General features: G+C 32.6%; 4 protein-coding genes across 4 annotated transcripts; 2 read left to right on the forward strand and 2 right to left on the reverse strand.

Annotated features, from left to right (window-relative positions):
* The first annotated feature begins 6,810 nt into the window (after positions 1-6,810).
* LOC148575687 (uncharacterized) lies at positions 6,811-7,424 on the forward strand. The gene is made up of 2 exons (XM_088501239.1): positions 6,811-7,008; positions 7,131-7,424. Exons 1-2 carry the CDS (start codon positions 6,811-6,813, stop codon positions 7,422-7,424), a joined length of 492 nt encoding a protein of 163 aa, XP_088357365.1.
* A 594-nt stretch (positions 7,425-8,018) lies between these two features.
* Positions 8,019-9,629, reverse strand: LOC110265892 (uncharacterized). Its single transcript, XM_088502494.1, has 2 exons — positions 8,730-9,629; positions 8,019-8,624 (listed from the first exon to the last, which is right to left on the reverse strand). The coding sequence occupies exons 1-2, from the start codon at positions 9,627-9,629 to the stop codon at positions 8,019-8,021; spliced, it is 1,506 nt and encodes a 501-aa protein (XP_088358620.1).
* A 3,157-nt stretch (positions 9,630-12,786) lies between these two features.
* On the forward strand, positions 12,787-16,558 carry LOC107622878 (Inosine triphosphate pyrophosphatase family protein). The gene is made up of 8 exons (XM_016324978.3): positions 12,787-13,074; positions 13,174-13,238; positions 13,359-13,422; positions 13,512-13,521; positions 15,383-15,414; positions 15,519-15,631; positions 15,825-15,901; positions 16,238-16,558. Exons 1-8 carry the CDS (start codon positions 12,954-12,956, stop codon positions 16,353-16,355), a joined length of 600 nt encoding a protein of 199 aa, XP_016180464.1. The 5' UTR covers positions 12,787-12,953; the 3' UTR covers positions 16,356-16,558.
* An 11,211-nt stretch (positions 16,559-27,769) lies between these two features.
* Positions 27,770-32,385, reverse strand: LOC107622791 (putative pectate lyase 1). Its single transcript, XM_016324862.3, has 6 exons — positions 31,938-32,385; positions 31,468-31,542; positions 29,833-30,475; positions 29,231-29,334; positions 28,997-29,135; positions 27,770-28,529 (listed from the first exon to the last, which is right to left on the reverse strand). Exons 1-6 carry the CDS (start codon positions 32,039-32,041, stop codon positions 28,308-28,310), a joined length of 1,287 nt encoding a protein of 428 aa, XP_016180348.1. The 5' UTR covers positions 32,042-32,385; the 3' UTR covers positions 27,770-28,307.
* Positions 32,386-72,089: the final 39,704 nt, after the last annotated feature.

Here is a 72,089-nt window from a genome sequence, read left to right on the forward strand (position 1 = left end):
TAACCTGGAGTTTTTCCCAGATTTCTTTGGCTGTCTTGCATCTAGACACCTTCCGGTACTCTTCAAAGCTGATAGCACAGTGAAGAAGGTTGATTGCTTTAGCGTTCAGCTCTATCTTCTTCTTGTCATCTTCATTCCATTCAGCTTCTTCTTTCGGAGTCACCACTCCATCAGCACTTGTTTTTGTTGGGATCTTGGGACCACTCACAACGATCTTCCATAAGTTGTAGTCAATGGATTGGATGAAGATCCTTATCCTTTCTTTCCAGTAGGAATAGTTCTTTCCGTTAAAGAAAGGTGGCCGGTTGTTTGACTGGCCTTCAGTGAGGGTGTAGGCAATTGTGGTTGTGCCTAGATTGTTCGCCATTGGATCTTTGCTCCAAGCGGTTAAGCTTGATTCTTGAGACCTTAGCTCCTGATACCAATTGAAGGTTGTGGTAGGCTTAGAGAAGGGGGTTGAATCTATGCCTTCCTTTTAATTACTGTTGTTATCCTTTTAGAACAGATTTGCAATTCTGATTCTGTTTTAACTTAGCAGCGGAAATTTATGAGACAATTTATTTTTGTCTCATGAATATCAGAAAACAGAACACAGCAGAGAAGAGAAAAGCTAACACCAGCATGTATCCTGGTTCGGTTGCCTTGTGCTATGCAACCTACATCCAGTCTCCTCCACAACTATGGAAGAATTTCACTATAGTAAACAGTATTACATACACCAATAACACAGGATTGACCCAATCCTTTCACACTCAAGTTCTAACCTAACTTGACATTGGCTATGCTAATACCTAACTATACCTCTTAGTGCTAACCCAACTAAGAAAGGGATACCTCACAGGTACAAGATACAAGACATGAACACACCTAAAGAAATCTGAAAATAACTCTAGGCTTTTCTCTCAAGTGTTTCACTCAGCCTTTTTTCACTCATGGCTTTTACTTGAGTTTTCTCACAATGCCTTTTCTCACTAGAAATTACAGAATGATAAACATTGAAAAGAACATTACAATCAGTAAAACATGAAGGAGATTGACTTCATCAACAGCCTCTGTGCTATGCGAAAAACCAGATTAGCAAGCCTCTGATTCAGTTCTTCATACTGGCGGAATGCACCTTTGATTTAGGTTACACTGTCCAGTTAGTTGAACTTCTTCAAAGAGCTCTCTCAGAACAAAACCTCTATTCACTGGTTTTCTCTCCTTTTTCTGAATGAACAGCAAACTTCTTATATCTCCTTGCATGTGGCTGAGTTCTTCTTCCAAGGTCAACACCTTGAGCTTTGAGCTTCACCAACCCACAAGCTTACTTTTTCTTCTCAAGCATCAAAGTAGAACCTTTACTTCTGACTTTTCCAACTTGACCGAAAGCCATGAAGAAGTAACCGGAATTGTTTTCCACTGGTCAACCAAATCTGAACCATAGAGATGCAACTTGGTCCCCAAGTTTTGATTAAGTCCGTAGATACACAGCAGAATGGGGCAGAAAACAACTTTCCCTTCAAAGCCATTTTCGGGTAGTGCAGAGAGTTGGGAAGAAGGGATGAGGATCTTGATGCATGCAAGATGAGATGGATTACCTTTCTTAAGCTTGATTTAGCTTGGGATTTCTGTTTTAGCTTCTGTGCTTCAAGCTTCAACTCTCTCTCTTGCTTCTTTGGTTAATGGCTTATGGAAGAAGCTTTTCTTCTCTTTCTCTTTCTTGCTTTTTCTGAAATCTTGATGTGACTTGATTAGAAGGAAGAAGAACGTTGCTTTTGGTTAAGCAGGAGAGAGGGAATTTCAATTCTGAAATCAGTTCGGGCTTGGATCGGGTATTAGTATGCATGGCCCGATTTAATTTCTTTGGTTTCTTCCTTTGCTTTTGCTTGGGCTCTTTATTTTGCTTTCAGCCCAATATTCTTTGCTGAATGCCTTTTATTCCATTTGGGCTATTAACATTTGGTCTGCAACAATAAACAATTAGTTAATAGGTAGATATAATTAATCAACACTAATTATTTATTTTGCTAAAAAATAATGTTTGTCATCATTAATTAATTTAGTTAATTTCTTAATTCAACACCACCATATGTGAATAGGTATCCTGTTTGAGATCTTCTTTTATGTGGATCAGATAAGTATCCGGCATCTGCATAACCAACTAGTTGCGACTTAGATCCATAGGGATAAAACAATCCCATATCAACCGTTCCATGAAGATATCGAAAAATTTGTTTCATTCCACTCCAATGTCTTCTGGTTGGAGAGGAACTATATCTTGCTAGTAAATTCACCGTGAATGATATGTCAGGTCGCGTATTATTAGCAAGATACATTAGTGCTCCAATGGCACTAAGATATGGTACTTCAGGATCAAGGATATCTTCATTCTCTTCTTTAGGACGGAATTGATCCTTTTCCACATCCAAAGATCTTACGATCATTGGGGTACTTAATGGATGTGACTTATCCATATAAAATCTCTTCAAGATCTTTTCTGTGTATGTTGTTTGATGAATAAAGATCCCACTTTTTATATGCTCGATCTGCAGGCCGAGACAAAACTTAGTCTTTCCAAGATCTTTAATCTCAAACTCTTCTTTTAGAGTTTTTATAATTGTTGGAATCTCTTCAGGAGTCCCAATGATATTTAAATCATCAACGTACACAGCAATTATAATGAATTCAGATGCAGATTTCTTTATGAAAACACATGGACAGATATCATCATTCTTGAATCCATTTTTGGCTAGATACTCAGTAAGACAATTATACTACATTCGTCCAGATTGCTTCAGACCGTATAAAGATCTTTGCAATTTAACTGAGTATAACCCTTGTGAATATTTATTGGATGGTTTAGATATCTTTAGTCCTTCAGGGACTTTCATAGAGATATCCCGATCTAATGAGCCGAATAAATAGGCTGTTACTACATCCATTAAATGCATATGCAGTTTATGATATGCACATAAACTGACCAAATAATGCAATGTTATTGCATACACTATAGGAGAATACGTTTCTTCATAATCTATACCGGGCCTTTGTGAAAAACCTTGTGCCACAAGTCGGGCTTTATAGCGCACAACTTCATTTTTCTCATTTCGTTTTCTCACAAATACCCACCGGTATCCAACAGGTTTTACATCTTCTGGTGTACGGACTACAGGTCCAAAGACTTCACGTTTTGCAAGTGAGTCTAATTCAGCCTTCATGGCTTCTTCCCATTTTGGCCAATCATTTCTTTGTCGACATTCTTTGACAGATCTTGGCTCAAGATCCTTACTTTCATGCATGATATTCAATGCCACATTATATGAAAATATTTCATTGACAATTATCTTATTTTGATCCCATTTCTCTCCTGTAAAGACATAATTTATCGAGATCTCGTTATTTTCACAATTTTCAGGTACCTGAACGTCTTCTGGCGTTAACATTATATCAGAATTTTGGACAACTGCAGGTGTCTCTACTATGTCTTTTTCAACAGGAATCGTATTTACCTCTTTTCTTTTTCGAGAATTTTTGTCTTTGGAACCAACAGGCCTGCCACGCTTCTGGCGTGAATTTGCTTCAGTGGCTACTTGTCCTACTGGGACATCAATTCGAATTGGGACATTTTCTGCCCTGCCACACTTCTGGCGTGAATTTGCTTTAGTGGCTACTTGTCCTACTAGGACATCAATTCGAATTGGGGCATTTTCCGCTGGTATATAAGATTTGGTTATCCTCTTTGTATCAAAAAATGCATCAGGCAATTCATTTGCTATTCTTTGCAAATGTATAATCTTTTGAACTTCTAGTTCACATTGCCCTGATCGAGGATCTAAATGCATCAACGATGATGCATTCCAATTGAGTTCCTTTTCAGGAAACTTATTCTCTCCCCCTAATGTTGGAAATTTTGATTCATCAAAATGACAATCCGCAAACCGGGCTTTAAATACATCTCCAGTTTGTATCTCAAGATACCTCACTATAGAGGGAGAATCATATCCAACATATATCCCCAATTTTCTTTGGGGTCCCATTTTGGTGCGATTAGGTGGTACAATGGGAACATATATCGCACACCCAAATATTTTTAAATGGGAAACATTTGGCTGCTGGCCAAAAGCTAATTGCATAGGAGAGAATTGATGGTAACTCGTTGGCCTCAAACAAATAAGTACTGTGGCATGTAAAATAGCATGCTTCCAAACCGAAGTTGGGAGATTTGTTATCATGAGTAAGGGTCTAGCAATTAATTGGAGGCGTTTAATAAGTGATTCTGCTAACCCATTTTGTGTGTGAACATAAGCTACTGGATGTTCAACACTTATTCCATTAGCCATACCATAAGCATCAAAAGCTTAGGAAGTAAATTCACCCGCATTATCAAGACGAATTACTTTGATTAGATTTTCTGGAAATTATGCTTTTAATCGAATAATTTAAGCCAGTAATCTCGCAAACGCCAGGTTGCGAGAAGACAATAAGCACACATGAGACCATCTCGAAGATGCGTCTATTAGGACCATAAAATATCTAAAAGATCCATATGGTGGATGAATAGGTCCACATATATCACCTTGAATCATTTCTAGGAATTTAGGGGACTCAAATCCAATCTTTACTGGTGATGACCTTAAAATTAACTTCCCTTGAGAATATGCAGCACAACAAAATTCACTAGATTTAAGAATCTTCTGGTTCTTTAGTGAATGTCTATGAGAATTTTCAATAATTTTCCTCATCATGGTTGTTCTTGGATGGCCCAATCTATCATGCTAAGTTATGAATTCATTTGGTCTAGTAAACTTCTGGTTTACAATGGCATGTGATTCAATTGCACTAATCTTGGTATAATACAATCCAGATGAAAGTGAGGGTAACTTTTCTAATATAACATTTTTATTTAAATCATGAGTTGTGATACATAAATACTCATGATTTCCCTCATTCATTGTTTCAATATGATATCCATTTCGGCGAATATCTTTAAAACTCAACAAGTTCCTCAGAGACTTGGTAGATAATAGTGCATTATTTATTATAAATTTTGTTCCTTCAGGAAACAAAATTATAGCTCTTCCGGAGCCTTCTATCACATTGCATGAGCCAATAATAGTATTAACATATTCTTCTTTTGGCACAAGATGGGTAAAATATATATCACTTTTAAGAATAGTGTGCGAACTTGCACTATTCGCAAGGCAAATATCTTCAGAATATGTCCTTACCATTTTTCTTCAAAGACAAATGATAATAATAATAAAATGAGTAGAAGTACATGCACAGTAAAATTATTCACATGAATACTTAACAAAGATATATATATATATATCAAACTATTTCATCATTGATCAAATAGCCAATATTTTCTTCAGAATTCTTAAAGAAATTAGATACATCATAATGAGTGGTGGAATTTTCATCATTTGAAACAAAATTTGTTTCCTTTCCTTTGTCATCCCTTTTCAAGGATGCTTGATAAAGATCAACTAGGTGCCTTGGGGTACGACAGGTACGTGACCAATGGCCCTTTCCACCACAACAGAAGCATTTATCCTCAATTGATTCACTTTGTCCAGTGTTTCTTTCTTTATTCCACTTCTGGTGAGATCCTTTCTTGTGAACATAATTTCTTTTCCTTCCATAATTTTTCTTGCTATCAAAGCCTTGCCATTTACCTCTTCTGGGGTTATGATTTGCCGCATTTGCTTCAGGAAATGAGGCGGCGCCAGCAGGGCGCGCTTCATGATTTCTCAAAAGTAGCTCATTGTTGCGTTCAGCAACAAGAAGGTAAGAAATTAGCTCAAAAAAATTTTTTTAAATCATTTTTCTCGATTGCTGCTGCAGGAGCACATTCGAGACATGGAAGGTCGAGAAAGTTTTCTCTAACATATCGGGCTTGAAGAAGTATCACATGATTGTACATTTCTTTAAAGTCTTTCCACAGATCTGCAAGATCTTTTAATGGGGGATATTCATTTTTCAATCATACGTCAAGATGACGACGAAGAAAAATTATGGCTTTGGCTATATCCTTTTGGGATGTATTATTTTCATCCTTAATGGTATTTCCAAGATCCATTAAATCAAGATGGATTTCAACATCTAGTATCCATGATAAATAATTGTTTCCAGATATATCAAGAGCATTGAATTTAAGATGAGAGAGTTTCGACATCATAAAAATTTGTTACCTGGAGTCTTCCTAAAATTTTGTTAGAGCTTCGTGTTGTAAAATAACTAAATAAATAAATAAGGAAGAGATAACAAATATAAAATATAAAAATATAATTAGATAACTCTAGGATTACTATTCACCACAATTATTATAACAATATAATTAATATATTAATATTATAATAAAGAATATAAGAGAAGGAGAATGGTATAAGAAAGAGAGAGTGAAAAATATTTTTATTGTTGTGTATATATCATGCATTGAGATTGTCTATTTATACATGCAAGAAAACTACTATTTTTCATTGAGGTAATGACCAATTCGGTACCCGAAAGATTCAAACGCTGACATTTTAGTACCCAACTATTGGTATTGACAAAAAGGTACATGAATGATTTAAAATTTTGACAAGCGTGTCCAAGAGCTTGCCGGAACATAGCTCCGGTGAGTACGATGCTTACGTGGTGGCCGGTTTTAGCTGACTAGGTTAGTGTTATATTAGATGGAATTTCTAATTTTAATTATGGTTATCCTACTTGGAAAATAAACTAAACCTAAATTGAACATTATTTTTGCCCCAAATTAATTTTGCCCTAAAACCCAATTTTGCTCTCCTCGCTCTCTCGTAGAGTACGATCCCAATCTGGAAGATGCAAGCAGCTAGGGCTCGTGCAAAAGGTGGAACCGTGAGAAAGCAGTCATCCATAGCCTTCGACGTTGATGGTGGTTCTGGAGTTGGTAGTAAAATCTACGATGGGTGTTGCTTTTGTCCCCTTCCGGTGGTTCCGTTGAAGTCGAAGACAAGTAGCAACCCTGATAGATGGTTTCTTCGTTGCCCTCTGTGGAAGGTAAGGTTAAAATGTTGATGTTACTTGAGGAAATGATGCATTCTTCCTGGGTTGCTTTTCTCCACTTTTCAGATTTACTTTCCGATCTTCTCTGATTCATGAAATTTTTTGTGCCATGCTAGAACACAGAAAGACGTTGTGGGTATTTTCAATGGTTGGATGAAATTGAAGAGCAATGTGTGGAAGGAGAAGTTTCTTCGGAGAATAGCAACATGGTGGGCATAGCAGACCCAAAAAAGAAAAGAAGAATCAACCAGGATGGTAGTGATGGCCGGGAAAGGGATAGGATGATGATGGTGCTTCCTGTGGTTAATGACATGAAGGAGCAACTGAAGAGGGTTGAGTTCTTATTGCTTGTTATCTGTGTATTGCTTGGGTTAAATCTGGTTTTGAGTCTGCTGTGTATGGCTAAGTAGGAAGACAATGGTCAAATTTAAGATTGTAGGATTGAAAGCTTGTTTATTTGTAATGTTTTCCTAATTGTAATTGAGATGAATTAATGGATGCACTCTTATTAATCTTCTGTGACTGAGTTATTGCTTTTGAATTATGAGTAAGCCATATATAAGATAGTTAGCCATTGTTGAAAAAATGGCATAAACAGAACATGTATAAAAACACCTGTCTTATAGCATGAAAACATAATATCCAGAGTAACATACCTAAGACCCAAAATAACAAAAGTTTTGCCCCAAAAAAACTATCATGGCATAATGACACTAAAGTTGATAACAAGTAATACTAAACCAGGTCCAACATGGAACTAAAAACTAAACATGCCATAATGGCATTTAGTTGCATAGTATCTACATCAGGTCCAACATGGAACTAGAAACAAAATGAAAACCCAAGAAAGAAAGCTATGACTTCTTGATGCTTGCTGAAGGCTTTTTCTTCTTCAAGGATGGGGTGGGCATGAAGCCTGTGAACCTGCTCTGTGTGGCTGGGCTTGCTGCTGCCATGGTTTCCCTAGTCACAGTTGGTGGCCTAGAGGATGCTGAACTTTGGGCTTACAGAGTGGGCCTACCCAAAGGACCTTGTGACATTGACCCAGGCCCAGTACTTGGTCCTGCAGCATTGGTTGGTGTGGTTGGGATCTGACAATTAGACCCAACATTATGGCTGGCAACCCTAGTTTGAGGTGCTGTTGAGGTTGGGGGTCTTCCTCTTCGAGTGGTCCTGCCCCTGCCTCTAGTTGGTGGTATTGGTGGTGTTGGCTCTACTGGCCTTGCTGCCACTGGAGGTGCTGGTCCTGAACTGGTTGCTGGTGTAGTGGTTGCATTAGGGGGTGCAGCATTTGTTGTGGTTGTCAAATCAGCCTCAGTATTCTGTATGAGTTGGGTGATTAGTTTAGGGTGGGGCTTTCTCAGTTCTAGGTGCAACATTTTGGAAAAGAACAAGGTTTGAATTAAAATACAGAAGTTTACCTCATCAGGTTGACTCTGTGGGTGGTTTTGAGTGAGGTTTTCCTCATCTGCAACATGTGCAGCATGTGCAGCCTCCATGGTCTCCTCCCAGTTGGCTTCTTGCTCTCTAGCTTCATCCTCATCAATTCCATCTTCTTGAGCTGCTGCTCCATTTGATCTCTCAGGGCAAGTCCTACTATTATGTCCAACCTTGCATCCAGGCAATAAATAAATACAATCAGATTTCAAACAGTTTATGTATGATTGAATGATATTATGTAAGTAGATAGCTGATAATAGACTTGTTTCACTTACTCTCTTGCAGGTTTGACATGTTATCTGGCCATATCTTCTCTTGGCATGGTATTGGCTCCCAGAGTCTTGCTCGCTGCTGTCCTTCTTCCTTTTCTTGGAAGGTCTGCCAATAGGCCTCTTGTATGGAGGAGGCAGACAAGGCAACCCATCATGGTGCTCCCAATACTCTTGGCTTGGTATACTATTGATGTGAAACTGGTAAGTCCTATTGTATGCTTCGATGGTGAGCTTGTGATGGACATAGTCTTCAGGCTTCTCATTCTTCCTCTGGATTGCTACAATGCCATGACAGCATGGTAGTCCAGTCAGCTGCCATTTTCTGCAGGAACATGTCCTCTCTCTTGTGTTCACCCTGACTCTATGTTGCCACTTTCTGACTTCAAATTCGTTATGTTCATCATCACCACACCACTGTGCCTCCCAGTAGTTAGCTTGTTTTTTTTCCTTCTCTAATCTACTCACTTGTATAGGGGCTATAAGTCCGGTGTAACCCATCAATGCGTCCTTGTGAGTAGCCATCGTCTTCATGATATAGAATCTGAGTTCCTCAAGCATTGTGAGTATGCTTTTCCCCCGCAGACCCACAATGGTTGAATTAAACGATTCACAGTTGTTGCTAGTCAAGCTATCAACCTTTGGCCATTCAGAAAACTTGCTTCTTGACCACTGTTCTTGCTCAAATTTATCCAAATACTCCCATGCCTGTTTATTGATCCTTTTCACACTAGCCATAGCATCCTTGAATTCTTGATCAGTAGTTGCTTTTGCACATTGCCAGAATGCTCCCTTCAGCTCCTTATCCTTCCATCGTTTGTTCAGGTTTCTCCACATATGCATACAACAAAATCTGTGCTTCACACCAGGCATCACATCCTGTAAAGCTGGTATCAATCCCTGCATTCATGGGTAAATTCAGCAGTTAACATTATAACACTTAAGATTACTCAAGTAGGAATATAAGAACAATAATGATTGCAAACACTGCATATTACCTTTTGCTGGTCGGACATGAACACCCAGCCATTCTCATTATAGTCCCCTATGTCAGTATGTAACTCCTCGAGAAAGAATCTCCAATTTTTCCGAGTTTCTGCATCGACAACACCATATGCAATTGGAAATAGCTGGTTATTCGCGTCCTGTCCTACTGCAGTTAGTAACTGCCCTCCGAAATAGCCTTTAAGAAAAGTCCCATCTAACACTATGAAGGGTCTGCACCCTGCTTTAAATCCCTGCTTGCAAGCAGCCAAACATACATACAAGTTCCTAAATCTAGGCAACCCTTCCTGCTGTGGAGTTGTCCCCATGTTGGCTCTTGACCCAGGATTAGCCTTGATGATCTCATTCAGATAGTCTCTAAGTCTCAGGTATTGATCCTTTTCCGTTCCTTCAATAACATCTTTGGCCTTATCCATAGCCCTGTACATCATCCTCTCGTTAACTGAGATGTCATACTCCACCTTAAACCACTCCTGTGCCTCCCTTTGTAACATGTTAGGATGGATTCTGAGTTTAGGCACAAGCTCTTCAGCAACCCAGGCACAACTCACTGACTTACTCTTGTTGCTTCTCGGACAAGTATGCTCATCCACAAATGTTTTAATCTGAAACGAGGCTGGATAGTTGGTCTTAGAACAATAACACAACCAAGGGCACTCGGGGTCATAACAAATCACCCTGCACCTCTTCCTCTCATTCCTAAGATAGAAAACCTGCCTCCCAATCTGTATGTTGTACTTTTGAACCGCTGCTTTAAAGTGTTCCATGGTCTCAAACTCCATGTTCAGCTCCAGAGTAATTTTCCCAAAGGGTGTGTTCGGGTTATGTTGAGGAAAAACAGGTTCATCTTCATCATCAGATCCAGGAGGGCTATACAGTTCATCAGATTTGTATTGGTAAGTATCAGGTCCCATCTCTCCATCTGCTCTGTTTGGGTTAGGCACCTCTACCCTTGGTGCTTCATTTTCCTTTCCAGGTACAATCCTCTGCCCAGATGGTTGAGGCCTAGGATGATTTCTCCTTGGATTTGTCCTATCCTTTCTTTGTGTTTCTGTATCTGTTAATACATCAGCTGATACTTGTCAGCCATCATGCAATATTTATCAAAAAATGCTGTAACAAAAAAAAACTTAATATGTTTACCTGCTGCATTTTCTGTAGCTGTTTCCTCTTCCCTCAACTCATCCACCACTGGTTCTTCAAGGTTAACACCTTCATTGGCTACATGTGCATCATAATCATTGCAATAAAAAAACCAACACTTATCCAAAAATGGTATAACAAAAAAGAAGTAATATTTTTACCTCCTGCATTCTGAGTAGCTGTTTCCTCTGCCCTCAACTCATCCACCAATGGTTCTTCATTGTTAGCACCTTCATTGGCAACATGTTCATCATCATCTCTTCTCTCATGTGTTTGTTCATTTACTGTTTCAGCTTCTAAAGGATCACCCTGGTGCTGTTCAGGTTTAGCAGCTCTCCTTTCTTGTGATAAAACACTGGGTGGTGGTCGTGGATGCCTCTTTCTCACCCTCTTAACAACTTCTTCTGGACCTGCAGATTGCTCAGTCTCTTTCTCCCCATTCCCATGATTCACATCTTCATTCATAACACCACCCTCTCCGGCCTCCGACTCGTTAACATCAACACCCTTCTCAGTCACAACTTCATTCAAAGTCTCCTTCACAACAACTGTTAAAGCCTTACTCAACTGATTAACCTCCCCAGTTTCCTCACTCACGATTTCAGTTTCCCTCTCATCACCAGGTGGATTGACCTCAACCACACTCTCACTGCTACCAGAAGACACGACATTGTCATCAATGATTTCAGGGTTGGCATCAATAGGGTGATCAAAGTAGAGATGGACAGTGTTGTCGTTTTTAATTGCACTCTCACACATCCTCATCACTTCAGCATCTGTCCTCAGTACTCTAAGACCCTGACCTAATTCGAAATCAGGTACTAGCCAATACGCCTCATTATATCCAGGGTAACCCAGGTCTAAAAACAACCCCTCCACAAAAAACAAATTACATGTCTCCACATTCACCCTGTGTATCTCAGTGACTAAACCCCCTTCGTATATCACATTCCCATCTCTAACCTTTTTCAAGCAACCCATGTGATGATACACAAACGTAACTAAACGATCCATCTAAGAAATAATGGAGAGAAGATACAATGAATAAACAGCATGTCACCAGCAAACGCAAAAAACCATAACTTAAACAAAGAACATGAAGCAGAACGTACCTCTTCGTAGGGTTGCTCCTTGCGAACAGTGGTGATCCCACGATGCCACTTCAGAACCGTTAAGCTTGATTCGACAATGGCTCTCGCCTTGTATCCTTCTTCTTCGCGCCAATGTTACGAGGGCAACGTCTCTCCCTCTCTACGTGACCTTTGATTTTCGCTAGTGACACACTAACCACAGTAACTCAGTAACTAGTAACTTGGTATATGCAAATTGGGTTTTAGGGCAAAATTAATTTGGGGCAAAAATAATGTTCAATTTAGGTTTAGTTTATTTTCCAAGTAGGATAACCATAATTAAAATTAGAAATTCCATCTAATATAACACTAACCTAGTCAGCTAAAACCGGCCACCACGTAAGCATCGTACTCACCGGAGCTATGTTCCGGCAAGCTCTTGGACACGCTTGTCAAAATTTTAAATCATTCATGTACCTTTTTGTCAATACCAATAGTTGGGTACTAAAATGTCAGCGTTTGAATCTTTCGGGTACCGAATTGGTCATTACCTCTTTTTCATTTTAAATGTAAGGACTTTGGTAATATAGCTATTCAGTATGAAAAAGATGATCCGCTCATAGTCATCCATTTCATCCTTATTTCAACAATTTCTAAGACCAAGTTGATTTTTTCGTAAAGAAAATTAATTTATTTTCAGTTTAAGAGATCAAAATAGCTAACATGAGTAATTCTTAAAGAATTCATTAGGGACCAATTTAAATATACACTTAAAAAATTCAAATGATAATTTTAAAAAAAGAAAAAGAAAAAAAAGAAAAACCCCTAGTTTGAGTGCGGTTTGCCACTTCTCTTTGATTTGATGCAAAGCATTGCTTGCAGGCACCACCATAGCCACTCCCAATTCCGAAGGAGTCAAGTATTCCACTCTACTCTGCTGGTGTGTGGTTCGCTTTCTACCTTCTAACACCAGAAACAAAATCAAATCTGGAAGAAGATTTGGTTTCGCGAAATGGCTTCTGGATTGGTACTTTCACGTCCTGTTACTTTTGTGACCGGCAATGCCAAAAAGCTTGATGAAGTTCGTGCCATCTTGGGCCAGTCAATTCCATTTCAGTCCCTCAAACTTGATTGTAACACTTCACTCTTCCCTCTAATTTCGTTTAATTTATCCCTTTCTTCTGTTTGTTTTATGTTTTTATTCTTACAAGGGTTTTGTTTTGTTTTTGCAGTGCCAGAGTTGCAAGGAGAACCTGAAGATATCTCCAAAGAGAAGGCTCGTTTGGCTGCTGTTCAGGTATCCACTCACAATCTGGTTTTCACTGATTCCATTATGTGTGTGATTTTAGGGTGGATTTTCTTTTTTACCTCAATTTTTTAACCTTTCTGATGGTTTGGTTTTCTAATTTATGTAAAGGTTAATGGACCTGTGTTGGTTGAAGACACTTGCCTTTGTTTCAATGCCTTGAAAGGTCTTCCAGGTTGGAATAATTTTCTTGTTTTACATGATTCTAAGTTGGGAGTATTCAACCTGATACTGATTTTGTTTGAATGTTTTAATTTTTTACAGGGCCTTACATGTAAGTTCTATTTCACATTTTATCATCATCTTAAGGTACTCTCCTTTTGGGTTCGTAAAAAGTGTTGTTAATTTTTATATTTGTTCTATGAGACCAATACCTTGATACTGTGAAAATAAATGAATAAGGAAAAAGGACGATTTGTCAAAATTGGTTGAAAATACTATGGTAGATTGACGAATGAAAGCAAGGGGTCAATTTGTAACATTTAGGAATGGGTTCTCCTCTATGTAAGGATAGCTGCTGAAATGAGCACTGTGCCACTGTGTCAGATTGTTCATATCAAAATTTAAACCCACTATTATTTCTTGATTATAACTCTGTGATGGTAGTACTAGACTGCTGGTTCTTTGTCTTGGTAAGGGAAATCACTATATGCTACCAAGTTCTGTTTGATTCACCATTTGCATATGATTCATTTGTTCTGGTAGTATTATGACCGTATACATCATCCAAATGGTTAAGAAAATGTTTTATCTTGTCAGTTTTTATTTCAGTCCTGAAATTAGCTCTTTCTATCTGCGGAGCCGAGAAGTTGTACAAGCGGTCTTAAGGTTAATTATATTTCTTAAGGGGTCTAGGCTCAATGTTGATGAATTTATTTTAAGTACATACTCAAAGTGGATCTATTGTGTACATTAAAGTTGGAACTTCTACTTGACGCAGCCTTATTTGCAGTGTTCCAATTGTACGATAGCACAATGATTATCTTTTGTTTCCCACCTCCACTTGACTTTCTGAAATTTGATTTCCTCCTCTTCCCTTTTTCTAAATCAGCCAAATTCCACGCCGTCTTCTTCCTTCCGATGATAAGTGATCTTTCGCATATGTTTTTGGATAGACTTGTTCCAGTGGAGTTACTGAATACTTTTGAACAAGGGTTGAATCAAGAGTGCTATGCTTTATTATTCACCATGTGTGTAGAAATGCATTTTCACTGCAACGACAAACCCATCTTCCTACTAACTCGGGCTTGTTACATGGATTTTAGTTTGGACTTGGGCTTGAAACTGTATTATAAATTCATGATCTTATTCTATCCTTGATCATTCTTAACAGTGTCCAATATGTCAGTTTTAGACTCCACCTAGGGAATGCATAGCTAATCCAATCCTTTCCACAATTTTGACATTTCTAATCATATTCATCCCAGTTTCTCCCATCCATTGTGACTGTCTGTGCGCATGATTAGAATTCTGCAGTCCAACATTCTTTGATTTTAATTCAATAAAAGTTTACCTTCTAGGACCTATTTGAATTGAATATACTAGCCAATAAGAGTAATATAGATAATAAGGCAGCAGGAATAAGAATAGCTTAGGCAGGAAAAGCTGTTAACAACATTTACAGATCAATAGAAAGGGGGTGGAAGAGTCGTTTAGGGCCTATTTGGGTAAAAAGAATTTAAGCGCTTGTGTGTAAAGAACTAAACTTAATTTGCGAATGAGTTCTTTTGTGTTTGAATATGTGGCGACAGCCACTTCTTTTTAGCGTTTTAAATACTTCTTAAGAGGCTAAATATTCTACTTCTCAAAAATCACTAAAGAGTTTTTGGGAGGGTTAAGATGTATAATCGAACAGGGAAAAATGTTAGAAATGTGAATTTTAACTTATAACAACCATTGAATGTATAGCTAGCTGAACGACTTAAGTCTTAGACTTAGTCAATACAGAAACTAGTTTTTTTATCACTAAGAAGTTGGATTATATTAATATATATTATTCATATGTGGATCTACGACGACCCCACCTAGGGGCATAAGGCTTTGTTGTTGTTGTTGTTGTTGTATTCATGCGTGGATCTACCTGAGGTTATATGCAATCTTTTGTCATAGTCTAATGAGTTTGATAAATCATGCAGCAAATGGTTTTTGCAGAAGATTGGTCACGAAGGTTGTCCCTAAGCTGTCTTGTTCTGAATTAACTTTCACTTCTTTGAGTGCCTTTCTTCAGGATATCTCAGAATCTGATCTACTCATTTTCAACTTATTTTCCAGGTCTCAACAATTTGTTGAGGGCATATGATGATAAATCAGCTTATGCCTTATGTGTATTTTCCTTTGCGATTGGCCCGAATAGCGAACCTATCACATTTGCTGGAAAAACTCCGGTATCGCTCTGAAATCCCATATGCTGTTTCTGTCTACCATATATTATACACATTTTCTTTGAATTGGCTGTCATGTTAGTAAACAAACACGAATCTTATTATTTTTTGAAGTTGCAAAAGCGAATAAATTCAGTTACGGAGTTCCCATGCGTCACTTGATGTTTTGCTAACTCGTGTTTTGCTGTCATGACAGGGGAAGATTGTTCTTCCAAGAGGACCCACTGATTTTGGATGGGATCCAATTTTTCAACCCGATGGCTATGAGCAAACGTAATTCGAACTATTCTCTTGTTTTTAATTCTTTTTTATAACAAAAGTAATAGAGCTAGAAATTTCTCTGAGGAAGTGTGTGGTTTGTGAAAAGTTTTCAAATTTCTAGGAATCTTACATTGTAAAAACATTGTTCTAAATTCCCAGAAATGTAAAAACATTGTTCTAACCACACGCTCCCTGAGGGTATTGGGGAAGAGGGATGACAGGTAAGGAAGAGACCCTAAACTCGAATGAGATATGCAAAAGATAACCACTAACTGTGTTCAAATTCTCCTTTTTTTGTCATGCTTCTTTGTTACAAAATGCTAATCTATTAAAATTTATCCCTTCTAGGTATGCAGAGATGCCCAAGGAGGAGAAGAATAAAATTTCCCACCGCTTCAGATCTCTTGAACTAGTGAAGTCATATTTTGCTGAAGCTGGATATGCATTTCAGATCAATAATGTCTGACACAGCTTTTGTTGCCATTGAGGTTAGATTATAGGTTGCAAGAACTTTATGAAATTTGGTTCAGTTTTTGGCTAGTTGCAAGTTGCCATTTCTTTGTTAGACTTGAATATGGGAAATGAAATTTGAGTTCAACAATAGAAGAATCAACAATCGCTGAAATTGACAGCAAACTTGGATTTCTAGCAATATGGAAATCATTTGAACATATTAAAAGGTAGCTTTCTATGTCATTTATCTTTAATAGAGAAAAATTCTAAAACTCTAGTATAAATTAGACACATTGTATAATATTAAAAAACCTATGAGGCCTTGTATTATCAGATTTTATCCCTTTTGGTCATGTATTACACAAACCTCTCACTACAGTGCACATCCCAGCAGTGCCGGGGTGTGGCTGCTTTAAGAGGCAATGTGAGGGATATAGCTCTTAATAGAACTAAAGTTCATAAAAGAAAGTTGAGTAGTACTCCAAGTGGGTCTCTAAGAAATTTTCAATTAGACACTTTAGTCTTTCACAAATTTTAATTACTGAACTGGCATCCAAATTTTTATTTTGTTAGACAAATTAATCTCTATATCAGATTGTTCGTTTATACGAAGAGGCTGATTTAAGATTTTTTAAAATTTTGAGAGATTGTTATGTCTTAATCTATCTATCTATGTTCATGCATTGCGAAAGGGCACAAATGTCAGTGGAGAAACAGATTTATGCATTGCAGAGATTCAAACATTGGAGCGGATTTGACAAATGCACATTGTTAGCTTACTAGGTTTTTTTTACAAACTATGAGACCAATCTTTTTGGAACTCTAGATGAAGTTCATCATGGGAAGATAATGGACATTTCAATGTTGTTTTTGTTGCGTGTGCGGGTGAGAGAGACCAAATTAAGTCAAGTGAAAAATTAAATAATCAAATTAAGTCATGAAGTTAAATTTAATGGACTATTTTAGATCAATTGAAATTTATTAGACCAAATTGAATCACATGTTAAATTTAAAGGACTATGTTAAGTATTTAATTTCTGAAGCACTTAACAAAAGAGACATCAACATAAACATGAATATCTAACTTAATTAGGTCTACAGAATTAGAAAAATTATTGAAAAAAAAATCTGTGAAAATCACAAACACATCCTCATTTTGATATACTGTATTAACATACTAGTATAATATTAATATTATTAAAACATGATACGGTTAAGCTCTTAAATAGGTCTTGATAGTTTGAAAAAATTATTATTATTTTGTGAAAATTTTTAGCAAGTCATGTCAACATTACCCAAAAAAAAGGAGGGAAAATCCTAGTCTCAAGGTTTTGTTTTAAAGAGAAAGAAAATGTTTTTTTTTTTAATTAATTTGATTTGTTTCCTCAAGATTTTTTTTTTGGTGAACCTCAACATATTATTTAAGTCTGACTTATTTACTTCACAAGGACCTTTTAAAAAGACATGATTCCTTTTTACAAGCTTAGCCCAATCTAAAGATAAATTATCAGCTAAGCCTTTCATGACTAAAATAAAGAAAGAAATTTAAGCCTTTAAATAAAAAGATAGATCCATCACTAGATTAGTCAACAAGCTTTATAGAGGTTAAGACAAGGGACCCTGAAATATATATAATAGGTTGCATGATATCTATACTTTTGAATAAGATACGAATAACAATTTTAAGCCTTTAGTTTGTTGAAGTAAATAATATTAATATTAATATTATCTGTAAAAGTTGACAATCACATAACTATTAATTGACCTTTTTTCCTTAAACATGTATAATGATATCATATATAAAATTAGTCAAGATAATAAATAGTTTTTAACTCAACCAATTATTTTAGGTTGAATTTTAGAAATAGAAAAATAACTTTTGGTATTTTAATATATGAAAATAGATATTTTAAAGGAAAAAAAATTAGACACTAACCTTTTTTCTGTCTTCTTTATATATAATAGATTATGTATTTGATTTTTGCTAAAAAATATGTTGGATTTTGTTATATATATATATATATATATATATATATATATATATATATTTGTCTAAGTTTATGAATAATACATCATATATTATTTAATCAAATACACTTATAAGTTAACCAAGGGTCAAGATCTGATGTTTGATTGAACATAGAAAAATTTTAAAAATTTCGGAACAATGGCTCCATTCTTTGATATATTTATAAATAGGTGATAAATTAATTATCGCATCTTATGAGGTATTTTATGAAAGAGACTATTTGGAGGCTTTTTCAATGGTGCATAGAAGACAGAGTGATAGTACTATTATACAAAGGAACTTAGTGCATAAGATTCAAGAGACTATGAAATAGAATTAAAAGGAAAATATTGGTTTAATTATTCTGCTGATCCTATAGTTTCACAAAATTTTTAATTAGGTCTCTATACTTTTTTTCTTTTAATTGAGTTCTTGCACCAATTTTTTTTTTAATTGGGTCCCTACACTTTTTTTTCCTTTTATTTAGATCCCTGTACCAATTCTTTTTTTTAGTTGGGTCCCTATAAAATTAAGTCAATTACTACTAAGAAGAACTTAGTTGAAAAAAAAATTGGTGCAGGTACTCAATTAAAAAGAAAAAAAATATAGGAACCTAATTGAAAATTTTACGAAACTATAGTGAGCAACAGAGTAATTAAACCAAAAATATTAATTTGATTCAAAGAACTGTGTTATTAGCCCACCAACTATAGCTCAATTTTTGGTGTATCTATATTCTTAGCTTTTGCAACAAAAAAGTTCAACCCATAAATTACGGAGTGATTACTGATTAGTGATTAAAAAAATATTATCCTAACCAAAAAAAAAATATTATGACAAAAAAACTATTTGCTTCCTAGATTACAACCAGTGCGATCTGAGAACTAATAATTGGAATGGTTGCTTGGTAACAACATATAAGAAAGCAAATTATTATAGATTAAGTCATGAAAATATGAAATCATCACTTGTAAATCATATATTTCACATCTTCATATCCAGCTATCGTCTCCCTCAATAAACACAATCATAATTAGTTCTCATGGCAAAAAGCCTCTTGAAAATATTGGAGATGAAATCTTGCCAAGTGGGGTCATTGTTTGATCTTTTTGTTGATGTTGATAATTTTCAACTGTATCTCACTTAAAATTTTTTAAAAAACATACACAGAAACAACAACAATAAAAGCAGCAGTTAAATTTACACTTTTGTCCTGGAGCTTAAAAAATAAGTCAATAATTCAATTTACATTTTTTGATTCAATTTAATAACTTTACAAAATTATAAATGCAGTTTCTGAATTAAAAACTCCAAAATTTTTCTGCAGAGCGAAAATTGGTGAAATGCAATTGGTAAAACTACAAGAATATGCAGGGGTTGTGGGGATTTCTGCATGCAAAAAGTTTTTTTTTTTTTTTTTATAAAAAAAGAATCTCGAGGAGAGTGAAAATTTTTTTTAAGAATTTTGAAAGTTGCATTTAACATGTTGCTAATGTAAGGGACCATTATGATGCACAATATTGCATTTATTTTGTTTTTGATTAATCAACTAATTCATAACTATTAGATACCAAAGTTAATAGGGATAAAAATAAAGCAACTAAAATTTATGTACGAGAAATAGATGGAACTGAACAAAAATATAGACAATAATAGAAATAATATGATAAAGTGGTGGAGTTACAATCTCTCATAATACATAGAGAAGTCTATAATACTCTCTTAAGTATTATGGAAATTCATACAAAAGGGTTACACATATGATAGACTTTACTATTTTTCTCTCTAAGTTTTACTCACTAATTTTATGCAAAACATAGCGTACATTAGCAAATGCCTTAACCCATATATATAGTATTTTGTGGAGGTGCATTTGGTTTACAAGTTAATCAAATTGTGTACAAATTACACAAGTGTGTACTAGAGTCTTCTTCCACATTCATCTTTATCAAGTTGTATGATAAGTCGATAAATATCAACTTATATAACAACTCATTCTTTGATTAAGTCAAAGATTACAACTAAGCTAGTTTATCTTCAAGTTACAACTTTTTACTAGAACTTTGACTATGCAAATTGAACAACTTGCAGGTAGTTTCATGAGTCTTCTAACTTGATAAAAACCATTTGCATCATACTTGATTATAAACCAAGTTTAAGTTCTATAATGTTCTTTAATTTTCTTAAAAATTCATCATACTCCATTTATATCACTTATAACCTCTAGCTATTTTTCTTGACTTTAAACTAAAAGAAGAATTTTCCTTCTTTTCACAATAATATTGGTTGGAGTTTTATGCAAGGTATTATTCAATCATGGAAAAAAGTCACAATTTAGTCCTAGGCCAAAGTTAGACAACATTTGCTATAATACATGTAAGGTATTCAATCCCAAAATCAAGAAAGCAAGAGTCAAGTTAATCATCACTCTGCTTCATTTGAAGAAGTAAGAATATTTGTAATGAGAATAATAGTTAAAAACAAAGTAAAATTAGTCAAGTGGAAAACTACCACTTATAATTCAGAGGAGGCCGAAGAAGATTAGAAAAAAAGAGGCCGAAAATTGGTACCCTATCGAGACTAAAGTTTGAGGTGCATGATATCTAAGCATCTAAGATTGATCTCTCTCGACCAAATTACTATGAAGCATAAGACTCTCAATAAATACTGAATTTTAATTTTAACAAAAATTTTACATCAAAATTTAAAGCACACTAACTCTGAGCTTTAAATTACTTTTTTTTTAATTGTGATGGGCACCAAAAAATTAGGAATTCAACACTAAGACCAACTAAGTTGTCAGCCAAAAAGAAGGCCTCTTCACTATCAAATTCGGTCACTTTAGATTCAATGCAATTCAAGTACAATATTCAGATTGGTCAGCTTCATGAAGTTTGTTCTAACCCTTACTTTCAAGCCATCAAAAAAGAAGAACTGGAATTGTTGATGCATATGTGTAGCTTTTAGTGATTAATTGTATAGGACAATAGGGGTTTGTCTTTGGAAAAAAATAATGACTAATTGACTATGATCATAGGACTTTTATTTTATATAACCCATAAGTTTTTGGAGCCTTTTGTTTGTGGAGAACTTGTTTTATTCTCTTTGTTGCTATTCTAATATTTGCATGATGTTGCAATAAAAATTTCTTAATTATGACAAACCACACTACTTTGGCACCCGAAAAGCCTTGCTTCGACTTGGGTTTGTTTTTTTAGTTGCATTTTTGTCAATTTTATAGGCATAATTGATATAATTAAAATCTCCAAAACTATTTTAATGCACTAGACTAATTTCATGGATTATTTTACTGTTTACCTTCACTTTTAATACCAAAAGTAAAAAATATACAAGAGAAATGTATACCAATTAGTGCGAATAACATTTATCTAATTAAATAGCAGCCCTTTTTTTAAAATTATACTAGTGTGACCAACAAATTTGAATTGGTATGGAGTTATAATTTTTCGTTACCCAGTCTCACCCATAAGTGGCGCCAAGCAAGGCATTGAAAAGAGTAAAAAAGAAAGGGGACACATTTCATTTACTCGCGTAATCTGAAAGGCAAAGGGTTCTTGTTTGCATGGCTTTGTCAACAACTGATTTGGCCTTTTTACTTTGAAGGTTCTTAGCTGTGTTGATAGATAGAACCTTTATTTATTTATTTATTTATTTATTTATGCTTTATTGGGGGGGCCAATCAAGTACTACGGGGCTACAATTACCCCGCTGTCGGTGCCGCAAATTTAGATTAACAAATTCATTATTCTTTGTACCAAAAAGAATGGGAAAAATTCCTCATTGGTCATAATTTTCTTCCTTTTCGTTTTAACTACCATGGATTGCAACTTTGAAACAGCCTCCTCAAAATGTAGCATAGTATTTTATGGTCACTCACTCTAGACAATTTGTCAAGTTTTAGGCCTTCAGGTATTGTTTGGTGACACAAATGTTTGGAAAATATTTTAAATCTATTAAATTTTTCAATTAGTTTTGTCCCCAACAAATTAGACAATTTTTTAAGTTTTACATATGGTTTGGGTGTGAAAATTGGGTGGGAAAAAATTATGAATGAATTTTATAAGTAATTATATATATAAAAAATTTCTCTTATTTTATCCCCCAACCAATATGTTTTTGTTGGAGACTTGGGAATTAAAATTGGATAAATAAAAATAATTATTTTTTATGTTTTCTATTTGAATAGCCATCTAAACAAATAAATCAAATTAGATGATGGTATAAAAATAATTTTACTACTATCGATTGCCTAACATTAGATTTTACATGAATTTGATGTATAAAATTAAATATTAAATTTATGTATAAGATTTTATACCTCTTTGGACAATGCAAATGTAAATATTTTAAGTATATATTAATATGTGTAACTCATGACCTTATGATATTTAAATTAACAAAAAAGGTAAAAAAAAAAGGCATATTATGACTAACTTTTCCCATAACCGAACCATGTCGCACCGTTGGTTATCTTCCATTATTTCTTGTACACAATGTATTTGAAGACTTTTTGGGACGTCAAGATCAATCTCAATTTTAGACATTCATTCATTCTGTTCTTGGCTTCTTGCACCAATGAGGCCTGGGAATCAATATTTACACTTCATAATTCAATCCAATTGAAATTGCTTGGAGCATTGGCATCAATTTTGGTGGCAATAATCTTGGAGAAACGATCAAGAAAACGATGTGCCCAAAGGCTTAATTCAATTAACTCCTTTGAAGTGACACCTTAACATAAAAAAACAAGAAAAAAAAAAGATGAAGAAGAAAATAAAGAAAGTGACAGCTTATTCTAACAAATAATAATGTTCCTCGTCGTAAATATAAATTATTTCTCCATGTCACAGTTTGAGTCTTTATGCATTATGATTAAGAAAAATAATTAAATGTTCTGACTTAGGTTGTTTAAAATAATTAAATGTTATGACTACTCTAAAATTTTATTAGTCAAATATAACATAATAGGATGATCTAAAAGAATATATTATGGACAATGACATTAAGTAAAAGTTACAAAACATATGGTCTCGTTATAAAGAATCAGTTTCTCTTGATTCGCTTTCATGATGAAGATTATCTGTACCAAATTTTATTAAAATTAAACATTAATAAAATTATAATCTAATTACTGAAATTTATGCATGCTTTATACCTTTATAATAGGTTTAAGTATTGTGTTAGTTTTTATAGTTTTACTAAATTTATAATTAAGTTTTTATATTTTAAAAATTTTTAATTAAATTTTTATATTATTTTTTATTTTATAATTAAATTTATTCTGTATCAAAAATGTTAAAGTTAACATAGTATTTTTTTGCAATTGAAGATACTCATAATTAAGGACCTAATTAAACTTTTGTTCATATGTTTTTTGAAAAGAAAATTCCATTAACTCTTAATATTTTCGACAAGACAATAATTGAATTATAAAATTAAGGGTAAAATATATTTTTTTATCTTTAAAGTTTGTTAAAAGTTTTAAAAGTATCCCCAAATTTTATTTTGTTTTAATTTTGTCCCAAAAATTTTTGAATTGTATCAAATATATACTCCTGACGACTAATTTTTCAAAAAAGTTAGGACTAATTTAATAATAATCTTATAAGAACAATCTTCAGTACAAACAAACCAAACATAGACACATAGTTATCATGCATTATTGCTGGATTGGTTCTAAATTTTTTGAAAATTTAGTTGTTAGAAATATATTTAATGCACATAAAAAATTTTAATGACAAAATTAAAATAAAATAAAATTTAGGAATATTTTTAAAATTTTTTACAAATTTTAAGACAAAAAATATAACTTTCCCTAAAATTAAAAATGATTTAAAGTTTAATTAAAAAATTTTAAAATATAAAAATTTAATTATAAATTTGATAAAAATATAAAAACGCACCTAATTAAACCTGTATAATACCATGCATTTTTTCTAACAATGATGCAAAATAATTTTATTAGATAAAATGAAACGTTACAGAACATTATTCTTATTGTTATATAAACTTGTAAGTTATAGTATATAGTGTAGCACACTATTATTTGCATCAGTTGCGTGGAAATTGCCAGTGCAATAATGTGGATAAGAAACTAAGAATACACTTATGCTGTATTTTAGAAGGGAAATTGAGAAATAAAAAAAAAAAGTGCATAGTGGGAAAGTGAATGGACTAGTCCCCAAAATGAAACCCCATATATGATCTGTAACCCAATTTGGTGAAGAAGTTGGCACATGCAAAATGGACCCTATGTCACATGCGTGAGTGGTTAAGTCTTTATTACAAATCTTAACATCATGTGCATTTGTTTTGGGCACAACACACTCTCTCACTCCTCTCATCACTGTGTTTAGCACTTGTCTGTTGCTCTCTCCGCAGGCATTTAATTACTATGTGCGAGTTATGAAAAGGGGTAGGAACATGCCTAACTCAACCTCATGTCCACACAACAAAGACAAAGACATTTGAACTATCCTATCTATTTTCTTCACTCATTTGCATTTACTCCTCCTCCTCCTTATTCACCATTCTACAAACTAGATACATACAAACGCCTCTTCACTTTCTACCACATAAAATTAAACTTCATGCTTCTTGGATTCTCTTTTTGGTGCAAAAATATAGACATAATAAATAAATATAGCAACAAAATACTATTATCTTTTTTTGCAGCAGTTAAGAATCTGTCGCTAGCTAATGAATTGTTACATGCACAAAATGAAATTTGATATCTGACTGACACTTGTTTAAGTGGACGAGTGAGTTAACTACTCGATCAATCCAAGTTTATTACAATAAAATACTACTTTTGTTTTTAATGTTTGGACTAAATTCTAATTTCGTCTCTAATACTTAAAACATCATATTTTTATCTCAAAACATCTTATTTCATTATATTTTAGTTCTCTAATCAAAAAGTAAAATTATTCTTCAAATATAATTTTTTTTTTGTTATGATTTTTTTTTAAGTAATGAAAAAAATCGTAACTATAGTAGTAATAATAGTAGTTCTAGTAAATTAAAAATAAAAATAAAAAAAATAAGAAAAACAAGAAGATAATAGAGAAAAAATGATATTAATAGAAAAAATTTTAATTTTAAAATAAAAATTTTTGAACAAAAATTAAATATTTGAAACGTTGAAAACGAAGAAATTCAACTAATACTTTACCCTAAATATAAAAACTTATTTAATTAAAGAGAGATAACAGAGATAGAATCTTTTACTTTTTGTACTTTTTAAAAGTAACGATAAAAAAAATCCATTCTTATATTTTTGTATAAAAGACTTTATCCAAATGTAACATAAGAGAGATGTTATATATATATATATATATAACCACAATGGTTCTTTATTCGTGATCCTTACAATAATCCAGTATTGAATTTCACAAAATAACAAAAATATGGATTTGGTACATAATTTTTTGGAAGCTTTTTATGTTTAAGATATTGAGTGTATCTATTCTCTTATTTTATATTCAGGAGGATGTTGAAAAAATTAATCAGAAGTTATATGTTATATGAGATGGGTGTATGATGATGAAAAGTAATTTACCAATTGACCAATGATGATACTAATATCTGTTGTTGCATGATAACTTTTTGTGAAGGGTAACTTAAGCCAGCAAATTAATTATATTCTTCATTGCAGGCTTTTTTTGAGACTTAAATTGTCACACAAGCATTCATTTTGAGACATGGTCCTATGGAATTGCACTTTTTAGAAAGGTTGTGAAACTAAAATCACTTCAAAACCATACTTGAAACTTGAAATCATCACATGTCTAGTCCAAAATTTTCAACCGCGACAGAGTGAAAACCGGGGAAAAAGAAAAAGGAATCCTCGGAACAAAAACGAAGGTCCTGAAATTTGAACAGGATATTAAATTGGTTGAGATAGATTCAAAAATTTAAAATTTCAAATAAGTTTTGATCAAAATTAAATCGAATATAATAAAATAATATATTTATGTATAATATATTTTTTTAAATAGTTTTTTGTATTTCATTATTTTAAATTAATTAACTATTAAAAAATTACATCGATTCAACCGTGTAATTAGTTCTTGAGAAAATTTCATTCCTCTTTTCTGAAAGATATTAAAATGACACTCTCCTTCCTTTTATTTGTAAAATGTGCCTTCATCTCTCTTATCACTTTTAAAAAATTTCATCTTTAATCTAGTTTAAATTTTTTGTATTAACTAATGTTAACTTTGTCTCTTTTTCAAGAAAAAATAAATTTTTTTTAACAAAACCTTTTAGTAAAAATTTTATTTTTTGTCATTAAATTTTACTTACCAAAATATTTTTTAATTAATTATTTTTTTATTGATTAAATTGTATTTTTATCAAAATATTTTTAAAAAAATTAATAATTAAATTATTTTTTCTAAGATGACCTTCAATAATTTTTTAATTATTAAATTGTAATTTTACCAAAATTTTCGTTAACAATTATAGTTATATTTTACTATTAATTTTTTATATCAATATATATTATTTTAATATTAAATAAAAAATCTTAATAAGATTATTTTTCGATATTAATATATATTAATTGTTATATATATTAGCAGTGGTAAGATTTTAATGTTAAAATAATATATATTGATATCAAAAAATTAATAGTAAAATATAAAAATAATTGTTAACAAAAATTTTGGTAAAACCACAATTTAATAATTAAAAAAAATTAATTATTAAACTTTTTTAAAAATATTTTGATAAAAATATAATTTAATTAATAAAAAAATAATTTATTAAAAGATATTTTGATAAGCAAAATTTAATGACAAAAAAATAAAATTTTTGTTAAAACTTAAAAGGTATTTTTGTAAAAATCAATTTATTTTTTCTTAAAAAATAGATAAAGTTAATACTAATTAACATAAAAAAATTTAAAATAGATTAAAGATAAGATTTTTTAAAAGTGATAAGAAAATAGAACGTATATTTTACAAATAGAAAAAAAAAATATCATTTTAACATCTCTTAGAAAAAGAGTAAAATTTTTTCTAAGTTCTTTGATCGATTTTTCCTATTTTTTACCGATTATAATTAACTGACTTTTATAGTAAATGAAACCAGTTTAATAACGAATTTTCAGTTGAACCGACGGATTCCATTCGTTTTTCTGACTTTGGAGGGCGACAATGTTGGTAAAAAGAGTCATCGTCGTCATAATTATAAAAAGAAAAGATAATGAAGCAGAGAGAGGCATGTGCTGCCACATGAACTAATTACACATGTTGGTAGCTAAAGAAACCAACACTACTGGCAGATACATAGTTTTAATTATACACACAACAACCATAATTGCATAACAAAAGGGCAAAGATTACTTCCATTAACAAAATTAAAAAGGGTAACAGAAAGTTAAGAGAGAAAAGTTAACAAAACGAACAACCACTTCCATTGCTAATAACAACAATAATAAAAGTCTTTCCATAACTCAACTTTGACAATCAAACATTTGCATTGCTTGTGTAATAAAAAAAACTCCATAAAACAGAGAAAAAAAAACATTAAAATAAAAGAAAAAAATATATTGATATATCTCACTTAATTAAATCCTATATGTAAAGCTGAAATGACTTAACGGTATGTAAGGTGGAGACATGACTTGACATTTGGGAAAAATATGCATATGAATTTGTTGGGTAGGGTTTTGGATGAAATAAGAAGGGAAGGAGGGACTAAAAAGAAAAAGAAACAATGGACCACGCTTCTGCACCTACCCCTTGCATTGTTGTTTTCTTTTACTGGAGCAAGTCGAGCAGCTGAGGTTGACCAACAACAATAGACACACAATGTGAAAACCATAACATATTGACATGTGTAATTAATGTACACTTGTCAAGATTTTCTTTGGTAACAAAAATGAATAATAAAAATGAAAAAAGGGTGTTTGTGTTTTGTTATTTTGTGCTAGCACCGACGGCCTCTTTTGCAGCCAAGTGCACCAGCATTAGAAGTCATGGAACCAACCATGGAAGATGATTTGGCACCTAAGCTTGAGGCTCTTGCATAGCTTGCTGAAGCTCCAGCACCTGATGGAGTGAAGTATGCACCATTCAGCAATAAATCTCCCTCTGATCTCCAATTCCAACCCTTCCATTGCGTTTCAGCTGTTTCCACTCTCTTTGTCACCTGTCCCACCAAATAATTTCATTTCCTTTGCTCAATCTTATCATAACATTTTTAAATTTTGATTTAAAAAAAAAACCCTTTTTTTATATTTAATTTTTTTTAAATATTTTTAATATTTAATTTTATTCTTAATATTTTTATTTGTGTAAAATATTATCCCTAAATGTTCAAAAATAATTTTAAAATAAATAAAAACCATTCAAGCGGTCAATATTCAAAATAATTACTTTTACTAATGTGGCGTTATATGATTGAATACATTTATAAAACAATTTTATCCCGACAATACATTAAAATTAAATTCTATTTTTATACCTTAAAATTAGAAAATATACTTTATCATTTTAATTTAATTAGCAATTACCACCAAATTAAGTTTAGTGTAAAACTCATTGGTATAACTCTCAAGTACTTGAACAAAAAATGAGTTTGGATAAGCACTTGGATTGGATTGTACTATTTTGTACCTCTTTAGCAAATGGGTTAGCTGGAGCATTGTATCTATTGCCCTGGCTGTTGATGGTGGGGTTAGCACTTCCACCAATTGCATACATCTCCCAATGAGTATAGTCATTGTTCACCACATGGAAATACCCATGTCTACATCTGCATCACCAATAATTGGGGGAGTGGATTATTAGTGTTTAATGCCCCCCCACATTAAAGTTTTATCTTATGTAAACACATTTATTCCGATTTACCTTGGCATTCTCTGGATGAGTCCTTCTCCAAAATGGTTATAGGCAATGGTCACCTGCATTTGCTTGTCTCTTGTGTATGAGTCACTGTGGCCTAACAGAATCACCTGAATTTACAAAATATCAGCATTCATTGAGCTATCATGATAACTAATGAGCCATCCAACAAGACAAACGAAAAAGTGCATTCAATACTTAATTTCTTAGATCTGTTACATTTTTTATTTACATATTTATTATAGAAATAAACTACTATTTATAACCATAAAACTTTAAAATGCTCATAAATTTAACTATGAATGAACAAATTAGTTCTGTATCTACGAAAGATAATTTCTACATGTTAAATTTATTCACGTGTGGATTTGTTTGTATTTCGAACTTTCATAAATAAAATGACAAAGAGAATAAATTCAGATTCATTTTGAACTTTGATAGATATTTAGTAATTTAGTCATTATTATATAATCAAATAAGGTGAAAATTCAAGTGAAACTAACTTTACGTAAAATTGATAATTAAAAATAGTTAAATGATTTGACAGGTTTATACAGTGATATAGTTGAATAATGCAGAGGAAAAGCAGGGTAAGAAAAAGAAAGTACCTCATTGTGGTGGGTGAGATGGTTGTTAGAAATAGTTATAGCAGTTGAGCCCATGACAGCATCAACAAGGCCATCAGCACAATGTGACAATGAATTATGATCAACCCAAATATGGCTTGATCCAAAAATGGAGATGGCATCCCCATCAGCCATAGTCCTCCACCCGAAATGGGTGGGGGAGCTTCTCACCATGGCATTCCCAGTAGGCCTGCAGTCATGGATATGGAGACCATGGATGATGACATTGGTAACATACTGAATTGTTATGCAACCTCCATTGGCAATGTGCACATTGGCTCCTCTTCCATCAATGGTCTTGAAGCTGTTCATAATCAGCTCCTGTTTCAGCTGGATCACCATGTCCCTTTTGAACACAATCCATAGTGGCCTGTCCTGGATCACCGCGTGCCGCAATGTCCCTGGCTTTGGGTTAACAGGGTCATCATCTCTAGGGTCAGTTACAACATAGAACTTTCCGTCGCGGCCACCGATCGCATTCCGGCCGAAACCAATGCCACAATCTGCTAGTCTCTTCCTGTTTTTCTGCCAATTCGGGTCGCAGCGCCAGCAATCGTCGATTGGATTACCAGTTCCACAGGAGAAGAATCCTAGCTTCCTTCTCTCAGTGCTATTCTTCATTGCCCTGTTATGTTAAACAAACACATTATTTGATGCACCTAACATCTATAATTATCTAAAATTACACCACTAAATTAATTACTATGTCCATTAGTTTCACCTTTTTTGCAGGAAAAAAGTCTTGTATTATTGTGATAATAAAATGTACTATTTTCTATAACGTTTTTTGCTACGAGTGAAATAGAGCCGTTAGAAAATACCAAGCCCAAAGTTTATAACGACCCATTTGGGATCTTAGATGTAGAGAATTAGAAAACAATGAGAAGAAAAAATTCTGTACTCGGTGAGTGATGATAACAGGAATCATTTTAAGTGTAACGACTAAATTCTTGGATTTTTTCTAGGAATGGAAAAAGATGGTAAACATAATTCGTTTTTCTTTGTTTTCACATGGACCTTGTGATTTTATATTTTTTTTAAGGCATGACTAGTCACTTAAAAAAAATAACATTTTTAATGCTAAATTATGGCAAAGTAAGAGTTGTACTTGTACCAGTAAGTACAGCGTATTTATAGGGGAAAATAAGGATTAAGTTATAATAACACGCAAAAGAATTTTAAGCGTGAAACACGGATCTCAGAAAATGCATGTGATATGTGACCGACTAGTGAATGAGCAACAATGTGAGAGATTGGTGAGGGACAACGGTAAATGGGTAAGAAACCCTAAAAATAGGAAAAATTTAATGATGTGAATTAAAAACCCTTTCGCTTTTGGCAAAACAAGGAAATTAATGTGACACAAGAAAAATAATGGGTCAGTTAGGGGTAGAGTGTGTGTTAGGTGTCATATCACACAAGAGAGAGTAGGGGCGGTTATGAATGGACCTAGAAATGACTACTATGCCCTACTAGCACTAACACTCCATGCATTGCCCCATTTCTAAACCCATGTGAAGATAAATTAAATCATTATTGGGTTTTCTCTTTTTGTGTTAGGTTTGTTCCGTAGCTATAAATTGATATTGGTGAAAAATGTAGAAAAAAGAGACCCACATCTGAACCATGGAAACCACCTCTTCCGGGTCAGTTACAGCAGCACGTTCATTTAATTCCTCCGCCTCTTTCACCCTGAAACAAATAGTTACAACAACACAAGATCTTAATCAATGCGGTGGATACATAATAAATAATATACTACTAATTTGTGAACCATTACATGGTATTGACTAAATATATTTGAATGAATCGTTCAACAGTTTACAATATAAAGATGATTTTGTAGAAGTAGACACCACAAATAATTCTCACTTGGTAGAAAGTTTATAATTTGAAGCAGAGAACAATGAATTATCCTTCTCAACATTCTAATAGAAAAGAAAGAATTTTTTTAACATAAAATTGCAATGCTAGTGAATCCGTTATGTGAAGCAAATACATTTCCCACTATGATTTGTGGCGTTTCAAAACCCAGACAATGTAGTTCAAATATTCATAGAACAGAGAGAGAGTAGAAATGAATATACTTGAGGTCAGAGATCTGTGATGTGGCCATGGCTTCTCCAATGAGGAGCACAAAGAGCAGCAACAAGCAAGCATTGAGAACCCATTTTGCAGAAGAAACCTCCATTGAAGAATTCCACTACCCACTCCTCTCTTTCACTCAGTGATGGTGTTATGAGACAATGCTGAAGCTAAAGAGTGAGAGAGAAAGAGAAGGGTTGAAGAGAAAGATAAAGAGAAAGTGCAGAAGAGAGAAGAAAAGAAAGAAGGAAGAAAGGAAAGAGAAGAATGGTGGAGTGGACTCGGAAAACAGGTTCCAACATAAAGGCCCATTTATAGAACCAATGAAGACAAATGCTTTAACGCCAAATCTTCACGCCGTTAATCAACTGAACGTTTTCTTCGTTTGTATTCTACAGGATTTGGGGCCTGTGGGACCCGCCACTCAAACACCGTTAACTAACATCAACAAAGTCGTTGCTTTTGTTTGTTGCTTCTCATAACGCTTCTCCTTCTACCTTAACTGGCGCATTTATAATGTTCTATTAGTAACTTGAACATTTGATGTTCCATGGACAAAAAGATTTAATTAATAAATCAATTATTTATTTGTTGTGTAAGACTGAAGGTTTTCAAAACATAATCCATTATCTAACCGAGTTAATAGGACACGAATCTCAATTCAGTCTTTAAAATTTTAATTATTTTTATTTAGTCCTCAAATTTTATAAATGTGTCTCATATTAGTCTTTAAAATAATTTTTAGTTAAAAAATATTAATAGAGTGTTAAAATAGACAATCAAATGCTACTCTAAAACATGTAAAATGATGTCATTTTAGTTTTGGCATTTAAATAATTCAAAAATGATGTCGCATCACTTGTTTTATTAGGTAAAGTTTCAATAAACACCATTTATAATGTTGTTTTTTGGTTATTTGAGTATCAAAATTAAAACGACATCATTTTACAGAGTTCAATATGGCATCCGCCTGTTTATGACAGCGTTCTATTAAAGTGTATACATTGAAAATCGTTTCAAGGACTAACATGAGTCATGTTCGCAAAATTTTAGGACTAAATAAAGACAATTGAACTTTAGAGACTAAATTGAGGCTATATGCAAATTCAGAGATCAAATTGAGTATTATCTTATTATTAAACTCTTTTAATTAGTTTTATTGGTTTAAAGGTTTAATCAAAATAATTATATTATAATAAAATAATATATAAAATTATAAATAAATACACAAAAATATAATATGTTTAATTTAAACGTAAATTTAAAAAATATACAAATTAATATTATTGTTCATACTTTAAAAAAATCATTATTAATTTAAATCTATTCTAATAACAAAAGTAAAAAAAAACCAGTAAGAAAAACAATTCATCCAACAACAATAATAACATAATAAAAAAAATAACAACAACAATAATTGAACAACGTGAGCTAGTAAATAAGGATAATACTACAATGAAAAGTGTTTTTGAATAAAGAGTGAAAAATATTCTTTTATAAGAGTAAAAATTAATAAAAATATATATACAATTCACATATCTTTTATTAATTTAATGAGAATCTTTATTTTTAATCCAATTTTCCTCTTCACTAAAAAAATTTCCGGCAAATAAAAAGTTGAAACATCCAACGAGAACACCAGTAGCCAATAACAAATTAAAAAGTGAAAACAAATTGGAAAAATGGAAGCAAAGTAGGAAGCAAAGTGATGAATATAGCAAGCAGAGGATATTAGTCAATATATTGAAAACATTAAGTAAAATCTATTAAACAGCTTATGAGGTATGTAGTACTCTTAGAACAGTTTCAAAAGTAGCTTCTGAAGTATACATGCTACTCAATCAAGATATATATATAAAAAAAAAAAAGAGTTAATTAAGAAGAAGTACACAACAATGTATATTAGTTCGGTTAACAATGTTTATGTTGAATCCTCAATCAAATTGAGAGTTTTTCTATTTAAATAAATACTTACAAGATATTCTTTTCTAAAGTATTATTAAGATAAGATTGATTCAAATTACAACTGATTTAAAAAATTTTAGATAATATTTTCAAAAATCTTCCTAAGCTAAACTTGGCTTGGCATATAGTTTATAATTTACTACTTAATTTATTATCTCTAGTAATAAGTTATTTTCTAAAAAATTTTGCTTCTCTATTTTACCTGAAACATATTTAAATAAAATATAGATACAAAATTATTATTTAAATTATTAATCCTTGCATATGCGGTTGAAATTGAAAGTGAGTCCAGTTAAGTAGAATTAGATTGAGCTAAGCTAAAGCTAAACTCGCAAATTTGTTTAGCCAATTTATGTTCTTGGCTCGCTTTGCTAATAATAGAATCTAATTTAAACTTGACTCATAAAAATTTTACCGTAACATAAACATAATATGTAAATGGAAATGTTTGATAATAAAAAAAAATCAACCAAAAACAGTCATAACTTGTCTTATTTAACATTTATTAATTATTACAACAATTAATTAATGCTAAATAAAATAAATTCTGGCTGTTTTTTTGTCTACCTAACATATGTGCTATAATATTTATTATAGTGGCTATAATAACTATACAACTCTAACAATATTTAAAAGTTATTCCTAAAATTAAAATAATATCTTTTATCATTTGAAGATATTTTTTAGTTTAACAAATAAAAATAAAAAATATTATTAATATATAAAAAAATATGACTTTAAATTTAATAATATTTTTAAAATATTATTAAAATTATATATTTATTTTACAACAACAACAACAAAGTCTTATCCTACTAGATGGGGTTGGCTACATGAATCAAACGATGTCATTGAGCTCTATCATGTATCATGTCTACAGAGAGACCGTTTACATCTAGACTCGTGCTCTTCCTAGGTATTCCTCTACCTTTCATCCATTATCCATCTTCCATCTCATCCACCCACCTGATTGGGTGTTCTGTCGGCCCTTTTTTCACATGTCCAAACTACTTGAGATGCGATTCTACCATCTTTTCCACAACAGGTGTTACTTCAACTCTCTCTCTCTCTCTCTCTCTCTCTCTCTCTCTCTCTCTCTCTCTCTCTATCTCTCTCTCTCATATCTTCCTTCTTTATTCTATCAAATCGCGTATGACTATTAATTCATCTCAACATCTTCATCTCTACCATACTTAACTTATGTTCGTGCTCCTCTTTGGCCGCCTAACACTCTGTACCATAAAGTATAGTCGGTCTAATAGCAGTGTGATAGAATTTACCTTTAAGTTTTAAAGGTAATATTTTGTCACATATAAAATCAGATGTACTCCACCATTTTGACCAACCTGCTTGGATCCTATGATTTACATCATATTCAATCTCTCCATTATCTTGTATGATGCATCCAAGATACTTAAAACTTTTAATTTTTCATAGGATGTTTTCTCCAATCTTCACCTCTGTATTAGGATTTTTCTTTCGGTTGCCGAACTTACATTCCATATATTCCGTCTTACTACGGGTTATGCGCAGACCATACACTTCTAGAGCTTCTCTCCATAAATCCAACTTCTTATTTGTCTTTCCTTGGCTCTCCCATAAAGACGATATCATCGGTAAAGAGCATGCAGCATGGCACAAGCTCTTATAGGGATGGCAACGAGTCCCCATGGGGACGGGGACATGCCCCCCGTCCCCTGCCCCGTCACCATAATCCACCTCCCGTCCTACCCTGTCCCCGGCTGGGGACTTAGATATCCGCGGATATCATCCGCGGATTTTACAAATTAACCATTTCAAACACAGAACATTAACAATTTCAAGCACAGAATATTAACAATTGAACAAATCCTAAATTTTCAAATAAAAATTCAACAATAATTGTCCAAACAGAGATAAAACTCAGAAGATTAACAATTTCAAATACAGAAAATTAGTAATTGAATAAATTCTGAATTCCTAAATAAAAATTCAACAAAAATTGCAGAAATAAAGATACAAACTCAGAAGATTAACAATTTCAAACAATTTGAAACATTGAACAAATCCTAAACCCTAAATGTTGAAAAAAAAAACCCAAAAGAAACTAATCAGAGAAAGGGACTTATTGATGCGGCAATGACGAGGCTTCGGGAGGCATGATGAGCGGCGAAGAGGCTGTTGGAGGCAACGGCGATTGTGCTAGTGGCAGTGACAATTCTACTGGAGGCGGCAACAACGAGAAAGACCGATTAGGAGGCTGCAATGATGATGAACGAGCATGAAGCAGGAGACGGCGCTAATGAGGCGGCGACAGTGAGTGAGAGGGCAGTGATTTGCAATGTGAATGAGGAAGGGAGGCGGTGACCAACGATGAGACTTATATGCACAGAGACGCAGAGAACCTTGGAGTGGTTGGCGAGGTGACGAGGTGGAAGGAAGACGGTGGTGACGTTGTTGGAGAAGAGAAGCAGCAGATGGAGGCAGAGGAAAAAGGAGGTAACCGGGTCAAGATGAGGCTGCTAGGTGAGGAAGAGAATGAATTTGAAATGATACTGCTAAGGTAACATATTAGGGTTTTTAACTATATATATATATATATATATATATATATATATATATATATATATATATATATATATATATATATGGGTATTTATATAATTTTATATTCGCGGATACCTTTTTTCCTGCCCCCACCCCATTTAATATACGGGTACTCGTCCTTGTCACCTGCGGGGTAAAAACGCTCCTCATATCTGTTCTTCGGCGGGTAAATCTCTGCGGATACTCGTCCCTCCATGAGAAATTGCCATCCCTAGGCTCTTGGATATGCTCTGTGAGTACTTCCAAGAATAATGTGAAAAGGTATGGACTTAAGGATGATCCCTGGTGTAATCCTACCAATAAAAAATTTATCTGTCACACTATCTTGAGTCTTCACACTAGTTGTAACCCCATCATACATGTCTTTAATTGTACGAGTATATGTGATCCTTACTCTCTTCTTTTTCAAAGCCTTCTATAAAACCTCCCTTGGCTTCCTATCGTACGCTTTTTCCAAATCAATAAACACCATATGTAAATCCCTTTTATTACTACAATATCTCTCCATCATCCTTCTTAACATGTACGTAGATTCAGTGGTGGATCTGTCTGACATAAAACCAAATTGATTTTCTGTTATTTGTGTCTCTTGTCTCAGCCTCTATTCTATCATTTTTTTTCCATAACTTCATGGTATGACTCATGAGTTTGATCCCTCTATAGTTTTTGCAACTCTATATATCCCCCTTATTCTTGTAGATAGGTACCAAAGTACTCTTTCTTCACTCATTTAGCATATTCTTTGACCTTAAAATCTCATTAAAAAACTTGGTTAACCAATTAATACCTTTCTCACCAAGACCCTTTCAAATTTCAGTCAGAATATTATCGGATCCTACTGGCTACTGTGCTACCATTTTATATATTTATTATAGCCACTATAATAATAAATACCATAAAATCCACTAATTACTATTCTATATAAACAAATATCAATTATAATTTATGTTTCTGTTAAAACCATATATAAAAAAGATTATATAATTTTATATTTAAACATTAATATATAAATATGCTCTTTTTTATTGAAAATAAAAATTCGTTAGAAAAATAAATATTATAATTTTTTTATAAATTATAAAAAATTAAAATATATTAAAAATTAAAACGCCTAATTTAAAATTCGTTGAAAATTAATTTTAGTATTTATTTATATTAGTAAAGTTTATCTATGTTGTGTTTTAAAAATACATATTAAAATTATAAATTAAAAAATTATTAAAAATATAAAAAATTTAAATTTTTAATATATTTATTTTATATTTATTGAATAAAAAAATTTTAAAATTAAAATCTTATACTAATAAGAAAATTATCTATTCATAATAGTCTCCAAAATCCATTAACACTTGGAAAGAAAGTCACTGGCCGTGATTAGCGCGCGCCTTGGACTTACGTTTCTGCGGAATATAATCAATCTCGCGAATATAATCAATAAAATAAAATAAGAAATATGATTTATTTATTTCTGATTTGTTTATTTAATTAATTTTTTGTTTCTTAAGGCTGTCTTTATTCTTACGCGTTGTTGGTGCATACCGTTGCCGTGAAATCAGCAGGAAACTGTGATATCTGTGCTTTCTTTCTGTTTATCCACAGATTGTACGGACCAGGCTCTCCGGGATCTTCCGTGGGTCCCACCTTTCCCTACCCTCCACTTTTATAGTTTTATTCCTGCTCAAGTTTGTTAAATCATAATTTGTGGTAAATCAACTGTACAAGCCAATGTGATTTCATTTGGATTAATGTTCACTTTAATCTCTTTATCTGTAAGTAAACTATTTTAATCTTTATAAATTTTAATACATCAAAATAGTGTCTGTAAATACGAAATATAAGTTTAAACTAAAATGTTGTTTTAATCTTTAATATTAAATTAAATTTGAATTTTAAGAAAAATTTTAACATTTAAAATGTTATATTATAGATCTAAATATCATATTTAAAATGTCATATTAGTACTATATTGTTATCTCCGAAAAAAATTCTTAATTTTTTGTACTCTAGGTGATTTACTATATATCATATAAACACATATCTAAATAATTTATATTAGTTTATTAAAAAAAAAATCCTACTAGTTGCTAATATCTTAGAATATGGATCTTGGAAGTTATACGTACATAGCAAACATTTGTACTTATTGTATTATGATCTGTTGGCAATCAAAATTTAGTCTAAGAAGAATTGAGGTAAAAATATCAAAATTTTTTATATTTAGTATTGATCTAAGAAGCTAAAATATTTTTATTTATATTTAAAGTAGTTAAAATATTATCTTAAAAATCTAATTTTTAACAATTTTAAAGATTTAATATTATAATTATTCTATTATGGATCATAATATTTTAATCGCTACAAAAATTATTCTCGATGCTTTAAAGATTAATTGTTTTGATGGAACTAATTTTAAACGATGGCAAAATAAAATTATAGAAATATTAGATTTTTCTGGAATCAATTTAGTCTTAGTTGATCCTAAATCAAATGAAGATACTGAAAATTATGATTAAACTTTGAAAAATTGGAAAATAAAAAATAAATTATGTAGACATATAATTTTAAGAGTATTAAATAATAATTTATATGATATTTATTGTCATTATGTTCATAGTAAAATTATTTGGGATGCATTGGTACAAAAATATATTTATGAAGAAGAAGGTAGTAAAAATTTTTAGTTCATAATTTCAATGAATTTCAAATGGTAGAAGATAAAAGTATTTCTTCTCAACTTAATGAATTTACTAAGCTTGTAGATGAACTTGCTAAGAAAAGAGATGTTTTATCCAAAAAGTTCGTATCTCAAACTCTTGTTGATAAATTATCGAATTCATAGAAAGATTATAAAAATCATGAATTTGCAAGAGCCTATAGTGCATATTAAAATAGAGGATAAAAAGAGAACTGTGGCTAATGAATAATATAATAAAGAAGTATATGCTAAAGCTAATCTTACTAAAATTGTGCACAAAAATTATTCGAATAATGAAAATAAATTTCATAAGGTGATTAAGCCTCATTTCAAGAATCAAGAATTTAACCTCCAAAAGAAGAAAGGTACTTGTTTTATTTGTGACATAATTGGACACTTTGCATCAACTCGTAGAATGAAAAGGAATAATAATCAAGGAGATAGAAGCAATAGTAAAAGCGGAGAAGGAAAGACAATCACAAACATAGCAAATCACAAAAATGATGAAGTCATAATGGCAATGGTTTCCGAATGCTATCTAGTGAAGGACTCCAAGGGTTGAGTTGTGGATTCCGGTGCCACAAAATACATTTGTGCTAAAAATGAACTATTTTTCGAGTTTACTCCCATAAATAATGGAAATGAAGTTGTTTGCCTAGCGGGTTTTAGCAAGGTTTCCGTTTTAGGTAAAGGTAAAGTGTCAATAAAAATGACATCTAAAAAAATCCTCATATTGTCTGATGTACTATAAGTTTCGGGTTGTTTGGTTAAGGTTATGTTTTCCAATCTTAAGAAAAGAAAAATAGGTTCAAGAACATGTGATTGTGTATTTATTGGATATGCTCAAAATAGTAGTGCATATAGATTTCTTGTTATTAAAAGTGATGTACTTGAACATAACACTATAATTGAATCTTGTAATACATCTTTCTTTGAGAATATATACCCTAATAAATCAAAAGATAAAAATATTTCTAACATGTATGCTTTGTCGGATAATGTTGTTGATGAATAATATAATGAAATAAGAAGTAAGAGAGCTAGAAAGAAAATAATTTTGGTGATAATTATATTACTTATCTTGTTTTTAATGATCCTTTATCATATAATAATGTTATATCTTCTTCTGATGCTCATTTTTAGAAAGATGCTACAAATGATGAAATTGAATCTATTATGTCTAATCATACTTGGAATTAGTTGATTTACCTCCTAATGAAAAATCTATTGGATGCAAATGGGTGTTTAAAAAGAGATTAAAATCGAATGGTAGTATTGATAAATATAAAGCTAGATTAGTAGCTAAAGGTTACAAACAATAAAATGATGTAGATTATTTTGATACATATGCTCTAATTGCTAGAATTGTATCTATTAGAGTTTTATTTACTATTGCATCTATATTCAAATTTGTACATCAAATGAATGTGAAAATTATATTTTTAAATGGATATCTTGATAAAGAAATTTACATGGATGAACCCGAATGTTGTGTGGTAAAAGGTAAAAAAAAAATAATGTATGTAAACTTGTCAAATCTCTTTATATTTTAAAGCAAGCTCTAAAATAATGGCATGAAAAATTTGATGAAATTATGCTTTCTAATTAGTATGTGATTAATGGATTTGATAAATGCATATATAGCAAATTTAATGATAGTGTTGGTGTTAATGTTTGCGTATATGTTGATGATTTATCAATTTTCAGAATATGCTTAGATAAAGTAAATGAAACTAAAACATTTCTCTCTTCGCAATTTGATATAAAAGATATGGGTGTTGTAAATATTATTCTTGTAATAAAGGTAATAAGAAAAAAAAATGATAGTTTTATATTATCTCAATCTCGTTATATTGAAAATATTCTAAAAAAAATTGGATATTATGATTGCAAACATGTATCTATACCATATAATTTAAGTTTACATCTATCTAAGTATAAAGATGATAGTGTGTCTCAAATTGAATATGCTCGTATAATTGGTAGCTTGATTTATTTGATGAATTACACTAGATCTGACATTGCATATACTGTAAATAAATTGAATAGATATACTCATAATTCTAATAAAGATCATTGGATTGCTTTAACTAAAATGATGAGATATTTTAAAGGAAATATAAATTTTGGTTTATTGCATTTCGGTTATCTCTCTATTTTAGAAGGATATTTTAATGCAAATTGGATTTCTAATTTTGACAAGATAAAATCTACAAGTGATGTTGTGTTTATGTTAGCAGGAGAGGTAATCTCTTGAAAATCCACCAAACAGACATGTATTGTCAGATCAACTATGGAATCAGAATTTATAGCATTAGAGAAGGCAGCGACTGAAGTCGAATGGCTAAGAGATTTATTAATGAATATCCACTATGGAGTAAGAGAGAAATATTTGTAACTATACATTGTGATAGTTAGGCTGTTATTGATAGAGCAAAAAATAAGATCTACAATGGTAAAAACCGATATATAAGAATACGGCACAACATTGTAACAACTTATTGAAAGTTATGTAATATCCATAGATTTTGTAATGTCAGAAAAGAATTTTGCTGATCTTTTGACGAAGTCACTTGCTAGAACACTAGTAAGTAAAACATCGAAGGGATGAGACTTTGTGCCTATTGAGTAAAACTGTACGATTGATACCCAACCACTTTAATTAGGTCTTCTATGAAGATGGTTAAATGTGGTCAACGAAATCATACAAATTTTAAGGGTGGTGTTGTTTCTTTGTTTTTTGCCATACATATGAGATGTTTGGCGATGAGTTTATAGTCCCAAAATGTGGAAATGAAGATGTTAGTGCAACATACTCTTGATGGATAAACACAAAACTAAGAGTGGAGATTATGACGTCTCCTATGAATTTGGGCACTTAACTTAAATTATTACTAATTAAGAAAAAAAATCATTGAATTGTTTTATAACCATTGCATGAATTGAATTATATAAAAGGAGAAATATCAGATACAATAATATATATATATATATATATATATATATATATATATATATATATATATATATATATACCCAAAACACTCAATTTTTTTCAATCTGTAACTTGTGCTCTCTCTTTCTCAATAACATTAAGTCTTCTCAAATATTAGCAAGAGTTACTTGTAATAATTTTTTTAATTAAGAAGAAGAACGAGGTTGTGCTGCTCCAAGTGTTCCAAGAATATTGATGTGGAATTATATTCTTGATGATCCACATTTAATCTTGGAGGATTTTCATCGAAGCCATTTCACCTACGAGTAGGAAAGTAATAAATCTTTAAGGACAGTATGTAACACCCTACCACACAGAGCTTTACGCTTAAGCCGTAAAATAGAGGTAGTGTGGTATTACGACCTCTAAAATAATATTCGAGGAGTCTTGAAGGATAGTTAAAGCAAAATCGTGAAATTAAAAAAAAGTGCAACCCTCAGAAATACTATCTACTTATATATATATATATATATATATATATATATATATATATATATATATATATATATATATATATATGTAGATACTTGGAACATGGTGTCAAGGATACAAAATAATCAAGCTCCGAACTCAACCTGCGAAGCTAAGACTGGCCGGAGAATATTTACATACATATATATAAAATCCGAGTCCCAAAATACATAAAAAAAAATCCTAGTTCTCCATAAAACCTCTATGAGGTGCAAAAGTAAAACAAGTTTATAAGGAGAGTTCTATACATATGAAACAGAACAAAATATAATATCCCAAAAGTTCCACTTTGCTGCAGAGACCTCCAGACGCCTAGTGAGGTGCCTTTCGACCTGTGTAACACCCTACCACATAGAGCTTTACGCCTAGGACATAAATCAAAGGTGGTGAGGTATACGACCTCTAAAAGTAAAATACATACTTAGATATAGTTGAAATAAGTTATAACTAGGAGTCTTGAAAAAGAAGTTAAGCAAAATCGAAATAAAAATTGCGTCGCTCACGAAGAAAAGTGTAGACGGATAAGCAAGATCGAAGGGAAGGCTAAAAGACCATAAACATAGATTAGAATTTCAAAATACAAATATCAAGCTCCGAACTTGACCTGCGAAGCAAAGGCCGGCCAAAGTATGTGTGTACATACATACAAATAATCCAAAATATCCCAAACTCGTAAAACTGACAACCTGTTTCTCCAAGTCATCCTTTAAGAAGGACAAGCATAAAATACAAGATAGAGAACTATATACATATATAAATATAAATAAAATACAATCCTAAGTCCCCAAAGTTCTTCACTTTCGCAGAGTCTCCAAAATGCTCAGTGAGGTACCTCCTGACCTGCATATGAAAAGCAACAATATGTATGGAATGAGAATCGGAGGTTCTCAGCATGGTAAAGGTGCCCACATAGTTAATATAAAAGGTTTCGGGAAATCCAGAGGCAATCCTAGAACTCCGTCACTCAGATATGAACTTAAAGGAACAAACTAAACCATAAATTTGGTAACACTCTCTAAAGTATCCCAGTCTCAATCTAACTCTAATTCTACAATTCAATTTCTGTCTCATTAAACTCTAACCCTACAATTCACTCTCTGTCTCCTCCAATCTAATTGTGATCCAATCCTTCACTTTCTGTTTCCTCCATTCCTCCAAAACTCTTGTGCATAGACAAGCAATACAGACAAAGCAAACACAAGTAGGATACAGATATAACAGGTAGCAAATATAGCAGGTAAGCATAATAATCGCATAGGCAAACCCAATTAATGCACAATCAAACAAAATACACATATGCATATGATGTATGCCTGCCTATGGTTGATGAGTCTCATCTGTCGATTATAAATCCAACCTGACATCTCCGATATCTAACCCGGACATCGTCCTCTTGAAAACTGGTGAGCGGTACAGTACCATGATCCTCACTTGGTGAGCAGTAAACTCCTTGATCCCCACCATCTGTGTAGGGTAAACCACCTCGATCTCCACAGACGTTTTCAATTGAAAAACAACACAGTGGGTGGTAAATAACCACGATCCTCACAAAATATATAATTTCATATCCAATCTGGTGGGCATTAAATAACCACGATCCCCACAAAACAATTTTCTTTAAAATCGGGTGGAACATCTTAAACATAAATAAAATCAATATCAATATAATTCATTCATAAATCATAATTAAATCAACTCTTATCATTCTTTATTTTCATAGCCAACCTCCTCCTTCTCAAACTGTCTAACCATCATCATCACTTTCTTGAATCTTTGTCCGGAGCAAGTGGACGATACCACTGCATCTTACTCGGTGTCTTAAACTGTAGCCGGAGCAAGTGGACCACGCCACTGCATCTTACTCGGAGCCTCAATTTAATCAATTCCAATCTCATTTATTCATCAATCATATGTCCTTTAATCATATCTCATCAATAATTTATCATTCCTAATCAAGCAACATAGTTTCAGTTCTCATTCACGTCGTATATCACTTTATTTATACTCCGTAATTCAAATTCTCTTTTTTACAATTCTCCTCTATAGGCTCACTATCCTTCCTAGGCGAAAAACTGTGTATCGAACCCTAACGGGTAATTAAAAGAGGTTGGAGAACTAGAGAATTGGTAAGACTTCAAAAAAAAATTACTTATGCTGCTGAATCAGGTTTTCGTGTACGCGACATGGTGCCCGGTACGTGAGCCTCCAAAAACCAATGGTCTGCGTACGCAGGACTTACTCTGCATATGCGAGACGTCTGGGTAGTGTCCTCTGCCCGCATCGCGTATGATGGTCCGCGCATGCATGCCTCCTTTTTCTTCCAAAAACAGCAAAGTTGCAAGTTTTACTTTTCGCACACCAAACTTCAAATGCACATAACTCTTTCGTTTTAAAATATTTTTTGTCCGTTCTTCGAACGGCGTAAATTTCACGGACCCAATTTTCTTTTGAAAGAAAGTTTGACAAAAATTGAGGATTCAGAAGCCGAGTTATGACTCACTAAAGTTGGTCAAAAAATCAAGTTTTACCAAAACTTCAAAACTCAAGCTTTCCAAACCAAATTTAACCAAATCCTAAAAAAACCCATCTCAACCATTATCATAACTCATCAAACCCCAACTCATTACTCATCAATCATTTAAGTACCCAAAATACCAATACTTCATCATCAACTGAACATCTTATTTACCATATTCATGTATATACATAATAATTCCATCAACTCAACTACACCACATCAATTAAACATATAATCTTGATTAATCATTGCACAATCTCATTAACATAATTATTCAACTCAAATCATTGTTTATCATTCACCACACATATTAGCCACTCAATCAACAATTCAAACCACAAGTCTCTAATCCTTAATCATACATATCATCCAACTTATCATAGGGTCATCTAGCCTAAGTTTGCACGAAACCTTACATGTTATCTATGAGAAAATAAAACCATACATTGGTCAATTCCTCCCTAAGCCTGGAACACCTCAATTATCCACCGTTCCTCAAGCTCCAAAGCTCCAACTCCTCACCAATTGAATTTTCATCTCCCAGGATTCAATTCCAAGCTTTCAATATCCACCAATTTAACTCCAATTCAGAAGGATACACGATCTAATTCATACAATATCACAATAATCAACATTGAGCTAACTAAATCACCAATTTACAAGGGTTATGGTTTTCTTACCATTACTCACGAGTCAAATGGACAAAATCCAGTGATTATCCACCGTTAGAGTACCCCTAAACCATCAAAATCACAAAATCTCTCAATACTAAAATCCAAAATCACGAATTGAAGAGGGAAGAACTGGGTGAGAAAATGTGATTCCCTTACCAATTTGTTTAGTGGATTTTATAGAGAATTCTGAGACTAATGCGTGGCCGCTAACGACTCGTCAATCGGAGCTCCGAATTGAAAGTTATGGACGATTGAATTTTTGGAGGAATAAGGGTTAGGTTTTTAACGTAACTCTCTCTTCTTCAACGGATTTGCAGGAATAAAGAAGAAGAAGACCCGTTCTTGGTGTTTTATAGGTTGGGCCTTGGGCCCGGTTTGGACTCGGTCCAACCGGTTTGGCTCGTTGGCCCAATTTTGGACAAAATATTTAAAATTAGTGTTAAAATTCATATTTTAATTATTTCTACTTTTTATACTATAAAATTTAAGTTTCTAATTTCTTTAAATAATAATTAATTTATTAGTTAATTATTTACTAATTACCCAGGGTTTACAACCTGCATCTAAAAAAATACAAATATCCGTATGGAATGAGAACCGAAAGTTCTCAGCATGGTAAGGTGCCCACATATATAAGATATAAAGTCCCAGGAAAGTCAGAGGCAATCCTAGAACTCCAACACTCAGATTATAAAACTTAGGTATTTAAAATGGAAACCATAAGCAGGGATGGTTCTCTAAGGTTCTTAAACTTAACTAAACTCTAGCCCAAAACCCTTAATCCTCCGCCTTCCTCCAATCCTCCAACCCCGGTGGAATCACACAGACAAACAAATAGATAAGGCAAACACAATTAGAGTACAGATAATGCAGATAGCATATATAGCAATTAAGCATACTAATACATAAAGGCACTCCCAGTTAATGCACAAACAAGCAAATCAAATATATGCATATGATGTATGTTTGCCCTATGACTGATGAGTCTCATCTTTCGGTTATAAAGCCAACCCGACATGTCCAGCTGCTAAACCCTGGACAGTCCCCTGTGTGCGCATTTCCAAGAGTCTATGCATAGCTTTTTCTCATTCATAATTAATTTCTGCTCATTGGATGAATTTCTGGGACGTTAAAGTTTCCGGCCACCTCTTGCGACGTAGGGTCAACAGAGTATCGAGTCTCAACTTGGAGCACATGGTGGCAAGCCACTGCTCTTACCCAGGAAAACTCGTATCTCAGATAAAAAAAGTGCATAAGCCACATTATCATTCATATTCAGTCATAATCATTCATAATCATTCATTCTGGCCATAAACATCACATATACATCATATCTCTCACTTATACATAATTCATCATATTTCAAGCTTACTTGACTTCCAAGTTACCACCCCTTCCTAACTTCATCTCATCACTAAGCATACAACTAAGGTTTAGGGGGCTAAAAGAGTAAAAATAGAGGTATAAAGGTTCAAAATTATGTTTTAAAACACACAACTCATTTTGCTAAAAACAGCATTCCACGTACGCGGGCATAGTCTCGCGTACGCGAGGCTTCAATCCGAGAGGATTGGCCGCGCCACGTGCTAAATTCGCATATGCAACCCCTCAAAAATCCAATTCTCACGTACGCATACACCTGCTCGCGTACGCGAGACATCAAACCCGAAGGGAATGGCCGTGCCGCGTGCGTGTGTCTGCGTACGCGGATTCTGGAGGGTAGGCCAAATTTTTAAGTATTGCAGAATTTCAGTTTTATACACCGAACTTCTGACTCGCATAACTTTTTTGTTTTAAAACATTTTTCATTCGTTCTTCGAACGGTGTAAACTTCACGGACCCAATTTTCACATGAAATAAATTTGAAAGAGTTTTGAGGTATGGAAGCCGAGTTATAGCTTGCCGAAGTTCGGTCAAAAATTAGTTTTTCACAAAATTTATCAAACCTCTATTTTCACTAATCTTATGACTCAATACCAAAACTCTAAGCTTTTTAACAACATCTAAACATAACAATTCACATTCTAATGCTCAATTCATTTCATAGTACCCCAATACACAACTCCAATAAGCTTAACATCTTCAACTCACAATTAATCAAACTCAACCTCAAAATTCATATTCAATTCACAATCGTATACTTAACTATCATCATTCTCACCTCAAGTGCACCATAATTTATATAACGCACTTCATTATTCATAAAACTTTCATCATCATGGTTCATCATTATCAATAATTCACTAATTTCAATATCATCAACCCATTCTCAATCAACAATACAATTCAACAAATACTGCAACAATTTTAACGCAAGTCCTCATTCTCATCAATCATCATTACACATTATAACAAATTCAATCTTTCACCAAAACCACTAACATTATCAATTTCACAACGTTCAACTTATCCTAAGTCGTCTAGCCTAAGTTTTCACGACACCGTACATATTATATACGAGAAACCAAAAACATACATTGACCAATTTTCTCGTATAGCCCAAAGACAACTCAACTAAGCAAGTTCACAAGATCTACCGTCAAAATTCAGCATCCAATGCTCCCAATCAAGCTTTTATCTCCTCAATTATGTTCCAAATCACATATATACACTACCTATTTCATATCATTATAATCATACATACATACTCAATACCCAAACACATATATCAAGAAATTTAATAGAGTTTGAGAGTTCTCACCTCACCGACGGAGAATTGGGTCAAAACCTGGCAAGCTCACTAAGCTAGCTTGATCCTAAACATTAAAACCAACAAAATCTCAACATCCAATTAATATAATTTTCAAAAATTAGGGAAGAAAGAAATGAGATTCGGATTGAGACTTTCTAATCAAATTGACTACTGGACTTTGTAGAAATCAACGCGGTGGACGCGTGGCCACAAACGATACAACGATCAGAGCTCAGAACAAAAAGTTATGAGGAATTGAATAAAATCCAAAGGTTTGTAAATGTTTATATGTTCTTCCCCCTTTGCTGAACTTTCAGCGTGATTTCAGGAAGAGGGAGAGGGAATGAGCTAAAGTTCATATAGTTAAGTGGGTTGGTTGGGCCCTTGGGCTTGGTTTGTCCGGTTCGGCCCAACTTGGGTCAAATCTTTTGAAATTAGTGTCAAAATTTATATTTTAATTAACTCTACTTTATTTAACTATAAAATTTTATTTGCTAATTTCTTTGATTAATAATTAATTTATCGGTTAATTATTCGTTAATTATGCGGAGTTTACACAGTACCTAGCACGGTTCGTGGTAAATTCATTCTAATATTCTTTTAATTTATTTGTATATAAATTTTATTTATATTTAAAGTAGCTAAAATATTATTTTGGAAGTCTAATTTCTAACAAATCTTAGTCTAAAAAGACTTAAACCAATAATATTTAAAATTCTTAAATCAGTTGTAATTTGAGTCAAACTTAATCTAAAAATGTTTGAGACAATAAAATCTAAAATTTTTAAATTTTTTAGAATGAGTCGAACATAGCTAAAAAAAAAACTTGGAAAAATAATATCTTATAACACTTATTGAGATAACGAAACTCTCAATATTTATTGAAGACTATAAATTAGCAAGTCTATGTTGAATAAATACACATCATTGTCACAACAAGAAAAATGTTGAATACTGTCGGATTTAGCTCCAAACATTAGCGGCAATTTTATTGGCGGATTTGGAAATAAATTCGTCGGATAAAAAGGTTACCGTCGAATTTGATTTTCTGATGGTAAATTCACCGGCAATAATTAGAGAAAAAATATGAAAATTTGGCACAGAGATTACCGTGGGATTTACCGTCAAATTTATCTGCCAGTAAACCTTATCTAAATTCAAAATGCGCGGCCTCTCCCCTCACTTTCGAGAACACCACCATTCTCTCTCCCTCATTCTCCTCTCTCTTCTCTCTCCCCTGCAACATCCTCCGGCATCCCCTCCGGCCACCCTCCATCAGCGCTGCCCACCTCCATTATCGTCTAAAGTCTATGTCAATTTGTTTGGATCGTGTTTCGTTGCCTCAAACGAAGTTGCTCTATCTGTCTCTGCCACCATTGGAAGAGCTGTCACTACCGCTCCCTCTATCACCAAAGCTGTCCGTCGTCTAGGTAGGTTGCCATCATCTCTCTCTCTATTCCATTCTGTTTTCATTTTTTTAAAATAAAAAATCCTAACCCCTTTTTTGTCTTAACTCTTTTTTCAAACAACCATTCAGGTCTACCTCTGTCTCTGGTTCTTTTGCCAGCGCTGCTTCATTGCTCCATTCAGGTAAGTTCTTCACTGCTTTTTCTACAATTTTTATCATCCTGCAGCTGTTTTGTATTTGGATATCATTCATTGTAGAATGTTAAAGGATTTTGGATTGGAAATGTTATCTATTTCAATACTTGGATATTTAGATAATAATTGTTCTGAAATTTATACAAATAATGGTATTGATACTGTTATTTTTGCTTGAGTATTTGATGCAAGTTATTTGTTAGAATTTTGAGTTTCAGTGGCCTTAATGTTAATTTTATGTTGAGGTAGTTCGCACTATGCTTGTGGTTTGCTGTGTGATTTTTTTTATTTGTCCATGGAACATATTCTAGTATTGCAATTGATCCGGAGTCAGGGTTGGCAATGGGTAGGGTAGGGTAGGGTTTAGACTCTACCCTAACTCTACCCGCGGGTTGAAAACTTACTTAAAACTCTACCCTATCCTATCCGCGGGTTGAGAATCTCTCAACCTTAACCTTACTCGCACCCTAAAGTTCTAAACCCTACCCTACCCGACCCTACCCGCAGAAACAAATTTTTTTAAACAAATATAAAATTCAACCATTCCAAATTTCATACATATTAATAAAATAGAAAATAAAAAACTAAGTTCAAATTAAAATTAAAAACAATAAAATCTTAAAGAAATCCAACGTAAAATTATAAATAATATGATCATCAATTAACTTAGTGATTATTTCAAGTTTTTATAAGAAGAAGATTGTGAGTACAAGACTCACTTTCTTTACTACATACATAACTTTTACATATATATTATATAATATTTTAAGGGTGCGGTTAGGGTAGGGTAAGGTATACCTTAAACCCGTACCCTACCCTACCCTACCCGAACGGGTTGGTCCGGATTGAGTACCCGCGGGTAGGGTATATATTGCCAGCCATATCCGGAGTGCATTACAAATTATATATGTATGTGGCACATCTTTCTTAGTCTAGACTAGCATTTTATTGTTACATTAAATTAAGTATTGTTTGGTGCAAAATAGAAATCATAGATTTGTTGGGGCTAAAAAATTTAGATATGGAAGTGAAATGAGTGATATACCTTAACATTGTAATTTTTTGTGTTTTTTAAAACTGTTGGATGTACACAAATCGGACCCTCTGATTTGTGTTTAAAAAATTTTAAAAATTTGGAATACACAAATCGGATCCTCCAATTTGTGTTTAAAAAATTTGGAGTACACAAATCGGACCCTCTGATTTGTGTACCCCAAATTTTTTTCATTTTTTAAACACAAATCGGAGGGTCCGATTTGTGTACCAAAAATTGGATGGTCCGATTTCTATACCTCTTACAAATTGGACGGTCCGATTTTAGCTTCTGACACCGCAGTTGCGTAAAGCACCCATACATTCCATAACAGCGTCCTACACCATTCTCTCTTCCATATCTAAATTAAAAAATGATTTGTTGGCACATCTTATTTTCTGTCATGATTAGAATGATTTATATGGACCTGTGAAGCCAACAGTTGATAATAAAAATGAGTATATATAGTAACTCATTCTCTTTCAAGTAATTCATACATAGGTTGCACATTATTTTATCTACTGTTTATTATTGATTATTAATTTATTGTCTTTGTAGTTCTTTTATCTTTTTTATTCTTTGTTGTTTTTTTATTGGACTCTCTTTGGTTGTTGCAGATTTTTACAAAATAACAATTTAACAGGTCAAATTCTATCAAACTTAATTAAAGAACCAGGACTGAACATTGGGTAACTAAGAAAACCTATTTACTTTTAAACTTTTAGAATTGTCTCAGATGATTAATATTAATGATAGTTGACAATAAAACTTTTGTTGGTTATGAATTAGTATTTGATTTGGCTATTGTATTGCCTTAATTTATGACAATATATGATTGATGTTGTGGACGTTAAATTAGTTAATTGTTAGTTATTAGTTAATTGGTGTATTTTAAATATGATTTTCTTACTTAATTGAATTCTCTTTTTCTTTAATAAAAAACTTTGATATTTAAATTTATTTGTGAATTTTCAACAAAAAATTATAAATAAATTATTATAAGAAATTGTAAAACTTTGAATTTTTTTAGTTCATAAATTATTAAATTTAAATATTAAAAATTATATATTGAATTTTCAAACAAATTTTTTAAAAAATTAAAATATAAATTTACTGTTTGATTTATCGAGCGAAAAATCCGACGATAACAAGCTCTAGAATTTTGCAATTAAAATTTATATCCACCGTTAAATCTACCGGTAATCAGCGGTGGACAAAAAAATCCACCCATAAATAATTACCGGTGAGATTTATGCAGTCGAATTTATTCCGACGCTAAATTCGACGGTAAACAGTTTATCAACGAATTTTTTTTATAAATTCACTGATAAATCTGACGATATTCTACGACTTTCTTGTAGTGTTTGTTCTCTCTTCTCAACTCTTCTACATTTCTATGTTAAGCTTTTTTACCATAGAAATTGATTTCTAAAATTAAACTAAAGTTTTCTTAAAATTTAAAACTAAAACTAATTACTTCTGCTGCTCACAAATCTTCAAACTTCATAAGTTATGGTTTTTTTTTTATTATTATTTTAAGTTTTAAGCACGATTCAGACTTTTTTTTTTCTTACATTTAGCCATTTTAGAATCTAGCCTCGAACCATAGTAAGGGTCTGTTTGGAAAACTCCAAAAGCTACTTTTTTTAGTTTTTGATTTATAAAAAGTTACATTAATAGTGTTTGGTGCAATTTTTTAGATAAACTTTTAACTTTTCAAAAAGTTATTTAAAAATTTTTAAAAAAGTTAAAAAAATGTGACTTCTCCTATTTTCAAAAGCTATTTTATCACTTTTATTTAATACACAACTTTAAAACAAGGATTTCTATAATAACTTTCCAAACACAAAATAACTTATTTAAAAGTTGTTATTAATAAAAGTCCTTATATTTTAAGCTCTTTTTTCAAAAGAACTTATTTAAGAAGTTTAGCTAAACTAACCCTAAAAGTGCCATCTTTCACAAGTTTTTCCTTAACATGATAATGAAATATCTCCAGAGATTAGAGGTGGCAAAAATAAAAAAGGAATAAAAGAATTAGCTAATATGTACTAAAAATATATATTAAAATTATTAATTAATTTTTTTTTATAAAAAAGATATCAAGTTTAAATTTTAATATATTTGTTATATATTTATTAAATTAAAAATTAACAAATTTCTATTAGTAATAATCTTAACATATGATTTTATGACACACAAATTAGATAAACAAAGAAAAAATCCAGCGAAATAGATATAGATGGAGATTACTCGTCACCATAATTAAAATGGAGAATCGCTAAGAGTCTCACAGAGACAAAAATCCAACCCACTAATAAATAGGAAAGGAGACCAAAGAGGAGGAACTCACCCATAAGAATCTATTATATCTTCGTCGAGTTAAACCTTAAAATGGTCTCGAGATTGACGTGCATGCACTAAAATCGTTCATATGAGATTCTAATTACATCAATTACGTCTCTGAGATTGAAAAAAATACACCATATTAGTCTCTAACCTATTTTTCATTAACGATGTGATAACATGGCATGATGATGTGGTGACCAGTGACACGTAGCATGCTAACGTGGATGGTTGTGCCACGTGTCACAATGTTATTTGGCCACATGTCCGTTTGTGCCACGTGTTGCAACAGTATTCGTCCACGTGTCATCCATTATGTCATCGTTGTATATGCACCAAATTAATCCTTCACTTTGCATTAAGTGACTCATTTTAGTCCCTGAAATTGAATGTCGTGCACCAAACTAGTCCCTTCACCAATTTTTTCTCATTTTTTTAAATTTAAAATTTTAATATCTTGGATACACTAATTTCAATTCTATTTTTTCATATATCGTTTAAATACAAGTGCTTTCATAAATTTTTTTTCAGATTTTACTTTTTAGTTTTAATTATATAATTTTTTTAAATAATTTAACAATGGTAAATTTTGTAATATATAAGTATGTTAGTATAAAAAAATAATTATATGATTGATTAGACATTTTTTCCATAAAAAATGTGTTTTTAACAATAAATTAATAATTAAAATAAACATTTTTTTCTTATGAAATACACATTTTCGTTACATGTAAATGAGCTAGATTGAAGGCACTTCAAGCACCCTCACTACCATCTTTGACCTCTGCAGTCTAGACGAAAGAGGTCGGAGATGGTAATGAGGGAAGCTTGAAATGCCTTCACGTCAACTCCAAGACAGCGGTTATTAGGGGAATAGGGGTATCTGCAAGAAAAAAATATTTTATAAAAGTACTAAAAGAGGTCAGAGATGGTAGTGAAGTGCTTGAAAAGCCTTTACGTCAACTCTAAGTCAGCAGTTAGGGTATTCGCAAGAGAAAAAATATTTTATAAAAACACTTTTATTTAAAAAATATGTGAAAAATAGAATTAAACTTAATGCATTAAAAAATATTGAGAATTTTGAATTTTTAGAAAAAAAATGAGAAAAAAAACTAGTGAATGGACTAATTTGGTGCACGACATTCAATTTCAGGGACTAAAATGAGTCACTTAATACAAAGTGAGCGACTAATTTGATGCACATACAACGATGACATAATGGATGATACGTGGATGAATACTGTTACGACACGTGGCACAAATGGATACGTAGCCAAATAACATTGTGACACGTGGCACAACCATCCACGTCAGCATGACACGTGTCACTGGTCACCACATCATCATACCATTACACGTGGCCAAATCATGAAGTGACACGAGTCACTTACAGTCCACGTCATCATGCCATGTCATCACGTCGTTAATGGAAAATAGGTCAGGGACTAATATGATGCACTTTTTTCAATCTTAGGAGCATAATTGGTGCAATTGGAATCTCAAAGACAATTTTAGTACACGACACCAATCTCAGAGACCATTTTAAAATTTAATTCTATCTTCATCATAAAATAATTAAATATCTTATTCTATATATACTACTCACTTTCATAAAGAATTTTATATGTTGAGAATAACCTAAATTTAGAATGATATACATATATTTTTATGTTTTTATAAAATTAATGGCTTACAAATTTTTACCTTTTAAGTTGGATTGTTCCGTGTTTTATATATATATATATATATTTGAAATTTTTAAAAATAATTTTCTACATTGAGAAGAGAAAGGAGAAGATCGGTTGTTTGGAGTTTGGGGGGAGGGGGGAGGAGGTTAGGGGAGGCCGGGAGGGAATTTTTTTTAATAGGGCATTTGTTTAAAATGACGTTATTCTAGTGTCAGCATGATATTTTATTACACTTTTGATGACATGTCATTTTAAGTGGTTTTTAAATTTTTTTCTTATTTATTTTTCTAGGTTTTAATTAAATTTTTTATGTTTTTTAATAAAATTTAATAAATAATCAAATATTTGGAGTTGGAATAGTATTTTTATGTTTATAGGAATTTTGCGCTAAAGAAATAGCAAAAATCAAGGCTTTTTCACAAAAAAAAGCACAAAGAGAATAAAAGCGTAGCTCAAGAAACGTGGCCCAAGAAGCGTGACCTAAGGAAAATGAAGACACCTGCACAAGAGGCATGCCTGACAAGAAGACACTGTAAACGAGATAAGATTAGGTGACGTATTTTTTTAATAATTTTTAAAATTATTTATTTTAGTAAATAAAATATTTTTTTTAATTTATTTAAATAAGAGTAAAGTATCGTTTTTGTCCCCAACGCTTGGGGTAAGTCCTATTTGTGTCCCTAACGTTTAAATCGTCCTATTTGTATCCTTAACGTTTATAAAAGTGATTCAATGTTATCCTACTATCAATTATACTAACAAATCAGATTATATTTTTCAATTATTCTCACTTGGATGCATTCATTCTCAATTAGGTCTCACTTGGATGTGCTCGATTTTGATCTTATACCCACTATTTGTGTTTAGATTCAATTATGTCCCTAGAAAAGTGAATTATGTAAATTTTATAGGAATTAGTTTCAACATTTGATGAGCTATTTTTCGGAGTAGATCATCGATTCTATCCCAGATATTTGTATTCTAACTTCAAGAAAAGATTTTTAAAACTCAAACTAAAGTGCTCATGATGTGTAATTGACAGCAGGATAACATTGAATCACTTTTACAAACGTTAGGGATACAAATAGGACGATTTAAACGTTAGGGACAAAAACAATACTTTACTCTTTAAATAAAAAGTCTCTATTATTCTACCGTGGCCCCTAATCGTTGTTCAAAATAATAATTCACTCTTCATTGATTAAAAATGACAATGCGGTCCCTAACTATTAACTCCGTCAAACTTTTATGATCCTTTTATTAAACTCTTCATCCAAAGTTAATAGATCTTGTTTATGTATAGTATTAACTTATTAAGTGTTAAGGAACCATTTCAATAGATATAACTTCATCTATCATGTTAACAATACGTCATAATAAAGTAGGACAAGTAAACCCTTAAAAAAAATTTTAACGAGACATTTAAACTCCTAACTAATTATAAATATAAACATATAAATTCATAATGAATTATAAAGTAGGACAAGTAACCATAATTTTCAATAATATATTGTATTTGCTGTACTAGTTGTTGGTCTTGATTGGTGGTAGCCTCCGTTTTTTACTCCTCTGTCTCTTTTTTCTCTGCAAAGCCCTTATATGAGCGCAGTAAAAGTTAACTCATCAAGTTCAATTCTCTTTAATCTATCATTCTCTTCTTGATTTCCAATGCAAATTTCATGTCTCCATCTTTACAATTTTTATCGATTAGTTTTATGAACGTGATCTTGTCAGGCTTTGAACCTCTCTCACTCATCTCATTCACAAGCTTCCTTCTAATCGCAGATATTACAAAGGTTATTGATCAGCGCATTGTACGTGATCAAGTCTGACCTAATGCTCTAATTGATCATTACCTGAAAATTCTTCAAAACCAAATCAATTTTTTATATTTGCATTTCTCATCAATCAAAGTGATGAGTAACACCATTCGAGTTCAACTCTTTCTTGCACATTTCATCTAACCAAATTCCTGCAACCTAAGAAGAAGAAAAAGTAAGGAACTGAGATTACTACCAACCAAGGCCAACAACTAGTGCAGCAGCAGATACAACGACTTGTTAAAATTTAGGAATACTTGTCCTATTTTATGGTTCATTATAGATTTATGTATCTATGTTTATAATTAGTTAGGTGTTTAAGTATTTTATAAAAATTTTTACAAGGATTTACTTGTCTTACTTTACTGTAGAGTATTGCTGACACAATATAGAGTGTTTTACCTTTTAGAATAATTTTTTGACACATAATCAATTAACATTATACGTAGGCAAAATTTGTTAACTTTAAACGAAGAGTTTAACAGAAAGACCAAAAAATCTAACGAAATTAATGGTTAAAAATTGCGTTGTCATGTTTTAATTGGTGAAGAGCAAATTGTTATTTTAAACAATAGTTAAGAATCGAGGTGGTTTTTTCTCTAAATTTTAACATTATTACTACTAAATTGAATTATATATGTTGTGAAAAGAGTAATTATAACCTTAAACTTTTGTGTCACTAAAAACCTTAAATACAATATGTAATAATTTAATTTAAACGCTAAAAACCAACCGCAATCTTTTTCATATGTATGTTATGTACAAGTCTACAAAGAGAGTAAATCAATCGGTGTCTTATATTTCATTTCAAGTTTTCAAAAGCATGAAATTCAACGCTCAAAAGTTGAAATCAACTTCTTTATAGGGGTAACTTCTCACATCTAATCTAGATTTGTTCCAAATAAATTAAAAACATTAACGAGAGGTCATGTATGTGGCTTTTTTAATTTAAATAAAATAAATTAATTATTTACTCAAATATATTGAAATATACAATTTTGTTATAAAATAACTAAATAAATAAATAAATAAGGAAGATGTAACAAACATAAAGTAAAGAAATATAATTAGATAACAATATTAACCACAATTACTATCTCAATAAAAAAAAATGATTAATATATTTACTAATATTATATACCAAGAGTAAGAGAGATGAGTATTTAAAATACTTGTAAAATAAAGAAAGAGAGAAAATATAAGAGAGAGAACAATGCTATTATTGATGCTGTGTAAAGAGAGAGAGAGAGAGAGAGAGAATAGTATTTGTTATTGATTGTAGTGTGTTACATTCACGGAGGTTTTATAGGCTTATGGAGGGAAGATTGTCAACCTTCATTTATTTCATTCTCTTTTGAGAATGTAAACTTTATATAGGAAATGGGCATCCACGTCCCATTCCTATCACAACACTCCCCCTTGGATGACCATTTAGGATTGTTGCCTCGTTAAAACCTTACTAAAGAAAAACCCAGTGGGAAAAAAATCTTAGTGAAGGAAAAAGAGTACAATATCCTTTAGTGATAGGGACTGCCTCATTAAAAACCTTGTCAAGAAAAACCCAATGGGAAAAAACCTGACCAAGGGAAAAAGAGTACAGTCTCCCCCTCTTGTCGACATCGGTTGATGTCTCGAAATCGGCGCATCCCAATCTCATGTACCAATCTTTCAAAGGAGGATTTTGGGAGTGACTTCGTGAATAAATCTGCCAGATTGTCACTTGAACGGATCTGTTGGACATCAATTATCCCTTGATTTTGAAGGTCATGAGTGAAGAAGAATTTGGGAGAAATATGCTTTGTTCTATCACCTTTGATGTATCCACCCTTAAGTTGAGTAATGCATGCTGTATTATCTTCAAACAGGACAGTTGGAGCTATCTTATGATCAATCAGTCCACATGATGACAGAATATATTGAATCAGACTCCTCAGCCAAAAACACTCGCGACTAGCTTCATGAATCGCCAGTATTTCAGCATGATTAGAAGAGGTTGCTGCTATCGTCTGTTTCGTGGACCTCCATGATATAGCTGTACCACCATATGTGAATAGGTATCCTGTTTGAGACCTCCCTTTATGTGGATCAGACAGGTATCCGGCATCTGCATAGCCAACTAGTTGTGACTTGGATCTATAGGGATAAAACAATCCCATATCAACCGTCCCATGAAGATATCGAAAGATTTGTTTGATTCCACTCCAATGTCTTCTGGTTGGAGAGGAACTATATCTTGCTAGTAAATTCACAGCAAATGATATATCGGGTCGCGTATTATTAGCAAGATACATTAGCGCTCCAATGGCACTAAGATATGGTACTTCAGGACCAAGGATATCTTCATTTTCTTCTTTAGGACGGAATTGATCCTTTTTCACATCCAAAGATCTTACGATCATTGGGATACTTAATGGATGTGACTTATCCATATAAAATCTTTTCAAGATCTTTTCTGTGTATGTTGTTTGATGAATAAAGATCCCACTTTTTATATGCTCGATCTGCAGGCCGAGACAAAATTTAGTCTTTCCAAGATCTTTCATCTCAAACTCTTCTTTTAGAATTTTTATAATTGTTGGAATCTCTTCAGGAGTCCCAATGATATTTAAATCATCAACGTACACAGCAATTATAACGAATCCAGATGCAGATTTCTTTATAAAAACACACGGACAGATATCATCATTCTTGAATCCGTTTTTGGCCAGATACTCAGTAAGACGATTATACCACATTCGTCCAGATTGCTTTAGACCATATAAAGATCTTTGCAATTTGACTGAGTATAACCCTTGCGAATATTCATTGGATGGTTTAGATATCTTTAGTCCTTCAGGGACTTTCATATAGATATCCCGATCTAATGAGCCGTATAAATAGGCTGTTACCACATCCATTAAATTCATATGCAGTTTATGATATGCACATAAACTGACCAAATAACGCAATGTTATCGCATCCAATACAGGGGAATACGTTTCTTCATAATCTATACCGGGCCTTTGTGAAAAACCTTGTGCCACAAGTCGGGCTTTATAGCGCACAACTTCATTTTTCTCATTTCGTTTTCTCACAAATACCCACCGGTATCCAACAGGTTTTACATCTTCTGGTGTACGGACTACAAGTCCAAAGACTTCACGTTTTGCAAGTGAGTCTAACTCAGCCTTCATGGCTTCTTTCCATTTTGGCCAATCATTCCTTTGTCGACATTCTTCGACTGATCTTGGCTCAAGATCCTTACTTTCATGCATGATATTTAATGCCACATTATATGCAAATATTTCATTGACAATTGTCTTATTTCGGTCCCATTTCTCTCCTGTAAAGACATAATTTATCGAGATCTCGTTATTTTCACAATTTTCAGGTACCTGAACGTCTTCTGGCGTTATATCAGAATTTTGGACAACTGCCGGTGTCTTTACTATGTCTTTTTCAACAGGAATCGTATTTACTTTTTTTCTCTTTCGAGGATTTTTATCTTTGGAACCGACAGACCTGCCACGCTTCTGGCGTGTATTTGCTTCCGTGGCTATTTGCCCTACTGGGACATCAATTGGAATTGGGGCATTTTCCGCCCTGCCACGCTTCTGGCGTGAATTTGCTTCAGTGGCTACTTGTCCTACTGGGACGTCAATTCGAATTGAGGCATTTTCCGCTGGTATGTAAGATTTGGTTATCCTCTTTGTATCGGAAAATGCATCAGGCAATTCATTTGCTATTCTTTGCAAATTTATAATCTTTTGAACTTCTAGTTCACATTGCCCTGATCGAGGATCTAAATGCATCAACGATGATGCATTCCAATTAAGTTCCTTTTCAGGAAGCTTATTCTCTCCCCCTAATGTTGGAAATTTTGATCCATCAAAATGACAATCCGCAAACCGGGCTTTAACACATCACCAGTTTGTATCTCAAGATACCTCACTATAGAGGGAGAATCATATCCAACATATATCTCCAATTTTCTTTGGGGTCCCATTTTGGTGCGATTAGGTGGTGCAATGGGAACATATATCGCACACCCAAATATTCTTAAATGGGAAACATTTGGCTGCTGGCCAAAAGCTAATTGTATAGGAGAGAATTGATGATAACTCGTTGGCTTCAAACGAATAAGTGCTGCGGCATGTAAAATAGCATGCCCCCAAACCGAGGTTGGGAGATTTGTTCGCATAAGCAAGGGTCTAGCAATTAATTGGAGGCGCTTAATAAGTGATTCTGCTAACCCATTTTGTGTGTGAACATAAGCTACTGGATGTTCAACACTTATTCCATTAGCCATACAATAAGCATCAAAAGCTTGGGAAGTAAATTCACCAGCATTATCAAGACGAATTGCTTTAATTGGATTTTCTGGAAATTGTGCTTTTAATCGAATAATTTGAGCCAGTAATCTCGCAAACGCCAGGTTGCGAGAAGATAATAAGCACACATGTGACCATCTCGAAGATGCGTCTATCAGGACCATAAAATATCTAAAAGATCCACATGGTGGATGAATAGGTCCACATATATCACCTTGAATCCTTTCCAGGAATTCAGGAGACTCAAATCCAATCTTTACTGGTGATAGCCTTAAAATTAACTTTCCTTGAGAACATGCAGCACAACAAAATTCACTAGTTTTAAGAATCTTCTGGTTCTTTAGTGAATGTCCATGAGAGTTTTCAATAATTCTTCTCATCATGGTTGTTCCCAGATGACCCAATCGGTCGTGCCAAGTTATGAATTCATTTGAGCTAATAAACTTCTGGTTTACAGTGGCATGTGATTCAATTGCACTAATCTTGGTATAATACAACCCAGATGAAAGTGAGGGTAATTTTTCTAATATAACTTTCTTATTTGAATCATGAGTTGTGATACATAAATACTCATGATTTCCCTCATTCATCGTCTCAACATGATATCCATTTTGGCGAATATCTTTGAAACTCAACAAGTTCCTCAGAGACTTGGTAGATAATAGTGCATTATTTATTATAAATTTTGTTCCTCCAGGAAACAAAATTATAGCTCTTCCGGAGCCTTCAATCACATTGCCTGAGCCAATAATAGTATTAACATATTCCTCTTTTGGCACAAGATGGGTAATATATAGTACTTTTAAGAATAGTGTGCGAACTTGCACTATCTGGAGGGCAAATATCTTCAGAATATGTCCTTGCGATTTTTCTTCAAAAATAATAATAATAATAAAATGAGCAAAAGTATATGCACATTAAAAATTATTCACATGAATGCTTAACAAACATATACATATATCAAACTATTCCATCATTGATCAAATAGCCAATATTTCTTTCAAGATCCTCAAAGAAATTAGATACATCATAATGAGTGGTGGAATTTTCATTATTTGAAACAAAATTTGTTTCCTTTCCTTTGTCATCCTTTTTTTTTTTAAGGATGCTTGATAAAAATCAACTAGATGCCTTGGGGTACGACAGGTACGTGACCAATGGCCCTTTCCACCACAACAGAAGCATTTATCCTCAATTGATTTACTTTGCCCATTGTTTCTTTCTTTATCCCACTTCTGATGAGATGTTTTCTTGTGAACATAATTTCTTTTTCCTTCCATAATTTTTCTTGTTACTAAAACCTTGCCATTTACCTCTTCTAGGGTAATTTGCCGCATTTACTTCAGGAAATGGGGCGGCGCCAGCTGGGCGCGCTTCATGATTCTTTAAAAACAACTCATTGTTGCATTCAGCAATAAGAAGGCAAGAAATTAACTCAGAATATTTTTAATTTCTTTTTCCCGATACTGCTGCTGCAGGAGCACATTCGAGACATGGAAGGTCGAGAAAATTTTCTCTAACATATCGGGCTTGAGGAAGTATCACATGATTGTACCTTTCTTCAAGGTCTTTCTACAGATCTGCAGGATCTTTTAATGTGGGATATTCATTTTTCAATCATACTTCAAGATGACGATGAAGGAAAAATATGACTTTGGCTTTATCCTTCTGGGATGTATTATTTTCAGCCTTAATGGTATCTTCAAGATCCATTGAATTAAGATGGATTTTAGCATCTAGTATCCATAGTAAATAATTGTTTCCAAATATATCAAAAGCATTATATTCAAGATGAAAGAGTTTCGACATAATAAAAATTTGTTACCTGGAGTCTTCTTAAAATTTCGTTAGAGTTTCGTGCTGATAACGTGTTATAAAATAACTAAATAAATAAATAAATAAGGAAGATGTAACAAACATAAAGTAAAGAAATATAATTAGATAACAATATTAACCACAATTACTATCTCAATATAAAAAAAATGATTAATATATTTACTAATATTATATACCAAGAGTAAGAGAGATGAGTATTTAAAATACTTGTAAAATAAAGAAAGAGAGAAAATATAAGAGAGAGAACATTGCTATTATTGATGCTGTGTAAAGAGAGAGAGAGAGAGAATAGTATTTGTTATTGATTGTAGTGTGTTACATTCACGGAGGTTCACCTCCTATTTATAGGCTTATGGAGGGAAGATTGTCAACCTTCATTTATTTCATTCTCTTTTGAGAATGTAAACTTTATATAGGAAATGGGCATCCACGTCCCATTCCTATCACAACAAATTTTACAATTTTAAACATTTAATTACATTTTCCCTGGCAAAAAAACAAACAAAAAACAGTAAATACAAAGTCTTCACAAGTGTTAGTAGCAAAAACAGGACAGAATCCTTTTTTTCAATTTCACTTTTTCTGAAAGAGAAAATCAGGAAGAAAATATGCCTCCATTTGTGCTGTGAATGCCAACGGAAACCAGGAAAAAAAATTAAAAATATGCGCCTATACATTCAACCCTTTTTTTTTTTTTTGGGTTTGGACATGAGAACTTTTCTATTATAATCAAAAGTTTCGTAATGGGCCAATTGGATTGTTCACAGATAATTGTCTCACCCATAAATGTTAAGGCACAATTTTTGGTCTAGGCCACATAGTTTTGAGCGAATGTAACTTTATTCTTCAAGAGTCCACGAAAAAAAAGGCGAGACGGGACCATAAAGTACGATTGTGGTGTTTGGTCTCGAAAATAGTGTTTGAAAATTATTAGTTTTTGGAAGAAAAAAAAGAAAATTATTAGTTTACTCTGTGGCAGGTAAAAAAAATAGTTTTTACAGAAAGTACTAAATTAGAAAATAATATTCTTGTGAAGGTGAAAATCCATTTTTTTCAAGAAAAGATTAGTATAATGAATTGTATTTGACCGATGCTAACGAAAAAACTTTGGTTGTATTGACCATTGACTTATAATTTCGTTATCCCGCAAATAACATAGCAGCCAACCAACTTGGGTTGGTCGAGTGGTCAGTTCACTCGTCCGCTTAAGCGAGTGTCAGGGATTCGAATCCCATCTTGTGCATGCAGCAACCTATTGGCCAATGACAGACTCTTAAATAGAGTTTCGATCCGCGACAGATTAGTTCTTTGCCTGTCGAGCTAAAGAATACCGTGGGCAACCAAATAACATAGCAGCCCTAGTGATCGCGAATGCGGCATTGGTCGATGAATACTTACATCATAAGTGACTAAGTGAGGCTTTGAGGGACATTGATATTGTTTCTTATAATGGGAAAAACCGTACGTCGTCTGAATGATATATATATATACTCCTTTGTCCTTTCACTCTTACGTCAAATTCTAAATAATTACGGTGTGGCTGCTATGCTAACTAGCTGAGACTTTCCTTTTGCATTGACTTGGCTTGTACTTCTCTATATTAATTGATAGTGAATAGTTGATATAACATTTATTTATTGTGTAATGATTTAGACAACAGTTTTATGATACATCCAAAATTTTTTTTAATAAAATTCAATTAAATTGGTCTAAATTTAATAAAACTTATTCATACAATATGCGTTTAAATAACGATATTTTTTTTTTGATATTTTTTCTACTCTTTTTTTTTATTAGTGGTATTGTTACGTTTTATTTTTATTTTTTTATTTTTTCTCTTTCTTATGTAAAATTATAGTTATTTATTTTTCTTTGTTTAATTTTTTTTATTTTATTTCTCTTAAGAGAATGAAATAAAAAAAATTATGAAAAAATAAAATTAAAAAAAGAAGAAGCAGCAAAAGATGAACAGAAAGAAGAGAAAGAGTTTTGAATTATGCATAATTTATCAGAAAAAATAACACCGAAATTTTTAATAATAACACATAAATTTCTTAGTTTTGACACTAAAATTTTGTTACAAAAATTTCTTCTTTAATGCTATATTTTTTCTTTTTTTTTATTATTCTTTTTTTCTCTGTTACTCTTATTTCTTTTTTTTAGATCAGAGCATTACTTCTTATATTAGATTTGAATGAACATGTATGTACTGTATTGCAATCTTATTTAGTTGAATAAATGTAGGTTTCTTCTCTTCTTACTAATTTTGTAGCATTATATGTTTCTTTTTCTTCTTTGTTTGATTTTTTCTTATTTTTATTTTTGTTAAAAAAATAAAACAAGAAAAATTATGAGAAAGTAAAACAAGAAAGAAAAGATGAAAAGAAGAAGAAGAAGAAGAAGATGATGATGATAATGAAAAAGAAGAAGAAGAAGGAGGAGGAATTTTGAGTTATCATTAAGTAATTTCAGTGCATCCTATATATAAATAAGGCGCATTCTAGTTTGAACTTGTTTTAAACTGAGTTTGTTTGTGTGTCGTGAATTTTGGTACATTATGAATTTGAACTGTTATACATATAAAAAGAAGACGATGATGATGACAAAAACGATAACGATAACAATGATGATAATAATGATGGAGGAGAAGGAGAAAAAGGAAGGAGGAGATCGAAGCAATTCAAATGAGAAAAGAAAGTGGAGGTGGTGGTGTAGTGGTGGTGACAACGGCGATAATAAAAGAGAAAGATAAGAAAAAAGAAGAGGAGGTGGAGGAGGAGAAGAAGAAGTAGCAACATCAGTGGGGAGGAGGAGAAGAAACAACAACAGCACCACGTGATGTCATGTGAAAAATGGTTATAACAACTTAGTTGGCTTAATTAGATATTTTGTTTAATTGTAAAATTTTATTCTTTAGATAAATGTTCTGAAAATCAAATTAAGAGTTGAGCCACTCTAGTTATTAATTTATTAGAATAATAATTAGTTCTATTGAAATTCAATAAAAAAATCAAACAATAATAAAATAATATATAAAATTACAAATAAACATACAAAAATATTGATATATTTTAATGTAAATCCTTAAAAATACACAAATATAAAAAAACACCGATTAAAGTTTTACAATCTCATGTGAGTATACAAACATGCAACACAACAACAAAATTAAATAAATTAGTAATTCAATTAAGAGTCACAACACTAATTATTATTAAAATTTAGTAAATTTACAGCCCAACAACTACAAACCAAATTCAACAACAACAACTTTAAAAAAACTCTAACAATAATAAAATAAAAGGAAAGAGAGGAATAAAAAATATTTATCCAAAATGAGAAGAGAGAACAAGATTAAAGTGAAAAAAATACAGACGAACATACACTACAAAAAAATTATTAGATATCGTCAGATTTAGTAGCAAAATAAATATGACAATATAAACTTTGTTAATAATTATTTATCGACAGATTTTTTTTATCGATAAATTTAACGATGGATATTAACTTTTAATTGACAAAATTCTAAAATACAAACATGCAACACAACAATAAAATTAAATAAATTAGTAATTCAATTAAGAGTCACAACACTAATCATTATTAAAATTTAGTGAATTTCCAGCTCCAACAACAGCAAACGAAATTCAACAACAATAACTTTAAAAAAACTCAATAATATAATAAAGAGGAATAAAAAATGTTTGTCCAAAATAAGAGGAGAGAACAAGATTAGAGAGGAAAAAATATGGACGAGGATACACTACAAAAAAATTATTAGATACCATCAGATTTATTGATGGATTTTTTTTTGGAAAATTCGTCAGTAATCTACTGACCGTCAAATTTAATAGCAAAATAAATTTGTCAGTATAAACCTCATCGGTAATTATTTGCCGACGTATTTTTTTATCGAAGAATATTGATTTTTAATTGGAAAAATTCTGGAGCTTGTTATCTTCGGATTTATTTTTTGATAAATCTGACGGTAAACTTAAAATTTATTTTTTAAAAAATTGTTTAAGAATTCAATATATAATTTTAAATATTTAAATTCAACCATTTTTAAACTAACAAAATTTAAAATTTTACAATTTTTTATAATAATTTGTCTATAGTTTTTCGTTAAACGCTCACATAAACAAGTTCACACATCAAAGTTTAAGACTAAAGAAGAAAAATAATAATTCCACGGAGGCTCCAGCAACAATGATGGCAACGTGCTGATCTGTGATGACAATGTGGCTTAGCGGCGGCGATGACAGCTCCAGGGGGTGGCGGTGCAACCTTTTTCAATGGAGAGAGAGAGAGAGAGTTTGCAGAAGTGAGTGAGAGGAGTTTTGCGTTTGAATTTTATCCAAATTTACCGTCAGATTTATTAGCGAAAAAATCCGATGAAAGGTGTTCATCGTTGGCTAAACACCACATTTCACTAAATCCTATTATCGTTGGAATTTTTCGACAGAAAATTCAACGCTAAAAAAAATTAATTTTTGCATCTTTATTTACCGTCGGATTTAGTTACGAAATTTTAAATCTGATGGTAACTTATTCGAGGGACAAATTTTTATTTGTTATCGTAAAAAAATCTGCCGCTAAATCCACCAGTAACATCCGTCGCTAATATTGAACGCATTTTTTTGTAGTGAGAGATGGAGTATAAGGTAAGGAGACTAATGACTTTTTCCAACTATTAATTTTTCTTTACAAATTATACATACAATTTAATTTAACTCCCTTAAAAATTTATTTTATTTTGTTTTAACTGTAAAATTATTTTGTTGGCTCCTCTTTTATATTGAGACTAACTCCGTCTGTGTGGATGGGGAATGAGAAACGAGACAATAATGAAGCAACAATGACGAATCCAATAGCTAAAAGGTAGGAGACGCTAGGGGTGTTTATGGATCGGATCCGATCCGCATATCCGCGGTGTTTATCCGAATCCAATCCGAAAATTGCGGATATGGATCTGATCTGCAAGGCTTTCAGATCGGATCGGATCAGATCCGCACACTAATCGAATCGGATTGCAGATTTTGTGTTGGTATCCGCATATCTGCGTATCCGCAAAAATAAAGAAATAAATAAGTAAATATTCTTTTTATGTTTTATTTCAACTAATAATTATCATATATGTTATATTATTTTAATTTATTATTTAAGAAAAGTATGTTTAATATTATTTTAAGAGTAAATATATTTAAAAGAATAGAAAAAATGAATTTTATTGATATGTTTTTAATAAAAATAAGCTTTTAAAATTATTTTTGTGTTTTGCGGATATATCCGATATCCGATCCGATCCGCAAATGTGCGGATCGGATCTAACCTTAAAAACTACGGATATTGGATCCGATCCGATCCGATAATTTTAGTGCGGATCGAATCGAAATTTTGACCATATCCGATCCGATCCGATCTACGTTCACTCCTAGGAGACGCTAATAATGCTTGGAAGTGCAATAAGAGGGCATGACCATAAACTTGACAGGAGAAGTGACTGAAGATGAAAAAGAGTATTAGAGTCTATTCATACCTTGTTGAATTTTCCTCTTTTGTTTTCCTGGTTGAGTTTCCATGAAAATTTTTCCTTTCGTTTTGGTTTTTCTTTATAATTTTTAAAATTTTGTTTTCAACTTTTTTTTTTGCTCAAACATATTAAAAAATTAGGCAGTTCAAAAAATTGGAAAAAATTGTAAATTTGGTCTTCTTTAAAAACACTTATAATTTGTAACAATAATATTGAGTAAATCCCCAAAATGGTCCCTCAGATTAAGCCCGTGCACCAATGTTACCCCTGACTTTCGAAATGCTTTAATTGCACCCTTTAGATTGAGCTCCGTGCGAAATCCTGGTCCTTCCACCCAATTCCGGTGTGACTCAGTAGCCGGAGCGCTGAGCTGGCTGCTTATGGTCCACGTAGGCAGCCTTAAACGACGCCGTTTTTCCTGGATGGTGTTAATGAATCAGGACGACGTCATTTTGCCTTGGAGGGAGAATTGAAAGGTTGCTTGGGGAGAGGGTTGATTAGTCGTTAGTCTTTCTCCTACTTCTCTTCAAACGTTTCTTCTCTCTTTCGTCCAGAGAATGCTGTGACATTAGGGCACGTTCTGGTTAGTGCTTGACTGAGTTCTTTGGCAGGAGAAGGAAGGACGCCACAGGTACGAAATTGTTGAAGCAGAGGGTATCGTCATCGTCAGCTACAACAAGGTTAGTAATACAATGTATGGTTGAAGTTTTAAATTTTTTTATTGGGTTTTCATTGATGGCTCTTCACGTGGTGTGTTGATTGAAAGAGAGTTCATCTTCGTTTGGTGTTTTGTTTAGATTTCTATGTTGTTAGGTTTTTTGTGGTTACACTGTTAGCATGAGGTTTGGGTTGCTCTGTTTTTTTTATGTATCCAAGAAGGGTTGTTTCCTCTAATGATACGGTTCTCTAGTTATGGTTAGAAGTTAGTGTTGCATGTGTTTAATTTGTTTGTTTACTTATCTCGCAGATGGATGAAGTACTGGACATTATGTTTCATCATGGAGGAACTTTTGAAAAGGGTGTGGATGGAAATATTGGTTACTATCCGGACAACAGAAACTGCCTTGGTGATGTTGAGGTGGATAGGCTGGATGTATTTTACCTGAGAAACTATTATAAGGGGAGGGATTGAGGAAGTTACAGAGTGATGCAGACCTAAAAGAGATGTGTGAGATGGGTTCACAGAATGCGGGTCTTGTTGATATCTACATTGAATATGAGGTTTCGTCACCTGAACTGATAGAAGGGAAGGAGGTTATGGTATACATTGATGATCAAGTAAGGGTCCTTGGGACGCAAGCTAAGGAAAATGTTGCAGCTGCCCCCACACGATGGTGCTAGGCCAAGTGATGAAAAGAATCCTACTGCTAATGTGAGTCGACCTAGGGAGGAAGGGGTTAAAGCATCTGTTAAGGTGCCAATCGAACAAAAACTTAAAAAGAAGGCCAAGAACACCCCGAAACCAAATCAAACAAAAGTTCATAGGAGGTATTGCCTGAGATCTTCCACTGGGATAGGAGGCACAAAGGCTCAGAAAAGGGGGCAGGGTAGGAAGATCCCAGTGATGTTGATGTCCTCTGATGAGGAGTCCTCTAATTCTGATGATAGTTCAGAAGATGAGCCCTATGCAGATGCTGGATACTTGTCTGATCCACATAAAGGGAGATCTCAAACAGGATACCTGTTCACATATGGTGGTATTGCTATATCATGGAGGTCTACGAAACAGACGATTGCTGCAACATCCTCTAATCATGCCGAAATACTAGCGATTCATGAAGCAAGTCACAAGTGTTTTTGGCTCAGGAGTTTGGTCCAATATATTCTGTCATCATGTGGACTGATTGATCATAAGATAGCTCCAACTGTTCTGTTTGAAGATAATACAGAATGCATTGCTCAACTTAAAGGTGGATACATTAAAGGTGATAGAACAAAGCATATTTCTCCCAAATTCTTCTTCACTCATGATCTTCAAAATCAAGGAACAATTGATGTCCAACAGATCCGCTCAAGTGACAATCTGACAGATTTATTCACAAAGTCACTCCTAAAATCCTCCTTTGAAAGATTGGTACATGAGATTGGGATGCGCCGATTTTGAGACATTAAATGATGTCGGCAAGAGGGGGAGACTGTACTCTTTTTTTCTTGGTCAGGTTTTTTTTCCATTGGGTTTTTCTTGACAAGGTTTTTAATGAGGCAGCCCCCATCATAAAGGATATTGTACTCTTTTTCCTTCACTAAGGTTTTTTCCCACTGGATTTTTCTTTAGTAAGATTTTAACGAGGCAATAATCCTAAATGGGTATCCAAGGGGGAGTGTTGTGATAAAGATGGAATGAATGTCCATTTATCAATTGGGCGGCTGAGCTTTTCAAAACTTAACTTCTCAATACAAATTGAGAATTAATGAAGGTTGAATGTTTGAATTTTGTATGTATAAATAGAGGGCATATCCTCACGTAACATATACAACAACAACAATAAGAATATAACATTCTTCACTTTCTCTCTTTCATACTATTCTCTCTCTTATAAACTTTATTTTAATATTATTCAATACATAATTATATCTATTATATTGATATAGTAATTCTAGTGAACATTACTACTAGAGCTATCTAATTATATTTTCTTTATTTTATATTTGTTACCTATTCCTTATTTATTTATTTAGTTATTTTATAACACGTTATCAGCACGAGACTCTGATCAAATTTTTTGAAGACTTCAGGTAACAAATTTTTATTATGTTGAAGCTCTATCATCTTGAATATAATGCTCTTGATATATCTGAAAATAATTATTTATCATGGATATTAGATGTTAAAATCCATTTTGATTCAATGGATCTTGGAGATACCATTAAGGCTAAAAATAATGCATCCCAGAAGGATAAAGCCAAGGCCATGATTTTCCTTCGTCGTCATCTTGAAGTATGATTGAAAAATGAATATCCCACATTAAAAGATCCTGCAGATCTATGGAAAAGCCTTGAAGAAAGGTGCAATCATCAAAAGACGGTGATACTTCCTCAAGCCTGATATGTTAGGGAAAACTTTCTCGACCTTCCATGCCGCAAATGTGCTCCTGTAGTAGCAATCGAGAAAAAAGATTTTAAAATTTTTTTTGAGCTAATTTCTTGCCTTCTTGTTGCTAAGCGCAACAATGAGTTACTCTTAAAAGAATCATGAAGCGCGCCCAGCTGGCGCCGCCCCATTTCCTGAAGTAAATGCGGCAAACTACCCCAGAAGAGGTAAATGGCAAGGTTTTAGTAATAAGAAAAATTATGGAAGGAAAAGAAATTATGTTCAAAAGAGAGGATCTCACCAGAAGTGGGATAAAGAAAGAAATAATGGACAAAGTAAATCAATTGAGGATAAATACT

Source organism: Arachis ipaensis, chromosome B1 (genome assembly GCF_059453495.1).
Source record: "Arachis ipaensis isolate K30076 ecotype BB chromosome B1, ASM5945349v1, whole genome shotgun sequence".
Taxonomy (NCBI): Eukaryota; Viridiplantae; Streptophyta; class Magnoliopsida; order Fabales; family Fabaceae; genus Arachis; species Arachis ipaensis.

Excerpts from the sequence above, each read along its gene's own strand:
- LOC148575687 (XM_088501239.1), top strand. The coding sequence starts at position 6,811 with ATGCAAGCAGCTAGGGCTCGTGCAAAAGGTGGAACCGTGAGAAAGCAG. Across the intron at positions 7,009-7,130 it reads TTCGTTGCCCTCTGTGGAAG|AACACAGAAAGACGTTGTGG; the intron begins GTAAGGTTAAAA and ends GTGCCATGCTAG.
- LOC110265892 (XM_088502494.1), bottom strand. The coding sequence starts at position 9,629 with ATGCAGGGATTGATACCAGCTTTACAGGATGTGATGCCTGGTGTGAAG. Across the intron at positions 8,625-8,729 it reads CATGTCAAACCTGCAAGAGA|GTTGGACATAATAGTAGGAC; the intron begins GTAAGTGAAACA and ends CCTGGATGCAAG.
- LOC107622878 (XM_016324978.3), top strand. The coding sequence starts at position 12,954 with ATGGCTTCTGGATTGGTACTTTCACGTCCTGTTACTTTTGTGACCGGC. Across the intron at positions 13,239-13,358 it reads CTCGTTTGGCTGCTGTTCAG|GTTAATGGACCTGTGTTGGT; the intron begins GTATCCACTCAC and ends ATTTATGTAAAG. Across the intron at positions 15,902-16,237 it reads CCCGATGGCTATGAGCAAAC|GTATGCAGAGATGCCCAAGG; the intron begins GTAATTCGAACT and ends TATCCCTTCTAG.
- LOC107622791 (XM_016324862.3), bottom strand. The coding sequence starts at position 32,041 with ATGGAGGTTTCTTCTGCAAAATGGGTTCTCAATGCTTGCTTGTTGCTG. Across the intron at positions 30,476-31,467 it reads GTGGTTTCCATGGTTCAGAT|GGCAATGAAGAATAGCACTG; the intron begins GTGGGTCTCTTT and ends TTAACATAACAG. Across the intron at positions 29,136-29,230 it reads CTCATCCAGAGAATGCCAAG|ATGTAGACATGGGTATTTCC; the intron begins GTAAATCGGAAT and ends TTGGTGATGCAG.